The 66,079-nt window shown below is 30.0% G+C and overlaps 1 protein-coding gene and 1 pseudogene across 3 annotated transcripts; one reads left to right on the forward strand and one right to left on the reverse strand.

The window, feature by feature from the left end:
* Positions 1–5,074: 5,074 nt before the first annotated feature.
* Positions 5,075–7,785, reverse strand: LOC120071273 (sister chromatid cohesion protein DCC1). Of its 3 annotated transcripts, none has more exons than XR_005480199.1 (5): positions 7,521–7,773; positions 6,762–6,922; positions 5,765–6,682; positions 5,434–5,684; positions 5,075–5,268 (listed from the first exon to the last, which is right to left on the reverse strand). XR_005480199.1 is itself a non-coding variant. In XM_039023455.1 (5 exons), the coding sequence occupies exons 3-5, from the start codon at positions 6,920–6,922 to the stop codon at positions 5,582–5,584; spliced, it is 1,182 nt and encodes a 393-aa protein (XP_038879383.1). In that variant the 5' UTR covers positions 7,521–7,600; positions 7,716–7,785; the 3' UTR covers positions 5,075–5,581. The 3 variants fall into 3 exon arrangements, 2 of the variants coding, with proteins under 2 accessions (XP_038879383.1, XP_038879394.1); XM_039023455.1 differs by having other exon boundaries at positions 5,075–5,684; positions 7,521–7,600; positions 7,716–7,785; XM_039023466.1 differs by having other exon boundaries at positions 5,075–5,684; positions 7,521–7,591; positions 7,716–7,780.
* A 29,547-nt stretch (positions 7,786–37,332) lies between these two features.
* LOC120092902 lies at positions 37,333–49,655 on the forward strand (annotated as a pseudogene).
* The last annotated feature ends 16,424 nt before the right edge of the window (positions 49,656–66,079 follow it).

The following is a 66,079-nucleotide window of genomic DNA, read 5'->3' on the forward strand; positions in this document are numbered from 1 at the left end:
TTTCATGAACATAAAACATAATACTTATAATAACATGATTAAAATTTCATGATAACATGTCATCATATAGTGCCTTGTAAATAGTAACATGTTTATAAAATTCCTTTGCTGAAATCATCATGCTTCATCCTATAAACATCAACCTATGGAAATCGCATGCTAGTTTTACATTTAAAACCTCATTCTTTGAAATTATGGATCATGCGATCAATAAATAAAGCATGCGTTGAAGAAATCATGGTACTAAAACACACATGTTGGTCTGGTTATGCGTTGAAAATCATACGCAAAATTTGTCAATAAATCATTTATAAAACTTGTCACTCATTGTCTTAAGCTACTTATCCAAGGGTCTGTAAGCCTCTCTTATTCGTGTCTGCTCTGTCATAAGGAAAGGTCCATTGGTTAGTATCATTAGCTCCTTTGTGAGCTTAACAAATAAACTCAACATCATCGCATACTAGTGATTTCATCACATCATAACTGAACTCATCGCATCGAGTATACTTAGCCAATTACCTTCTACTTGGTTCTAGATAGGCAACCTTCGTTATCGGGTACTTAATAAACTCTTAGACGCACTTCCATGCCTATGCAATGAATGTCTATTGCCTACGATCGCATAAATCCTTGTTGATTGCCTATGCGCTTCATCACATTGTTTGTTTGATCAATTGCTTGCTTATCCCTCGGATGTAGCTGCCTGCTTATTCAACTATAACATCATTCCAGATTTCACTTTTATATTCATAACTTTAAATCCAGCCACTATTTTATTAAAGTTCTTTTTAAGAACTTGCTCATAAACATTTTAACTTCATTACCTTAGAATTCGAGCATCAAATTCCTCTGGCTAAGCTGAAAATTCTCCACTCTTCTCAAGCTTGCCCAAAATTCCTTCAATACAATTGAGCTTCAAGTGCCAACAATACTTCCTCTTAGACATCTGAAAATTTTGGCAAAATAGCTTTCTACTTTGCAAGACATATTTATACTTGGGCTTGCATGTAAGTTTGTTTTAATAAAACGACATCTAGCATCATAATCCTCAATTAGCATTTCTAAGGCTATCACTTAGCCCACTTATTAAATGATTAAGCTGAACACTTCAGCTTAACTTCATCGAATGGGGCTTGCGATCACTTAAGCCCTTTCCTGGTCATCGCGTACTATTATCCATCATTGTATCAATTAAACGACACCATCATCGCATAAATCCACGACAACCTCGTTTGTTAACATCTGAGCCTTTCGACCAATACTTACTTCGCGACCCTCCTAACACATTGCCTTAGCATTTTCTTAGAGTGCTTGCTTAGGCAACTAGGTCGCTTGCACAATGCCTACATTGATCCTCACCAATCTCATATGAGATTGGTTGCGTACTCCTCATATACCAACTTCGGCTATTCTTTCTCACTCGAGAACTAACTTACTTCTTCCATGGCCTCCTGTATACAACATGGCTATACTTAGCCATAATATCCCCTTCTAGGACTTCTGGCGGCATAGTTCAACAAAACTGGCCGCATAGCATGACATAACTTCATCGCATAAAATTCTTTGTTTTCTTCTAAGTGTTAATTCCTCTCTACATCACCTAAAGTTTAACATTCCAAACTTGGAATACTTTTCTTCACTCTGAGTACCCAAGAGCATTGCTTCCTAACACTTAGAATATTTTTCTCATTTTAACCTTTACATACAAACACAATAAACCTTCCATACATTTCTACTAATACACACATCATAAGTACATGCTTACAAGAACTTAAATACATAATCAAGAGGACTTAAACATAATTAACTAGTAAAACAAAGCTAGAGGTTTACATTTTTTATTTGAAAAATCAATCTCACTTCACATTAAAAGGTGGGAAGTTCTTCTCAAAGTCATTAGTGATTGTAGAGAAAAACTTTTTTTTCTTCTCCCATCGTTCTCTCTCAAGTATTGAAGAGAAAAGGTTTCTCTAAAAAAATCTCCTTCACTAAAAAATAATAATAATAATAAATAAATAAATTCCCTTTGCTCTTTTTCAAAAGCTGGTTCCCACAAACTGGTCTTGCCTAGAGAATAGTCGGGAAGACCCTATGGGGGCGTCGACATTCTTGTTCGAGAGAAAATCTATTTCTATTCATAGAGGAAGAAGGAATTGTTGTGGATTTTCTTGAAGAGAGGTTCTTCAAAAGTTATGTTTCTTATCCCTTCTGATTTCATACTTAACTTGGTATATATTGATGTATGTTTCTTCTTTTCAATGTCGTATTTTTAAAACAAAACGAGCATTCGCACTGAGATTCTATCCCTTCGGCTTTGCACATGATTAAAAATTGTTAGGAGGCATATATATAAAATAAATTACGATATTAACTTAATTTAAATAGTAAATGTCTAACGTGAAATTTAAAAGTAGTGAAAGAAATGATAGCTAAAATAATATATATGTTTTATTCGGTTATATTGAATATAAAATTTGATGGATTCAAATTTTTCTAGTGTGAAATATAAATGATTGAACGAATTTTATTTTAAAAAATATAAATGTTGGGTATGAAGTTTGAAAATAATCAAAGAGTAGGATGATGTAAGGCATTAAGAAAAAAAAATTTAAACATAAAAGTTGAATTAAGAAATGAGTGTCTACCTATAACTTACCCCATAATTAAGAAGTGGAAAAAAAAAAAAAAAAAAAAAAAAAAAAAAAAGGAAAAGAAAAGGCTCCACATAGGGAAAAATTAAAAGTAAAAAAGAAATGAAAAGAGATAATATAAAGACAAAATAGGAATTGTTGAAAGATTTAATGGAAATTTTGAATAAAAAATAAATTTAGCAAAGATACCTTTATAGAGTGATCATCTTAAAATGCCACACTCGTTCCTTCTTTGCCGGTGAAGATTATTTTGTTTTCAATTTATATTATTGTATCTTAGTTCTGAAAAGTTATATTCTATTTTGATTCTATTTGATTGCCATGTGTCATAGGCAACATTAGATATATATTTTTTTATTAACTGAATTTTTTGTACCTATAAACACACACAACAGAGATTTTTAACCCTAATTTTAGGAGGATATCAAAGATACATTATAAGTGGGAGATTCTATAGACCTAAAACAGGAAAAGATTAGAGAAAATCACCCCGCAAAGATAACCAAATTCAAGAATTATAAAATCAAATTAGAATTTAATTATAAAATTTAATTGAAGCTAATTGAAATAAAATAAAATAGAAAATATATATTTGTTGTTAATTTTAAAGAGTGATAGAAAATTAAAAGGAAAAGGTACATGAATAATAACGACAACAACAAAATAACAATCATAAAAAAATTAAAAGGGGGAAACCACCATTTTACCTCTACCAATTTAAATTCTCTCTTCTTCTTCTTCTTCTTCTTTTAAATTTTTCCTCTCGTTCCTTCCTTCTTTTTTTCGTCATTTTCGTTTTCCTCTTCTTCTTTTAACCTTATCTTGCAGAATGGTTGTCGAAGGAATGTAGACCCCAGACGTGAATCATAAGCAGGAATTGTGGGCCGTTTCGTTTGATACGTGGCCTGCTACTTTCGTGGTTGTCGTCGGAGTATTTGGCAGGACATTTTTTTCACTATGGGATTATAATTTCTCCCACCTTTCTTTTCTAATCTCTCTCTCAATGTCTATCAAACAGTTATTTGATATCCAAACACATTTTGATCTGGAGTTTTTTTTTTAAAAAAAAATAAATATATAGATTACCTATTCATAAGCGTACCATGATTGATGACCAACCATTACTAACGCATCTTATAACCTATTGTTTTAGGGATGGTTATGTGTAGTCTTAACATGACGGTAATTTCTATCACAATCTCATTTTTCTCACGCAAAAACACTCACAACTATGAGAAAAATAGAGAAAACACAATAAAAAAATGAAGATCGAGATAGGGATGGTCATCATGACTACACTAGACATGGCCATCCGTGCGATTTCGTATATTTGTGAGGAGTAGGTTAATAATCATAAAGGCTCTTGTAAATGGGTCATCAATATAAAAATATCAAAAGTTTGTGTTCGTCATTTTGTTGTCATAAGCCAAAGCAAAATTAATGTAGAATTCTTTTTTTTTTATTAGCTTATATTGAAGCGACGTTAGGCATGAAAGTCTTGTATAATGAAAGGGTTTGATCATAAAAGTAAAATAGACATGATTAAAAACTTTAAGGGTGAAGAGGAAAGTTATTTAATATACTAATAGATGGTAATTATCCTATTAAATTGAAGATTTTTTATATCTCCAAAACTGAATCAGATTAGGATTTAGATTTTATCCTAACATAAATTCAAATTGGTCTACCATTAAATAAAACTCAAACCGGACGTACTCCAGTACTCCAAGGAAAAAAAAAGGCTCAAATGGGATAATCTTCTAATTTATTTTGAAATTAAATTATCAACGAAACTCCTTATACAAACATACTTTAGGAGTACCCAAATTATTAAGTTAGATAGGAATTCCTTCAATTTCTTTCTTTTTCTTTTTGGACAATCTTTTTCTAGTTTCAAGAATCTCATTCTGCAAAGTCAATTTTCACACTCCAACAAATGCACTAAACAGAGTTTTTCAAAAAAAAAATTAAAAAGAAAAATAAATAAATAAACCAATCAGACTGTCGAAAAGCATAAATCAAATTTTAAAGTAAACTGAAGAAATATATGATATGTCATATTATTGATAAATTGTTTGGATTATGAATTAATATTTATATGGAAAGTAATTGATAATTGCAGGTTCTTGGAAGTGAGCAAAGGAATAAAGAACCATGCTGACCAACTAAAATCGACCCATTCAACTTCTATCGGTAGATTAGTGCTAGATGCAATTGGAGCCAATTTTAAATATAGAAAATCGACCAATCCGTGATTGACGTTGATTTTAATCCAAACCTCGAAATTTTTTTAATAACTTTTTTTAAAAAATATATATATAATAAAGAAAAAAACTGAAATGGATTTGACCTGGGTTAGATAATGTGCCTCATCTGCTACACAGAATGAACTTCAGTCCTTGCATACTTTTTACTCCAAATCATTGCGCTACCAAGGTGAATTTCTCTATTTACAGGCTAATTTAAATTCAAAAATCAAGAGCTAGCTAAAAGCAGAAAGAGGAAACCTTGGGCGTTCAATCCTCCATTACTTTCATCTACCATTAGCCATCTGAATTATACAAATTCTGCAAACCAATGAAAAAACGTGCATCTCCTCAAGGTTTCATGCCTGAAACTGAGAAATACGATCGTCTTGGAAATCAATGACACAGTTGTACAACCTAAAGAACAGACTTTGTTCAAGTAAAGTCGTGAGAAATAGAAACTTCTAAGAATGTGGAATACTCGAATATGTTCTGAGAGTAATGGAGTCCCCCAAAAACTCAAAAGTTAAGCTTACTTGATATAACATCATCGTGATTGCCACCGAGCGGATTTCTTCATTGGAACTGCATGAATATGATTAAGCCTAATCCAGGTGAAACATTGAACAATATACAGACCTGTCAGTTAGAGCAAGTATGGTTATGGCATATCATATCATCAATCTATCTTGCACTGAACACAGCTTCTGCCTCGGGGTTCGATTGAGTTCGTCGGGTGTATTTCAGAAGCAAACCTTCTGATGAAAGGCCTGGAACTGTAAGATCCCTGAAAATCAAAACATAGTGGTTTAAAGTTTCCATGTACAAGTATCAAATAATCAATAAGAAAGTAAAACAAACAAAAACCTGATGTAGGGCTGCAAATCTTTCCACTCCCATTTTGGTCGCTCTCTAAACAAAATGGTGAAACGCTCGGCAGGATTCGATGGCAACGAACAAACTCTGAAACCACGAACCCATGTCTCAACACCAAGTCTTTCAGTCAGAACTTCACCTTCCAACATGTCGAAGTTGGCACGCATTCCTAGTGGGATTTTCCGCCTCCATTCATCCATGAAATGCTCTAGCTTCATCTTTCCTTCCCTCAACACTTCTCTTGCAAAATGCACACAAACCCGTTTCTCGTCTAATCTCCATAAACAACTTTTCCCCTCATCTCCATCCAATTTATCACCATAAACATGGAGACAATGCTGCACAAGTTTTTCAGGAAAACCATCCATTTTCATCACTTTCATGATTACACCTTCATCAAGTGCATCCGGAGACCAGTCATTTAAAATCGTGTTATTCAAAAGCATCTGTAGCATGGATTCCATGTATTTTTCATCCACAACTCTCCAGTATCCATCAATCTCAACCGCGGAAAGTGCTTGTAATCCCGCTTTCAGCTCGTCATCGCTAGCTTGAACCTTGTTTATAAGATCATCCCAATTATACATTCGCTTTTCATGTTTGTCCACCTCTTTGCTTTCCCACTCATCAGCTAAGCTGTAAGGTTCCTCTGAGAGAAGCAATTTAAGCTTATCAATCCTGGGAGCAATCTCATGAAGTTCCATGATACCTGGAGCAACTTTAATCACATGGGCAACTTCTTTGGTGCCGTCCTTCTGATGGCTATCTAGCTCATTTTCGTAGTATTCTGATAGACCAGACGGAGGTATGAGAAGTACAGAATTGGATGTGCCGACATATTTGATTCCATAAGTTCTTGATTTTGTGCAAAAGACTGCATCGTCTTCCGGCTGTCCTCTGATGCTTACTCTGAGAAGAGAAATCCTCAAAGTTAAACCAATCCAAATAGTTCTAACACATTTAGCAACTTATGGTCTGTCTTATTTACCGTTGGTGGAGGACTTCTTCCAGAAGCTTTTCATCAACCTCGAGAAGGACCAAATCATCATGTGGACAAAAGAGTGGGTGATATGCAATAGAAATTGAGGAGTTTGGCTGAAGATGTAAAACTGCATCAGCTCCTCTTCCATGCAGATATTGCTGCTCCATCTTCCAAAAGGAACCAAAAGAAGTTAAGCAGTCTACGTCTAAGTTCCTAACCACTTCTCGAGATGACTATTGAACAAGAATTAATCTCAACTTTTCACATTCATGACCTGCACTATAAACTAAATATAGCACAGTCAAAAAGCCTTAATCCTAACTGCAACCATGAAGTTCTCCGTCTCTAACAATACCGATTAAAGATTGGTCGTTGTTTGGTCATATAGTTAAAGATACGGGTCATAATTCTCCGTCTCTAACAATACCGATTATATAAATTACTAACTCCATAAATCATATAACACAACTGCGACATTTTTGCTTTAAAAAATATTAAGCGGCTACTTCTGATATCTCTATTGAAGGAAATGGAGTTCGAAGGAAAAGCAAATTAGCAATACGATAACAGAGTGACCGATAGAGAAGGATTTTGGCATTACCCTATCAATATATCTCTTGGAAGAAAATAATTGGAAAAAAGAAAAGTTCGTTACACGAACCCATTCAAATATAAAACGAAACCCTAGAACAAATTTATAACACAAATCTATCAAATTATCCCTATCAGAAGCAACATAACGAGTCCGATCATCAAAATTATTACCTTGGAAAGCCTTGAAATCAGAGTTTCCAATGCCCCGCCGTTATCATATCATTCATCATCTTTGGGAGACACTGAAGAAACTAAAAGAACAGTTACAGAATCAGAGAAAACCCTAAAATTATACAAATAATGGTTCAAATTGATCATCAAACGGTAAGTGTGGGGATCGAGGAACCGGCGGGAGTGAAAGAACACCTTCTGAAACTGATACAAAGTCGGCCGAGGATTTGCCGAGAAGAACAATGTCGAACTGCTTTCGCGCTTTATCCCTTCCCGCCAAAACTTAATATATATATTTTTTTCATTTTAGGGCTTGTTTCACTGATGGACCCAAAGGCCCAATCCAGTCCATAATAACAAAGGGCTTGACATAGGCCCAATAGATCTACAATGCAAGCATATGGAAATGGTTTTTTTTATTTATGTATTTCTACCTAAAACGCCCATTGATATATTATGTTAATGTCTTGAACATTTTATTTTTTTTTTAATAAAAAAGACCTATTGACCTTCCTATTTTCACTAATATCAATATTTACAATTTAGCTCTCACCTACATTTTATATATATATTTATTCTCTCTCCCATACATATTCTCTCTCTTTCATACATATATTCTTTCTTCTCAATAATATATTTTATNTATATATATTTCTCTCTCATCCATGTATATTCTCTCTCATACGTATTATCTCTCCCCATGCATATACTCTTTCCCCCATAATTCATACTCATTTCTTCATCCTCCCTCTCTTTTCTCCTTTCGACGATGTGAGTTACAGGCGGTAGACGATAGAGTGGAGAGAGAGAATCTTCGACGCGGGCTCGAGCATACAACGTTGTGGTTGCAGATGGATGATGTGAGACAGCGTGGTGCGAGCAAAGCTTCTGGCACTGGGCACAAGAAAATCTGACGCGGACTTGGGTAGATCCAATCAACGATGAAGCGAGCTCAAGCAAACGGACGACGTGGCGAAACTTTTGGCACCAGGCGCAAGCAGATCCATAGAGTTAGCCGATGCTTATTCCTCAGATACCGTCATTGTTTCTTCTCCCGCACGGACTCGGGTAGATCCAGTCGACGGAGCTACTAGGCAATAAAATCCGGTCGATGGTGGGGGTTTAATATAAATGATGATGATATATACTGTGTTATATATAATCGATTATTCTACATAAATGATGATGATGTTTGTATTTATATTTTTTGTTTTGTGATATATACGCTTATATATATGTTCTATGTTGAGTATCAATTCCATCCGTGATTTATATACTATGGTAGATGTTTTTTGTCGATTTTTTACTACTTTGACTTTATGATATATACACGTTTGTACATATGTTCTAAAATTTATGTTCTAAGGTATATTTAAAAATAATCATGAATATTTGAATAGATATTATATTTCATATATTTTTAGAATGTTTCTAAATAAACAACAAAATATATTACATGTACAAGTGAACAAACAATAGAACATTTCACATTATAACAAAAATCAACATGAAAAACGAAATGGAAAATAAAATTATATTAAATGTCATTTTCTCTCTCCAAATGAAAATGAAATATATATATATATATATCACATGCATTTTATCTCTATAATCGAAAAAGGAAAAAATCATAATAAATGCATTTTCTCTCTCCATAATAAATGCATTATATGGTGATTTATGTCAACATTAAATTTATATAGTGTGGTATATTTCATATATTGGTTAGAATATTTTCAAATACTTACCAAAATGTTCTGATGTATATTTTAAATAATCACGAACCACCAAAAAAAAACGTGAAACCAACAAAAATAGAAAAAAATCATTAAATGCATTTTCTCTTTCCAATTAAATAAAATAAAAATAAAAATCTCAACAAATAAATTATTTTTCCCTCTCCATTTCAAAACATATAAAAAAAATATCATATTAAATGAATTTTCTCTCTCTCATAATAAACGTAGTTTCTATCTCCATTATTAAGAAAATTTTGAAAATAGGGAAATATATATAAAAATCAGAAATAAAAATAATAAAAAATGGTAATTTGTCCAAAAATAATACTAAAAGTATTTATTGAAAAATTTTAAATTTAAAGACATTTTTTTAAATATAGGGCCTGAAGAGGCTTTTTTATGTAAAAAATATTTTTTTTAACAACAAGGGATCAAACCTACTCTAAGATTGATAGTACAAGCACTATATCATTTTAGTAATAATCATTTTGACATTTAGAAATGATAATTTACTTTGGGTAGTTTTTTACACTTAATCTCGTTTGTTTTAAGACATTGTTTTAGTAGAATATTCTTAATTAAACTACATAAAATATTCGACTTTCTCACCATATATATTGTCAAGAATTGAAATAATATTTAAATTTAGTCTCTTACATTCCAAAAATTTTCAATTATACATTTATATTTGGTCAATGTTAAAACTAGCCGATAATAAATTATTGACTTGTGGAAATTTCGTGTTAAAATTAGCGAGGCCAAACTTAGTAATTAAAATTGAATTTTCTCCAAATTTAGAGGATAAATTAGAAAGGAGCTTAATTTATTCTCTAAATTTATATTCATTCACTTTGTATTATTATATTGTGTAAATTTATTATCATATAATTTTAACATTTACTCAAGTGAGGTTATATTTTTTTAAAAAAAAATGTTAAAACATAACATATTAAATCGAAACTTTGTAAGTGACGTGGACTAATTTATATATATATATATTAGAGACTAAAATTTCTTTTATAACAACCTTTTATCTTTGTATGTTTACCCTTCTAGCAAAATCTAAAATGAGTCAGGTTTATTTATGTTTTTATCCATCATATTATTTACTAATGGCATGGACGGAAAAGTTTTTAAACATTTCAAAATTACTTCCAAATATGACTTTAGTTCATTATCAATTTAATATTTAGCTTTACACTTCTCAGGATAATTTCATACAATAAAAAATATATAATAACACACGTTTCAAACAATCAAAATTACTTCTAAACCATTTTGAACGTGATAAAAAATTTGTAGGCAAATTGCAACTACCACGTCAAGAAAAATCACTCTTATAGTACCTCAAACTTTTAATGGTAAAGATTATATCAAACTTATACGAGTATTAAAATTGGAGACTCTCATTAGTGGTTTGGTTTAATAGTTCAATTTTTATCATTGGAATCAAATTTCTACAACTATTGTAAGTGTGAAGGTTGAATTTTAATAATTGTATGTATAAGTTTGAGGGTCTAATTTTCGCAATTGAAAGTTTAAGGGTATACTACAACTACCACCAAACTTCAGGATGATCCAAAATCTTTAACCATTTTAGAATCAATCACATACATATTTTAAGTTTCAATAAGAAATTAATATAAAATTTTCTCAATAGAATTCAAAATTGTAATGCTACCTAATAATTTTCTTGGTATAATAAACGTAGGTAGGGAGAATTTGAGTTATGCCCACTTTAATATTCTACTTCTACTTGGCAAATCTAGCCCTAAAATAGCAACCAACCCAAAAAAGTGCAATCTAATAAATGATTACATCTACTTTTAGGTCATCCAACATTATCATATGCTGGCCGTATATAAATTAAGTTTATAAAAATTAAGGGATTTTCAAAAATAAAAAAATAAGAAAAATTATTTACATAAATTAGCAAAATTTTAATCTCTTTGATAGAGGTTGATAGAAGTCTCTGAGTATCTATAAGTGATAGAAATTGATACAAATCTATCACTAATAGACGCTGATTGAAGTCTATCAATGTCTATTAATGTTTTTTTTGCTATTTCTGAAATTTTTTTGACATTTTTTATATATGTGAAAATTTTCCTAAAAACTATCGCCAAAGTGATTTTTTTTACCTGATTTTTAAAAATTATCAAAATCCAACATCAAAATTTTAAAAAGAGTTATTTTCAAAAATAGCAAAATGAACCAAATTTATTTATAAATATAGTAAAATGTGGTCTATCTTCGTATATCAATTTTACTATATTTAAAAATATTTTTAGCAGTTTATCATTTAAAATAATTACATTTTTAAAAAAGCTAAATAAATGTAAGTTCGAGATAGTATTGTTTTTTTAAAAAAATAACTTTATATAAACAATACCTCAACTCATGGAATTCTTTGTTTGTTATACTATTTTTTTTTTTTTTTTGAGAAATTAAACTGTATTTGTATTGTTTTTAAGTGTTTATAAGTGATAAAAATGTTTATAAATACTTAAAAAGTCCATCATCCATCCAAACAAGTCCGGGCAAATTTTTGTTTTTAAAATTTGATTAAAATATTAAAATAAACATTTCAAAAATAGAAAATCAATAACGGAACAAGAAAGTAGTAATTCATTCTCCAAATTAATGAACTAAGGAAAACACACCGGACACCTAAATATATTAACTACAATAACGTGTAACTAACGTGATGTAACAAAATTAGGAAACTTATGCCTAATTATCATCTCACAATAATAAGAACTACTTAAATTTAAGGGAATAATCAATTTATAATTTTAGAACATGCTTGATTTATAACTATTTTTACTTGATTTTACTAAATATCATTTAAAATTATTATTCCCTGTGTGAATGAAAATTGTTATCCATTTGATTCTAACAAAACTTTCTAATATTACACGTATTATATTTAGAGACGTCTTATATGTGAGAATTCCATCTCTCCTACTTCTAAATTGTTGTACTAAACACAAAGTCTTGTACACAAATGTACAAATTGTGTAATCGACAATTTTAAAACAAAAATTCTAATAGTTGATCTAATCAAATTTATAAAGACTTAGAATTTTAATTTATAAAATTATTATTTTTTAGGATTTTAGTCAATAAAACTCCTAAATAATTAGATTAGCACGCGATTATATGAATTTTGTATGAGTTCGCTTCAAAAGTTTATCCCTTTATATTTTCTAAGTAACAATTTGTGTGATTTTAGAAGTCAAGGCAGTCGTTGTTGGCATTTTGAGAGAGATTTTGAAACATGGAACAATGATCCATTGTAATCTTCATGCCATGGGTAGAACTTGTCATGGCACAAATATAATCTCGAGTTTAGTGTAAATGAGTACATATTCTTGTGTTAACTTTTCTTATCTCTATCTTTATATTTTCTTTTGTTGCATTTTAGGTATTGTTTGGTAATCATTTCGTTTTTTTCAAAAAAAAATTAGTATATTTTACTCTACATTTTCTTACAATGATTTGCATATTTATTAAATACAGTGGTTGAATTCTTACTCAAATTATAAAAAAAATTAAAACTACTTTTTTAGAACATGATTAGCTAAAAACTAAGGCCCTATTTGATACATTTTGTTTTTTGTTTTTGGAAATTAAGTATATTTCCTTTCCATTTCTTATAATGATTTGAATCTTTCACATAAAGTATAATGGTTGATTTTTTAGCCAAATTACAAAAATAAAAACAACTTTTTTAATTTTTTTTTTTTAGTTTTCAAATTTTAGCTTTATTTTTCAAATCATTGGCAAAAGGTAGATAATATTAAAGGAAGAAATTTGGAGGTAGAAATAGTATCTATAGGCTTAATTTTAAAAAATAAAAACCTAAACAAAATAGTTACCAAACGGGATTGAAAAATATATAACCAAACCAGAAATTTATATGTTAAAGTTTAATATTCAAGAATTAAAAAAAAAAATTATGGAACGAATCTTAAATGTGATTTGATACGGAGATATTTTGTTAGTTAGATGACTCTTTAGGTTTGCAACAGGCGGGACCAGGGACTCCCTATCCCACTCCGCGGGGTATTTCCTCCCGTTTTTCGGCAGGGACTCATCCCCATTTATATATATATATATATATTAAAAAATAAAAAAATTAATCAAAAGCAGGACTGAAATCCGATCCATGGAGATTTTTGCCAACCCTATCCCTAAAATGTTATAGATGATAAAGGTATCTGGATGAGATATACATTTTTAATTGGTCTCCGCGAGATTGGAAAGTTATTAATGCAGAGTTTTCTTGATGGTGATAGGGAACACATTTCAACCAACTAAATTTCTTTATATATTTTTTTAAATTAAATTATTAATACGATAAAAAATATAATTTTAATCTACATATTTTAAATCTCATTTTATTTTAAGTTATATATTTTTAATTGTCCAAATTTCATCTTTGTAATTTAAAATAATTAATAAGTAAATTTTTAATAATAATAATAATAATTTTCATTCAAGAATTAAAAAAACACAATTTAAATATGTATCTATAATATTTAATAACGGATTGTTTGCATTCAAAGTGCGAAAAACTAAAAAATTCAGTTTCAAAATAAGGTTGCTATTAAAATGAAATATTCATGCCTTTCATACCCTCTCCATTTATGATATGATGAATGTATTTAATTTTATGGTTGATTTTTTTTTAAAAAAAATAGGTGTGGATGCCTCATTGAATTTTGTTTGAAATTCCCTTCTCCAATATAAAAAAAATGATATATGCTAATTATAATTGTGCTAGAGCACACTTATGATTTTTAATATCATGCTTTAGTGGAAGATTGAACCTATGGTTTTCGAAATTGATAGTACATATTTGATTGCCAATTGAACTATGCTCATTTTAGGCTTAATTTTGTTAGCTTAATCTTTATCTTGCTAATTGATGGGAGAGTTACAAATAACATAGGGAAATGAAGTATATATTGAGAAACAAATACGTAAATAATTAGGTTGAGATGCGTACTCGCTCTCTTTAGAGAGATTCAAGTTCTTTATTGTGTGTACTGAATTTCTTTATATCAATCATCTAGTATGTGCCCTTCATGATACAACAAAAAATGTTGTACAGCTCAAACCACTCTACACTAAAAGGTTAAGCTGAGACTACATGATTAAGAACACCCTTTTTCTGACTAATTGCATTTAAAAGTTAATGAGAGAAAATATGAAAGAAATGCGTTTTCGAGTATTCGTTGGTATGTGTTGAGAGAATGATAAGAGTCATTTTATACTGAAATTTTAGAACCAATATTTAATATACATAATAAATAACATGTGTTGCGTTTTACATACCAGAGAATTTGTTTTAACTTAAATAAAATTACCATCAATGTGAACTTAGTTCAGTGATAATTAACATGATCGATCTCCATCCTCCAATTGTTGTACATTAAAAAAATAAATAAAACTACCTATTAAGATATATATATATATATAACTACAGCAACTACGTTTTAAAATCATATTCGCACGGTCTACTAATAAAGTTCATGTTGTTAATTTTGTTAGTTTTATCCTTGTTATCACGCTAACTATATAATAAAAAAGATTGTAAGGTATGGCATTGTGTTTTTTCCTTAGTCTAGGGTTGCTCATTTTAAAATAATAGTTGACGATGGTCTAGGGTAAGAAAATTACCTACAAACTGGAGTAAGTTAGATCTTAATTGGTAATCATTTCGTTTTTTTACCATTTTGATTTTTGAAGATTAAGTCTATTTTTTCTCAATTTCTTATCACGATTTGCATATTTTTTAAGTAAAATAGTTGAATTGACATAGAAAAAAACAAAGGTAAGTTTTTTAAAAACTACTTTTTTAAAGTTTTCCCAATTTGACTTGTTATTTGAATAAGAAGTAGAGTGCAGGAAATATATGATTTTTAGATTGACTTAGAAAAAAATGTTTTTCAAAAATTTATTTTTATTTAAACACTTTTGATAAAAATTGTTTAAAATAAAAACACTCATAAGTTTGTCTACTTTTTTTTTCCAAGAGTGTTTATATGTATAAGTTTGTTTTGCTTGTTATATACTAAAAGCGTTTTTTTATTAAGGTCAAATAACTATAAAGGACGACTATATAATATTATGAACTAATAATTTAAAATTATAGTCGTCGAAGTTGGATGTCCAAGATGGTCTCTGACGAAATTGGTGGCGGTGGTGGTTGCCAAAGTGGTCCCTCGTGTTAATGGGCGGAGGTGATGGTGGTGCTTTGAAGTGGCCAATGGTGGTGGCCAGTTTGACTAGCAACGATGACGATAGCTAAAGCTGGGCAACGATAGAGGAAGATAGATGGTAGTTGCAACAATATAATGAAAATGAGGTTGATGACTTTCTTAGACATTTTGATAAATTTAAGATTTATACCATTTAGGAAGAGATTAATTATTAAACACTCAAAATTTTCAAGTGTTTATTCTAAATCAATTTATTTCAAAAAATTAAAATGAGTGACATTGAGGTCATTAACGCACATTTTAGGATAAAGAGATGGGTTGTTAAAACAATTTACAAAATTTACAAACTCAATTTTTTTTGTTGGGAAGAAAAATACAAACTCAATTTATTAAAAAAATAAATAATAAATAATTGTTAAGAAGTTACTGTTGATTCTACACGGATCTATTTAAAAAGCTAGTAGGAAACAAGTATTACTATTATTTAAAAAATCGACTTAATAGATATAATTTTTTTCATGGATGGGTTAAAATTTTCAAAAATTAGATGGATGTAATCTTAAAATAATGAAAATATAGATTTATGATAACCTAAGAACAATTCAAATAGTTAAGATATATGTTATAGGTTAAGAGGTTGGAGATTTGAATCTTCGTTCACCCATGATATTATTTCTACTACTACTATAATATATAATTATCTTGTTCAATGATATAATATTTTATTTCATAAACTTCACATCATTTTTAAACGTCTCTTTTGTGTCAAACTATAAATATATTAAAAATGTTCAAGACTCTAGTATCATTATAATTATTTTAAAAAATTACATATAAGTAAGTTAAGAAAAAAGAAGAGTAAAAAACAAATTTGTCAATAAGGGTAAATTACAAAAGACCTTGTTTTAGAAATACGCATCTTTGTGATATTATTCTCCGCCTTTAATAAATATTTCAAAATTGCCCATAATGTTGAAATCCAATAAAATTTTTAAACAAAAATTATGACGTAAAATTGTGTGACAATATGGCTTAGACAAAAATTGAGACAAAGAATACTTCTATACTGATTTTAAATCTAAATTTTCCTCCAAAATTTCGGTCGGTTTATACTCTCAGTATTTTTGAAACATTTATAAAATAGGAAGGATATTATTACAAATTATAAAAAGACATATATATAATTTTGGTTTAAATCCTATTTTAATTTCTAAACTTTGAATTTTATTATATTTTGGTCTATGAACTTTAAAAAAGTGTCCAGTTTAATCTCACTTTTAAAAGTGAGTATTTAGTCATTGCTGGTAAGATTATGTTAACTCTTTAGAGATGAAATCTGTTTAAGAACGAAATTACATTAGTATAGATTAAGCCAGATAAATCTGAAGTAAAATATCGAACACTAACTGGCCAAATTAATGAACAACTAAAATATTAAACGCAAACCTTAGATTTTTCAGCATGGCCAACTTATTTGATAGTCTGATCATAAAAAATACGACTCATCTCACCATTACGTTAAAAGGTTAACAAAATCCTATAGCAGCGATTAATTTAAACACTTTTTAAACATTTATGGACTGAAATAGATGTTTTTAAAAGTTTAGGAAAAAATAGAATAAGATTTAAAGTTCTAGGACCCGAATAAGATTTAAACCTATAATTTTTTTTTAACAAATATGAAAGGTATTATAAATATTATAAAATAAATAGATGTTCATTGCTTAATGTCAAGACATGTGTCAATCTTCATGTTGTCCATGTGCCTTGTAGTCATTCATGTTTGGTGTCCATGTAAGACTACATCCTACTTGTTACTTTGCATATAAATAGTGACATGTGGTGGATTTTAAAATCACACACATTGGTGAGAAATCCACCTCAAATTTCTATTAAATTTTCATTATTTTAGTTATTTTATTTTATTATTATATTATATTATATTTATTAATTAATTTATATATATATATATATATATATATATTATATATTCTTCATATCCATTGTGCTCCTCAATTTCATAATATGTTATCAGCACGAGCTCTTGTTGCTCCCATAGCTGAAGGTAAGTCCTAAAAGTAGATCGTTTTTTCCTCTTTATTTTAATTAATAAATTTTGTTATTTTGCATATTTAATACATAGTAAATTTTCAATATAAATACAATATTTTGTGATAGTGTATGTTGCCATGACAAACTTTACAAAATTAGAATTCACAGCCTTTGACATTAATGGCAATAATTATTTGTCATGGGTGCTCAATGCCGAAATCCGCTTGGATGCTATGAATTTGGGAGAAACAATTAAAGAAGAAAATATGACATCTAGTCAGGACAAAGCAAAAACTATGATTTTTCTTCGTTATCATTTCAACAAGAGATTAAAAATGGAGTATCTTACAATAAAAGATCCTAATATCTCGTAGAAAAGTTTGAAAGAAATGTATGATCGTCAAAAAACAATTATTATTCCTAAAACTCGTTATGAGTGGATGCATTTAAGGTTACAAAATTTTAAATCAGTAAGTGATTACAATTATGCATTATTTAAAATCAGTTCAAAATTATTGTTATCCGGAGAGAAAATTACTGATGTTGATATGTCAGAGAATACATTTTTTAAATTTCATGTCTCGAATATGCTCATGTAGCAATAATATCAAGAGAAAGGTTTTAAATAATATTCTGAACTAATTTCATGTCTTATCGTGGCCGAACAAAATAATGAGTTATTGATAAAGAACCACAAATCTCGACTAATTGGAACAACACCATTCCCTGAAATGAATGCTATGAATGTTAATAATCGTGGTCGAGGTCGTGGTCATGGTCGTGATCGTAATCGTGGCAGAGGAGTAAATAATTATTATTTTTATAATGATCGTTCTAATCATTCAAATTCAAAAGAACCACACAAAATGATGATCACAAAGGAAAGCTCCACAAGATAAGAGTTCAAAAAGTATTGAAAATAAATGCTTCTTATGTGAAATGATTGGGCATTAGTCACGTACCTATCGTACGTCAAAACACTCAATTGACCTCTATCAAGCCTCTCCGAAAGAAAAAAAAGAAAATGTGGAATAAAATTTTGCATACCAGGATAATGACATATTTGACCCATCTCATATGACAAATTTGGATATGGCAGACTTCTTTGAATCTCCCAAAGAGAAGATTGACACAGTTGATGGAACTTCAAGTGTTTCTTCTGACTTTGAAAATATATAGATTTAATGTTATTGTTTTCTTTTATCTATCTTCATGTTTTTTTTAGTAATTTTTGTATATTTTAAGTGCTATTTTTCTTATTGTATAATTATCTTATTTTAATGAAGAAATATAGATCATTTTCATATGCTTGGTGATTAAAAAATTAACAAATAAGATCTATGTCTAGCAGACAATGCAGCTACACACACAATACTTACAAATAAATATTTGTCTATCTTCAGAAGATCTATCTTCTTTTTTTTTAGTAACTTTTGTATATTTTAAGTGTTATTTTTCTTATTGTAATTATTTTCTTTTAATGAAGAAACATGGATTATTTTCATACGTTGGGTGATTGAAAATTAGCAAAGAAGATCTATGTCTAGTAGATAGTGTAGCTACACACATAATACTTACAAATAAAAAATATTTTTCCAAATTAACAATGCTGAAAGCAAAAGTAAATACAATATCAGGTTCCGCAAATTTGATCGAATATTTTGGAAAAACAAATATTATCTTGTCTAAAGGAATAAAATTTACAATTGATAATGCATTGTTTTCTAGTCAATCAAAGAGAAATCTTCTAAGTTTTAAAGATATATGTTGCAGTGGTTATCATATTAAGATTGATAGTAAGAATAATGTGGAATGTCTATATATTATCTCAACTATCTCAAATGAAAAATGTATATTGAAAATTTTATCTGCTTTATCTTCTGGAATGTATTATATTCGTATACGAGTAATTGAAACATATATAACAATGCACATGAAGTTCATGAATCCAGATATATTTGCTATTTGGCATGATAGATTGGGTTATCTAGGGTCTATAATGCTGAGAAGAATTATTGAGAATTCAAGTAAATACCCATTGAAGAGCCAGAATATTCTTCAATCTAATGAATTATCATATGATGCTTGCTCTCAAGGCAAATTAATAATTAGACCATCACCAGTTAAAGTGGGAACTTAATCACATACAATTTTAGAACGAATTCATAGTGAAATATATGGACCTATTAACCCACCAAGTGAATCATTTAGATATCTTATGGTATTAATAAATGCATCCAATAGATGGTCACACGTGTGCTTATTATCAAGTCAAAAGCTTGCATTTGCAAGATTACTTGCTCAAATAATTAAGTTAAGAGCACAATCTCCTCGTTATACAATTAAAATCATTTGCCTTGATAATGCTGGTGAATTTACATCCCAAGATTTTGATAATTATTGTATGTCAATTGGGATAAGTATCGAACATCTTGTAGCTCATGTTTATACACAAAATGGTCCTTCATTTATATGGGGACATGATATTTTGCATGCAACGTCACTTGTACGCATTAGGCCAGTAACTTATCATAAGTACTCGCCATTACAATTAGCTTATGGGCATAAGCCAAATATTTGCTCTCTAAATTTTTTTTATGTGTAGTATATGTTCCAATTCACATTAAGATGGGTCCTCAAAGGAGGTTAGAAATATATATTAGATCTGATTCTCCATCAAGGGGGTGATGTATTTACTACACGATTTGTTGATTGTCATTTTAATGAGACAAATTTTCCAACATTAGAGGGATGAATTAAGAAATTGGAAAAAAGAAATCACATGGAATGCATCGTTATTGTTTCATTTAGATCCCCATCAATATGAACTTGAAGTTCAAAAAATAATTAATTTACAAAATATAGCAAATCAACTACCAGATGCATTTATAGATGGAAAGAAATTAACTAAGTCACATATACAAGCTGCAAATGTTCCATAAAAAGTTGATATCCCAATACAACAAGTTGTCACTAATGAGTCTGGAACATACCAAAAGCGTGTTAGACCAGTGGATTCCAAAAATAAAAATCATCAAAAACGAAAAATAATTAATAGTAAAAAAGACTTGGTTGAGGATGTAAATACCCATGAAGAAATCATCGACATGACTAGTGAGGAAGGTGAAATATCTAAAGATAATAATGAGATTTTAATAAACTATGTCATGACAGGAAAAAAATGGAATCGAACAAATGTAGTTATGAACAAAATTTTTGCATATAATGTTGCTCTTGATATTATATATGAAAATAAGGACCTTGGATCAAAATCTGCTGAAAAATGTCGACATAGAAAAGATTGACTTCAATGGAAATATGCAATTGAGGCAAAATTAAACTTACTTTCAAAACGATTGGTTTTTGAACCATTAGTCCGAACATCGAAAGGTGTCAAACTTATGGGATACATTTGTGTGAAAAAGAAATGGAAATAATGAAGTCACAAGATACAAGGCAAGACTAGTTGCACGAGGTTTTTCATAACGACCTGGTATTGGTTATGAGGAGACATATTCTCCAATGGTTGATGCAATCACACTAAGATATTTAATTGGTCTGACTGTGTATGAAAGTCGGGATATGCATCTTATGGATGTAGTCACAACATATTTATATGGATATCTTGATAATGATATTTATATGAGAATCTCATAAGGATTTAAGGTACTTGAAACATATATATCAAATTCTCGGGAATTGTATTCAATAAAGTTACAGAGATTACTATATGGATTGAAACAATCGGGACAGGTGTGGTACAGTCGTCTGAGTGGATATTTATTGAAAGAATGATATACAAATAATTGAATATATCCGTGTGTTTTTATAAAGAAATCACTCAGAATTTCTATTATAACTGTATATGTTAATGACTTGAATATAATTGGAACTTCTGAAGAGTTTTCAAAGACAATAGAATATCTTAAGAAATAATTTGAGATGAAATATCTCGGAAAAACGAAATTTTGCCTTGATTTGCAAATTGAGCATTTAGTAAACGAAATATTTATTCATCAGTCAACTTATACAGGAAAAATTTTGAAAATATTTTATATGGACAAAACACACCCATTAAATATTCCAACGGAAGTCTGTTAATTGGATATAAAGAAAGATATATTTCAATCTCGAAACGATAATGAAGAACTTTTGGTCCTAAAGTACTATATCTTAGTGCAATTGGTGCACTTATGCATATTCTAATAATACAAGACCAGATATTGCATTTTCAGTAGATTTATTAGCTAGACATAGTTCTTCTCCTACAAAAGACATTAAAACAGAATTAAGTATATACTCCCTTATTTCCGAGGAACAATCAATATGGATTTGTTTTATTCAAATAAATCAGATTTTGACCTAGTTGGTTGTCCATATTCTGGATATTTATCTGATTCACACAGAGTTAGATCTCAAACATATTATCTGTTTACATGTAGAGGAATTGCTATATCATGACGATCGGTGAAACAAACCATAACGGCCACTTCCTCAAATCATATTAAAATTTTTGTAATTCACGAGGCTAGTCGAGAATGTGTATGGCTGAGATCAATGACTTAGCACATTCGTGAAACATGTGGCTGGTCTTTTAATAAAAAACTTCTAACAATATTATACGAAGATAATACAGTTTGCATAGCCCAAATCAAAGGAGAATATACTAAAGGAGATAGAACAAGACATATTTCACTGAAGCTTTTCTACACTCGTGATCTTGAAGAAAATAGTGACATTATTGTACAACAAATTTGTTCGAAAGATAACCTGACAGACTTATTTGCAAATGCATTACCAACCGCAACTTTTGAAAGATTGGTGCACAATATTAGAATGTAGTGACTCAGAGATCTTAACTGATGTTTTCATGAGAGAGTAAATATATTGTATTCTTTTAGGAGTATATATTATATGAAACATGTACTCTTTTTCCTTCACTAGAATTTTTTTTAGTAAGATTTTAACGAGACACATTTTATATATATATGGGCATCTAAGGGAGAGTATTATAAATATTATAAAAATAAATAAATGCCCATTGTTTAGTGTCAAAGCTATGCGTCAATGTTCATATTGTTCATGTGCCTTGTAGTTATTCATACTTGGTATCCATATAAGACCATATCATATTTGTCACTTTGCCTACAAATAGTGGAATTTGGTGGATCTTAAAATCACACACTGACATTGGTGAGAAATTCACTTCAAATTTTCACTAAATTTTCATATTATTATATTTTCATAATTTTAGTTATTTTATTTTATTATTATATGTATTTATTATTATTATATTATATTATATTGTATTATATTTATTATTATATCATAGTTTCTCCATATTCGTTGTGGTCCGTTGTGCTCCTCAATTTCATACCAAAAGGAATATTTTTTGTAATTTAGCCTATTAATAAATCCAATGCATATATAGCCTCATATTTTTTGTAATTTAGCCTATTAATAAATCCAATGCATATATAGCCTCAAACCTCTAATAGTAGTTAGCGGTGGGACCACTTTATCCACGTGTACCTCGTGGCTGTTGGGTGGCGTGGCGAGTCAACTTTTTTTCTTTTTTCTTATTTCTTTTTTTTTTTGTAGTCATTTGTTTATTTTCGATTTAATCCTATATCTCAAAGTACTGTATTTTTAAATGGTTTATGATGTGTCTATATTATAATAACCCATCAAAATAGTTTTTAAAGTGTATTTTAACTAGTTCTTATCAAAAGTGTTTAAATAAAGACGAGCTTTTTGAAAAACATTTTTTTTCTTAAGTCAATCTAAACAAATTCTTAGATTTTAAGTTTCATTTTGATTTAATCTTCAAATTTTAAAATTTATGACTTTATGTTTAAGATTTGAATTTTGTTTTAGTTTACTCTCTAACTTTAAAAAAATTTTCTTCTAATATCGATTTTTCATTAAATATGTATTTTTAGTATTTAGTATTAGTGTCTATCAATTAATTTAAAATAATTATATAATTAATAAAATATCACTATTTTTATTTTTATTAAATTTAATTTTAAAATTTCACTTCATAATTATTTTAAGGACTAAAAGTACAATATATTTGAAATCCATGGACCAAGGAAAACTTAGATTAAAAAAATTAAAACTATATTTTTCCCCTTTCTTTTATTATTGTTTTTTAAATGCCAAGATTTTCTTTGCAATTATAATAGCTAGTCTTTAATTTACATCTTGGGGCCGTTTGGGGGCCCAAGTTGAGAAGACATATCACAGACTTAGATGTCACCGTTTGGGCCATCAACATCCCAACTATTCACATCTGATCCCGACATCCCCACAGTGTTAAGTTTTGCCCACCGATATCGCAACTCATCTTCCCACATCACTCGTCTTCCCACCCTCTGCCTGACATTTTCGTTCTCTCATTTCTCTCTCCTCAAACATTTTTTAGCGTTAGTTCTTCCTTGGAGAAGAGTTTCCTTTCTTCAATCTAATGCACAATCAGTGGGTGTTCGATTTTGAGTTTAGTGGGGGGAGGTCGTTCTCTTTTTCTCAAATCTATTGATTCTTTCGTTCTTTATTTTTCTCACCCTCTGAAATGCTTCAATTCCTTGTCGTCACTTCCATGTCTGAATCAATTTCATATGTATCTTATGATTTCTTATGAAATTTATTCATATGAGACCGAGACCAAGATCGAGAAAGAGCAAGAGCGAGAAAGAGATAAAGACAGAGACAGAGAGAGCAAGATAGAGACAAAGAGCGAGAAAGAGAGAATTAGACCGAGAGAGAGCGAGAGCGAGAAAGAGATAAAGAAAGAGACAGAGAGAGCAAGATAGAGACAAAGAGCGAGAAAGAGAGAATTAGACCGAGAGAGAGCGAGAAAGAAAGAATTGGGCCGAAAGAGAGAGAGAAATAAAGAGAGAAAGAGAGCGAAATTCCCAAAAATAAATTAATGGGAGGCTGGTTCCTTTTTCACTATTGTTCTCATTAAATTGATGTAATGTTGATCTACTTCTATTATTCTCCATTATTACGGTGGGTGAACAACTATCCCCTTTCTTTGATGAGAAGTTTGGAATGAATAATATAAAATTGAACTATATACCATATCTTAAAATTGGAAAGAATAAAAAAATGCAATCAATGTCGTATTCCAAATAGGATGGATACAATAATTGGATTATAAGATTAAAAAAGAAAAAAACTGTTCATACAAGCAAATTATTATAAAGTACAAAAACTGAACCATATAGCACTGACATAACAACTCTGCACATCCAAACATAGACATCAAAACTCCTCAGATATCAGAACTTTTCAGACATCAGAACTTCCCACATCCGATATCATCTCAGCGTCCCAAACAGTCTCTTCGTATTTTGTTTTCTCGTCAAACCAATAAATATCCAATTTTCGTATTTAGTTGTTTTTGTCTATCAACTAATTTAAAATAATTATAATTAATAGAACTTCACAATTTTTCATCATTCTTAAAATTCATTTTAAAATTTAACTTCATAACAATTTTAAGGGCTAAAAATTCAAGTCCGGTTTGATAACTATTTGATATTTTGTTTTGTTTTTTTGAAAATTAAGCCTATTTTACTCATATTTCTTACAATGAATTGTATCATTTAAAGTACAATGGTCGTATTCTTAATCAAATTTAAAAAAAAAAAAAAATTGAAAGCTACTTTTTTTAGTTATCAAAATTTGGCTTTATTTTTAAAATTTTTGGTGAAGAGTAAATAATAAATGAAAAAATCTGGAGGTGAAAATAATGTTCATGACTTAATTTTTAAAAGTAAAAACAAAAAATAAAATGATTATCAAACGAGATTGTAATGTTTTAAAATATAGAATGAAGTGTAAATTAAAAGGAAAAAAAATAAAATTATATTTTTATATTAATTTTTTTCCGCCAATATTCTCAATGCAATTATAACAGTCAGCCTTTTAATCTACATCCTCGTGTTTGGTCCCCTCATCACAATAAATAAAAAGCCAATGGTTCACGTGGTAGAAATTTGGTTAAAATAACATTTGAAATTTGTTGAATTGTAATTTTTATAGTTCACTAGGATTGATCTCTTACTCCAAGTTAAATTTGATTAAAATTGGTTAAATAAAAATAATTATTATAAGGTAAGAAAATATAATATAGGAATATTTTTCTAAAATTATAGATTATAAAATGTTTTCAAATTAAAAAAATATTTTTAAAAAATAATAAAATAATAACATTGATTAAATTTAAGATTTATTGAAATCACATTAATTAAAATCAGAAAATTCTAAAATACAATAAGAATAGTACTTAATCTATAAAATTTCAACCTCTCATATATTGGTCATCAATACATTTTAACTAATTAGAGATGAGTCAATTTACAATTTTATGTTTTATGGTTCAAGGTTGACCACATGATCGTTAATTTTTCATATAATATGTGTAATTATAAAATCACATAAGTAAAATTTACAACTTTCGACATTGAAGTTTTTTGTTTTTGTTTGTTTGTTTGTTTTTTTTTTTTTTTTTTAAATTTAATGTAGAGTGGGAAATTCAAACCACATACTTTTAGGTCAAAGATACATGTTAGCCTTTTGGCCCTTGATCTCATATTATTGAATTTTAATTAATTAATCAATATTTTGATAACAAATATGAATTTTTTCACTAATAATTTTAATATTTTTGAAGTATTTGTTGCGTGGAGCTTAGAACAACGTATCCGATGTAAATTAAATAATTTAAATTAGAGTTAAAATGAAAAATATATAGGAAAACTAAATAATGAAAATAAATATTAAAAGAGATGACATGACAAATTATTCATTAAAATGAATCCAAAAAATATTAAAAGAGTTTCACATGGTAGGTTTTAATTTTTTTTTTTGTTGCGTTTTAAAAGAAAATGAAAAAAAAAAACAAAAAATATATATCCAACGGTCAACTTGGGTAAATTAAGAAAATAAAATTCTTATAAATAGAAAAAATCCAAAAAAATATATACACTTTATAACAAAAAGTTCCAAAAATGTTTGGACTGCATTAAATACACTTCGTGGCCTTATATTATTTTTAATAATAATATTACTACTTTTATTATTATTTATTATTTTCATCTATATCTTTTATTTGAATTTTACCAATGACCCAAATTAATCTTGGATTTCCCTATCTTCTCAAAATCTACACACACCATTTTTCATAAATTTCAATAATTTATAAGATACAAATCATTCATTGTTGCTCTCTCTAAGTTTCAATTTTTTTCCTTCTCATCTAATTGTTTAGAGAGATCCATTATTTATAAATCTATTATTTAACATAGTTTTTCTCATATTGTTCTTCATTTCCAAACATATTGTTCTTCATTTCCAAACATATTATAAATGGTTGCTCTTGATCCTAAAAAATGACAATTGTCACGATTCGATCATTACTAGTGGAAATAATTGAGTTAACTCTTAAAATCGCAAAAGAGAGTGGTAAGTGATTAGACTCTATACATTGAAGTATTTGATGATTTTTTTTGTCCAAATACACAAGAAGAAGTGGATTAGGGATTCTGAATCACTATAAAATTTTCGGTGTTAATTTATCTATCTATCTCCTTTTAGTATCTGTTTGGATTGATCTCAGAAAAAAATATTTTTCAAAAAACTCATTTTTATTTAAACATTTTTTACAAAATTCGTTGCAAATACACTTCAAAAGCTACCTTGAGTCGTTTCCAAACACTCCAATTTTTTCCAAAATGACTTATTTTTTAAATTAAACACTTGAAAATGCATTCCAAACACACCATTAATTTTGTAATTAATTTATTATTATATTTTATTGCTTGAAAATAATTGAAGTTTTGTTTTTGGATTTAATTGCTCACACTTGTTTATTTCAATTAGTAATTATTAAATTTCTATATCCATTACAAATTCTTTTCTTTCCGTTTGGATTCAAGAAAGTTTAAGAAATGACTTTAAATCATGTGATTTGAAATAAAAAAAATATTTTAAATTATTTATTTTGTTTGGAGTGAGAAAATATTAAAATGAATATATTCAAAATTATGTGTTTGGATGGTGAGTGGAAAAGAAAAGAAAGTGAAGAATTTATTAATATAAGTCTTTAATTATGATGTATTAATTGAAAATTGAAATATGACAAGGTCAAAATAGTAACTTACTTCTAAATCTCATGAAATCCTGCAACATCCGACCATTCTAGTCAGAAAATGCTTTTTTTTTTTTTTTTTTAAAGTAAAATTAGGATTTTGAAATCACTTCAATTTTTAAAATCTTCAACTTTTTTGTAGTGACAAACATCAAAATTCATTTAGGGTGTATTTGGTGCGTGATAAAAGTAGAGAGTTGAGTTGAGTTGAGTTGATAATTATTATCTGAAGAATTAAATTTTCTGGGGAGTTAAATTGTTTACAGAGTTGAGTTGATAATTATTGTCTGTGTTTGTTGTGCAGAGTTGAGTTGAGTTGGGGATCTGATGCAACTTTTTGTGAATGAGATTAGTTCTATTTTTTTCTGTTTGTTTTTTATTTCATTCTTTTATTTTTTAGTTATATGCTTCGTTATTATTGATTAATTTTCAAATATACACGTATTTTCTCAATTCATTTATGACATAAATTGGACAATTTCAATTTTTTTTCTCAATTTGTAGAACATAATAGATTGTTTTTCATATATTCTTTTCAAAAATTGTAATAATTCTAAGTCTCTTCAATCGGTAAAACATACCAACAAAATATATTTCATATTGCTGCTCAATTAATTGGTATATTGTATATTTTATTTATATATTGAATGTATGTATATATATTGAAGGTAATTATCCCAATTACTAATTGGTATATTTTATGTATATATATTGAATCTTGCTAACTTAACTTTATTATTTCACATATCATACCGTTATTTTTATATAATATGGATAGTATATTTGGAATTGAAATTGTACATAGGATAATTACCTTTCATTTGATTGATGGTGAGAATGTGATGTAGTCAGTAACATTTTTCATAAGATCACAAAATAATAATGAACTGACCGAACATGTGGTCGTCTTCCAAAAAAAATCACAAAATATATGTTCTTTTCGATACTTATAATATCCGTGTCATAATACAAACACAAAAATTACATGTCATGACATATGCAAAAAAAAAAAAAAAAAGATTTGGATCCAAACGGCAAATATGAGGGAAGAAAAAGAAATGAAAATAGAATCCAAAGGTTTGACAATAAAAAAAGAAAAAGAAAAAGAAAAAAAAATCAGATCTGGATCGAAACGACAAACATGAGGGAAGAGAGAAAGAAATGAAAATATATTGATTTTTAGGGTTAGTTTTGAGGGGATAAAAAAGAGAGTTTTGAATGGGTAAAAAGGGTTTTAATAACCTATAGATTTTCTTTATGGGCTTAACAAACATGAGTAATAAATATCCACCCAACTCAATAACTCATACCCATTTATCAAACACCTCCTTAAAATCTATTATAACTCAAAATCCTTCAAAAGCATGAGGTACCAAACATGCCATATTATAATTAAATATGATGTTTTAAAATGTGATTGTTAGTGTTTTTCTTTAATTTAAAGTGAAATAATTTGTATACCATCATTATTTAAATTACTTGTTAATAAAAAATGCATTAATTGGCTTGGTCAGACCCATATTAAGAAAAAAATCATTAATTTAAATAAATCATATTCAGCCCATCTAAGATTATCATATTGACCATACACATGCTTTTATTGACAAAAATAAAATCAAAGTATTTTTACAATATTTTTTTTCATATAATATGCATATTTTAATTTTCTAAAATCCATATTGGTAAAAATATAAAAGTATTTTAAATGCACTAATTAGTAACAAATCAAATGACAAAAATAAACATATTGACAAAATAAGAGAAAATAGTTTCATTTTTGTGAGAACAGATTATATGAGAATAAGAAACTATAAGGAAAAAAAAATCTCAGCTAATTTATGTTGCTTTCACGAGACAATTTTATTCCCTATATGTTACTCAATGTGTCATGAATAATCGTTTATCAATATAAGATAGATTACTAATCTTTAAATATAACACGTCAACCATATGACTCAACGAATCCTAAAACGTGCGAGTAGTTATATATTAAAGAGAACAAAATTTGGGATATGAGCATTAAGGGAACAATTTTGTGTTTTGTGTATTTTTAAACTATAAAAAAAATTACATATTTACGAACTATCTATAGCAACACAGATAATTAATTCTTTTGTGGAAATATATTATTTAATTAAAGTCGCCTCCTTTACCAAATAAATAGACACTCTCACGTAGAGTTGTGGTTTTCAAATTTTCTAAACAGTGATTTTATTAATACTTCCAATAATTTTAACTTTAAACTTTGAAATTATTTATTAAAAAAACTTCAAGGTATTATTATTAAAATAAAAAACGAGAGTTGATGTGAAAATAAAGTGTAGAATAAGAAAATGGTTTTGACATTATTTGTCAAAAGTGAAAATCGTAATGATAAAATGGAAAAAAAAAAAAAAAAAAAAACACACACACACACAAAAACAGAAAAAAACGACGATTCTAACTTGAGCTCACAAGGATGGTAGCTAGGTAACATGAGCACTAAGAGAACAAATGCGTTTTATTAACTTAAAATTTAGTTTGTGAAATATAAAATGCGTAAAAAATAAACATAGTCCAACTGATATAACGTTTATTTTATCAACTTCGAAATTCAATTTCTCTACTTCAAATATTGTAAAAACTTAACATTTTAAGAAAATATTTTTATTTTTTTAAAATTCTCAAACAAACTTGTTTTCTAACTGATTAAAAAAAAAAAAGTTAATTAATTACCAAACAATCCCTTAAAATCACAAAAAGCTCTTTTGAATGAATGTCAATTCTATCCTTTACATGTTGTTATTCTTAAAAAAAAAAGAAAAGAATCGATTAAAAAAATTAGAAACCATATGAGATAGTTGAAAACTATTTATAAAAACAGAGACTATATTTTTTGTATGTATGCATGCGTTTGCGTGTGTGCATGTGTAAGTTTTGTCCCTCTTCGAAAGGTTCAACTTTTGGGTTTTTAAATGAAAAATAGTTAGGTGCCTCCTAAATTATAGAGAGGTTGTTTGGAGCCCAACATGAGATGGTATCTTCCCACATTCTATAACATCTTAGTGTTTAGAGATCTATTATCATATTTCATCGATTTTAATTGTTTGTAGGTCCATTTTCGGAACGTGTTTCGTGTCTCACCATCATTTTCCTTTCGTATATCGTATATCATCTTAGTGTTTGAACATACTTGATTGTTCATACTCAATCAGAACTTCTCAGACATTAGAACTCTTCAAACATTAGAATCCTCCACATCCTATATCATCTTATACTTTGAACATATTCAATCGTTTATACTCGATCAAAACTCTCCAAACATAAAACTAGACATCAAAACTCCCCATATCCTATATCATATGAGCGTCCCAAACAACCTTAGATATCTTTGTGCATAACACTCACTTGTCCAACCATTATTTGTCACATGATAAACTTTTCTTATATCGTTTTAAAATTATTTTTGATTTTTGATTTTTTTTTTTGGTGAGCAAATATAATGAAATGCACAGAAATGGGTCGATACATCCCTTTATAGAGGCAATTGTCTCTATATTTTGGTCCAACATAAAATAGAGGCGAATTTTTCTTTCAAATATTTTTTGTCAATTTTTTTATCCTTGTCTGGGTCCCAACGCATTTTTTTCTTCTGTTTTATTTGTTTATGAGAGTTAAGGTTGCGAAAATTAAGATTAGGATTTTAAATTACTTGTCATGTAATATATATATTTAAAATTTATTAAAAATGCATAATTAAAATTAGAGGTTTAAAATTACACATACTAAATTTGAATAAATATTACCAGGACAAAAATGATAGTTTAACCTAAAAAATAAAAGAAATACTATGTTAAAAAAAAGAAAAGAAAAAACCAGGTTGCATCTTTGTAAAGGAGCAACCTTTAAAAAAGACAAAAAAAAAAAAAAAAAAAAAACATCTTTTTCCATAATTTTTTTTGGTTTAGTGTCTATTTGATTCATCAATTTCAAATTGTTAAATTTTTAATCATAAATTAGTTTGAATTCAATTTAGTTCATATATTTAAAAATATCATAATTTTACTTTCGAGATTTGAGTTTTGTATACTATGGTCTATAACTTTAAGATTTACACTTTTAACCTCGATTTTACACAAAATACTTACCTTAAGTTTAATGTTGATAACTATTGATTAATTTAAAATAATTAAGTTTCACTATTTCTTCATCACTATTAAAAATTCACTTCATACTTATTTTAAATTAGTTAACAAACACCAACACTAAATAATGAACTGAGTATTTATTAAAAATAATCGAGGTTAAAAATGTAAAATTTGAAATTTAAGGATTAAATTGAAACAATACTCAAATCTTATTGATGGTAACATTTTCAATTCTAGTGACTACATTGAAATCAAGCTCATAACTAAATGGCTAAAAGTGTAATATTTTGAAATCGAGAGTAAATAAAAACTAGACTCAAAACTTATAGATAAAAACATTATTTATTTATTTATTTATTTAAACAACCTCATTAGGGTCATTAATCATCTTTACAACAATTTTATTGCAAATGAAAAAATTGTTAAGAAAAAAACCCCAATACTATCACAAAAATAAGTAGAAAATTAAAAAAAAAACAATTAAAAGAAAGCAATAAAACTAAAAACTTCAAACCGGAGAAAAAAAATCACGAACAAAAGAAATTCCACTATGTGAAGAATTATTACAGTTACACACAAATCTATTTCCGACTCTTATAAAAGCACTTACATTATACCAAGCTATAGCTCGTGTAATGTGGTTGGAGTCCATTCCTTTCTTGAACTTTTTTTATTATATTAATATTTTGTCAAAATTCAAGAGAAAGGTCACTTCTGGACTTCCATTTCGAGCAAGGAAGCAAGGGCGGAGTTCGTAGATGAGCAAAACAATTAATGTTCGATGGAAATTAGAGATTTAAGCACAACGATCAGATATTATAAAATGAGGTGCCCTGGAGTAGATTCAGACGAGACTATTAGAAATTAGTTTATATTTTGTTATACAGGTAGTTAAATGGTTAGTCATTGTTGTAATTATGCCTATTTATAAGCCTCTTTTGGTTAATAAATGATATAGCAGATTTATTTACACTGCTTTAATATGGTATCAGAGAAAATTAAAACTCTTTGACTTTTCGTTTTCCCTCCAGCCATTTTTTTCTCGTGACTTTTCTTCTTCTCGGGCCGATCTCGCTCCCCGACCTTCCGGACGCTAACGCTGATCTTGCTCGCCTCTGTCCACAGTGTCGAGCACCACCGGTGAGCGCCAATTTTTCGTTCTCCTTCTTCATCTGAAATGACGATCATGACCAGATCCGACGACCCAACCTCATACGGAAACTCTAACTCCATGAAGAATGTTCGAGCTTCCCCATCTTCCATTCTTGAACAATATCAGAACCCTTACTTTCTTCATCCCTCAGACAGCACCAGCCTTGTGCTCGTTTCCAATCTTCTTACGGAATCGAATTACGACTCATGGAGTCAGGCGATGAAGATCGGGCTCACTGTCAAGAATAAACTCGGCTTCATCAATGGTGAAATCCCTCGACCTTCCGGTGAGTTACTCAGTTCTGGATCATATTTGTAATGGCATTGTCACCGCGTGGATTCTTAACTCTCTTTCCAAAGAGATTTCTACTAGCATCAACTTTTTCGATTCCGCTCAAGAAATTTGGGTTGATCTGCAAGAACGGTACCAGCATAAAAATCAACCAAGAGTCTTCCAACTACGCCGTGAAATTTCCAACTTATCCCAAAATCAAGATTTTGTTACCACATATTATGCCAAGCTGAAAACGTTGTGGAATGAACTCATCTCCTACCGCCACCCATCTTGTTCTTGTGGAAAAGGTGGTGTCAAGAACCTACAAACTTACTTCTAAACAGAGTATGTTATGGCTTTTCTCATGGGTTTAAACGATTCATCTGCTCCTATCAGATCTCAGTTGTTACTAATGGAACCAGAACCATCAATCAATCGGGCCTTCTCTCTAGTTGCACAGGAGATTGACCAGAAAGCTTATTCTTTATCCTTTGGCAATGCGATATCTTCATCTAATGCCACTGCTCTCCTTGTGAAAAATGGTTCTTCTGTTTCCCACCAGACTGCTCCAAGCTATTCTCGCAACACCAATTAAAATAAGAAGAAGGATAGACCGATCTGCACCCACTGTAATATTCAAGGGCATACTGTTGATCGTTGTTACAAACTCTATGGATATCCACCAGGGCACAAGCTTTACAAACCTCCCGAATCAGCAAGAGCAGATCATTCTGATTCTTTATCCTCTTTAACATCCAAACAATGCCAAGGCTTATTGGCTATGCTTCAGTCCCATCTTAACAAGTCCAAAACAGCCACCATAGCAGCAACGTTCAATAAGGCAGATTCTATCACTCCTACAACTCACGTTGCAGATATTTTTTCCCTTTCTGATATATTTTTTGATCAGTGGATACTTGATTCTGGTGCATCAGCTCATATCTGTCATAATAAGGTCCTATTCACTACTCTAAGACAAATTAAACCGACAACTGTTACTTTGCCTAATCAGTCTCAGCTTCTGGTTGAATTTGTTGAGGATATTCAAATCAGTACATATATCATGCTACAGAATGTGCTATATATATCAGATTTCTGTTTCAACTTAATTTCCATAAGCTCTTTAACTTCCTATATACTTGTCATGGTCACTTTTTTTAGCGATTTTTGCCTCATTCAGGACAAGTACTCTTTGAAGACGATTGGCAAGGCTAACAAATGGAATGGATTATACTTGTTGCAAGCATCAGTTGATAAGTCCTTACATTCATTTTTACATACTACAGAACTTGTTTGTTCTTCCACTACTACATTCTCTGCTTCTACTTGGCATAATCGGCTTGAACATCCATCATATAAACATCTTAGTTTCCTAAAAGACATTTTACATGTAGACATGGATAGTACTTGTAATAAATGTATGATTTGTCCTCTAGCAAAACAAAAACGACTGTCGTTTTAATGCCATAATAGACTTGTTGCTCATGCTTTTGATCTTATACATTGTGACATTTGGGGCCTTTACAATGAACCTACTCACATTGGATATCGTTACTTCTTAACACTAGTTGATGATTATTCTCAGTACATTTGGGTTTTTTTGATGAGGAACAAAAGTGAAGCTATTACTATTGTCTCTTGCTTCTTTCAATTGATTGAAACTCAATATGGTTTTTCCATAAAAGCTTTTCGATCGGATAATGCACCAGAACTAGCCTTTACTGATTTTTTTGCTGCCAAAGGTGTTCTCTATCAGTTTTCTTGTGTTGAACGGCCTCAACAAAATTCGGTAGTAGAAAGAAAACATCAACATTTGTTAAATGTTGCACGATCTCTGTTATTTCAAGCTAGGTTACCTATCTTGTTTTGGTGAGAGTGCATATTGACCGCATCTTATTTGATCAACCGCATTTCATCTCATATCTTGTCCTGGCAAACACCTTACTATCGTTTGACTGCTGAACATGCTGACTATACTTCACTATGAACTTTTGGTTGTCTTTGTTTTGCCTCTACTTTACCTTCTCACAGGACCAAGTTTCAGCCTCGGGCCATTGCCTCTGTTTTTTGGGATATCCCACTAGCATCAAGGGCTATCGCTTATATGACATTGAGAAGAAGCAATTCTTTATTTCAAGGGATGTTGTGTTTCATGAAGACATATTCCCTTTTCATCAAATCAGTTCTCAAGCTTAGGTACTTGACCCTTTTCCTGATCTAGTTTTACCATTATCACTTCCATTTTCAAGTGATTTATCCAGCAGTGAAGCCTTTTCATCATTTGCTTTTGCTACTCCTGAGCTTTCTGACCAGCTTACTTCACATGACGTTTCTCAACCTACTACTCCCTTTGTTCCCTTTGCACCTGCTGATGATGATGCTGTAGACACTGATCAGCCCCATCTGTCTTGACAATTCTTCTCACTGTCGCCGCTCTACAAGGACGACTAATCCACCCTCATATCTCAGGGACTATCATTGCAACCTCATTTTACACAATCATTCTCAGCAGACTGTTATTAAGTATCCTTTGCAAGCTGTTTTATCTTATGACAGACTGCATCCTCTCTACAAGATGTTTGACCTCAATATCTCAGCCGCATATGAGCATCAGTTTTATCACCAGGCTGTCCCTCATGAACATTGGCGTCAAGCTATGTTCGATGAACTTCTAGCAATGGAAACCAACCGTACTTGGTCTGTTGTGCCCTTACCTCAACACTCTATTGGATACAAATGGATATTTAAAATCAAGTATCGTGCAGATGGGACCATTGACCGCTACAAGGCACGGTTAGTAGCCAAGGGATACAAGCAGCAAGAAGGCCTCGACTACATTGAGACATTTTCTCCTGTTGCCAAGCTTGTTACTGTCAAAGTACTTCTTACGGTTGCAGTCTCAAAAGGTTGGTCTCTACTTCAACTAGATGTTAATAATGCTTTCTTACATGGTGATCTAGTTGAAGAGGTATACATGGATCTACCCTTGGGTTACAAGCACAATGTTATTCACAAACAGGGGGAGCATCTTGTTTGTTGCTTGCATAAATCCATATATGGCCTTAAGCAAGCATCACGCCAATGGTTTGACAAGATCTCCAAGGCACTCCTTTACTTGGGATTTTCTCAGTCCAAGTCCGATTACTTCTTATTCGCTCGAGGTTCTGCTCAATCCTTTGTTGCTTTGCTTGTTTATGTTGATGACATAGTCATTACCGGTGCTTTTTTACCTGTACTACATGAGATTAAAGATCATCTGCATGAGGTCTTCAAGCTCAAAGACTTAGGGTCTTTTGGGTATTTCTTGGGCCTTGAAATTGCAAGATTGTCTCAGGGTATTTTTCTATCACAACGGAATTATACATTGCAGCTCCTAGCATATCATGGTTTGTTGGCTTGTAAACCAGCTCCTCTACCTCTTGATCCGGCTTTAAAGCTCCAATTTGATGTTGGTACCTTCCTTCCTGATGCAACATTGTATCGGAGACTCATTGGAAGACTGCTATACTTGACTATTTCTCGGCCCGACATAGCTTTTTCTATCCATAAGCTCAGTCAGTTTGTTGCTCAACCTAGATAACCTCATCTTGATGCTGCCATGTCCTTACTTAAGTATTTGAAAGCTTCTCCGGGCCAAGGTATTCTGCTACAACCTGTCCACATATTCCAATTAAAGGCGTATTCTGATGCTGATTGGGGATCTTGTCCTAATTCAAGGAAGTCTATAACCGGTTTCTGCATCTTCTTGGGTGATTCCATAATTAGTTGGAAAGCTAAGAAGCAGTCTACGGTATCCCGTTTTTCTGCCGAAGCTGAATACCGAGCTTTAACTGCTACTACAAGTGAATTGCTATGGGTTGAACAACTTCTTCATGAGCTTTCGGTACCTTTTATTCATCCCTCTTTAATCTACTATGATAATGAGGCTGCTGTCCATATTGCTGAAAATCTGGTTTTTCATGAAAGGACGAAGCACATTAAAATTGATTGTCATTTTTTCCGAGATCACATTGTTCGTGGCAATGTCAAACTTCTTCCCATCTGGTCTCACTTGCAGCTTGCTGATATCTTCACCAAGACTTTGCCCAAAACTTTGTTTTTCTCCTTACTATCCAAGATGGGTATTCTTGATATAACCACACCATTTTGAGGGGGAGTATTAGAAATTAGTTTATATTTTGTTATAATTTTTGTTATACGGGTAGTTAAATGGTTAGTCACTGTTGTAATTATACTTATTTATAGGCCTCTTTTGGTTAATAAATGATATAACGGATTTATTTACTCTGCTTTAATAGAGACTTGAAAACTTAGCACACTGAGCTTCAGCTTTTGCTTTGTTCATGGCTTCTAATCCCGGGATCCTCACTGTTTGGCCATGGACGCCTCTCGGGACCTTCAAGGTATTTCTCATCTCCTCTCACTTTTTTCTTTCTTTTTTTGTTGCGTTCCTCCGTCGTTCACGATATTTTTTCGCACATTATGCTTCTTGCCCGCCAACTGTTTGTGAAAATGTAGAATAGAACATTACGCTAATGAACCTCTGATCTAGATTCATCGATGATCAAACATCTTTAAATCATTATTTCTTTTTCTTTTGAATTATGATTTTCTATGTATTTTGAAATTAATGTGTAGTCTTTTTGGTTTGTAGTATGTGATTTTGGCGCCATGGGTGATTCACAACATTTATAAGTATGTGGTGAAGGATGAAACAGAGAGGGACATTTCATCTCTTGTGCCTTTTCCATTTCTTTTGTGGAGAATGATTCATAACCAGATTTGGATCTCTCTGTCTCGTTATCGAACTGCTAAAGGCAGTGCTCGTATCCTCGACAAGGGCCTCGAATTCGATCAAGTCGACAGATAAAGAAATTGGTTCGTCTTCTCAATCTAACTATTAAATCATTATCATTTAGCTCCCTATAAATTTCTATTGTTTTAACCATTTGTTTTTATTTATGAATTTTGACGTTTCTTTTGAAAAGAAAAACACAATTTTAAAAGACAAGAGATCAAGAAATTAAAAACCAACATCTCCATTGATAACTATTTAGTTTCTAGTTTTTTATTTTCGAAATTTGAAGTTATAAACACTACTTCCACCTCTGATTTGTTTATTTTATAATCAACTTTCTATCAATGATTTTAAAGACTTAACCCAAGTTTTTATAATTGAAAAAATGAAAAATAAATAGTTTTCAAAACTTAGTTATGTACGTATAATTTGACTAATAATTCAAATGTTTAATTAAAAGGTAATAGTTAAAATACTGATATAATTAAATTTAACATAACCCATTAACTTAAATTTTCGTGTCAATCAAAGATTTAACATGGTATCAAAATAAGAGGTCTTGTGTTCAAATCACGACCTAAATGATTTAAGTTGATTGATAAAGAATTGAATGTTGTTGTGTGTGGACAGGGACGACCAAATATTGTTGAACGATTTGATATTTTACATAGTGAGCAATGTAGTGGTGAAAGCTTCGAATCTACCTCTATGGAGGACAGATGGAATGGTTATTACATTTATGCTACATGCTGGTCCAGTGAAATTTCTTTATTATTGGTTTCACAGAGCTCTCCACCATCATTATCTCTATTCTCACTACCATTCTCACCACCATTCTTCTATTGTTACTGAGCCAATTACTTGTAAGTCATTCTCACTTCACTTTTGTATTTTTTAAACTTATACTTGGGCCAATTTCATAGTCGAATTTAAAAAGTAATATTAAATTTGTTCAGGCCAGTTTGGTAACCATTTAGATCATGTTAATAATTTAGGTATTTTTTGATAATTATTTTATTTTTGATTTTTGAAAAAATTAAGCCCATTAACACTCTTTCCACCGCTTATTTTATTTTATTTTTTTTAAAATTTTTGTTTTTTTGGTTATCTACTTTTTGCCAATATTTTAAAAAACCAAGTGAAAATGTGAAAACTAAAAAAAAGTAGATTTTAAAAACTTGCTTTTGTTTTTGGAAATTAGTTAAGGATTCAATTTTTGTAATTCAGAAAGATGCAAACTGTCAAGAGTAAGGGAGAGAAAATAAGCTTAATTTTAAAAAAACAAAAAACAAAAAACAAAATGGTTAGCAAAGGAGATATTATTTTTTATAGTTTTGAAAATTAAGTATATAAATACTTTTCCCATTTCTAAAATTTCTTGCTTTGTTAGCTATTTTTACCAATGCTTTCTAAAACCAAGTCAAGTTTTGAAAACAAAAAATGTAGGCCTCATTTGATAACCATTTCATTTTCGTTTTTATTTTTTGAAAATTAAACTTATAAACACTCTTCCCACTTCTATTTCTTGCTTTGTTATCTATTTGTTACGAATGTTTTCTAAAATCAAGATAAGTTTTGAAAACAAAAATTGTAAGTTCTGTTTGATAACAATTTGATTTTTAGTTTCTTGTTTTTGAAAATTAGGTCTATAAACACTATTTCCACTTCCAAATTTATTCTTTTCTTATCTACTTTTTATCAATGGTTTAAAAAACTAGGCCAAAATTTGAAAACTAAAAAAAAGTAGATTTCAAAAACTTGTTTTTATTTTTGGAATTTGACTAAGTATTCAATCATATTGTACTTAAGAAAAATGCAAATCATTGTAAGAAATAAGGAGGAAATAGACTTAACTTAAAAAAAATGGTTACCAAACGGGGTCGTAATTTTTGTTTTTAGAATTTGACCAAGAATTAATTTTTTTTTTTACTTAAAAAGAATGCAAAAACATTGTAAAAAATTGAGAAGAAATATAATTAATTTAAAAAAACCAAATAGTTAGCGAATGTGGTTTTAGTTTTCATAATGTGATTGGTGATAATATTTTCAAAAGTTAGTAACAAAGGGAAAAAAAGAAGGATGAAAATAGTGTTTATAAATTTACAGATTAAAAATAGAAAAACAATATTTTTTAGTTCAATAATTTCAGATGTGGGAGATTGGACTATATTGATATTTTTCGTCGTAATTGATTTCTCATGCACTAAGCTCGGATTGGATTAGGGAAAAAAAAAAAACAGTTACCAAATAATATAACCTAACTTTGTTTTCTCACAATTTTGTTTCAATGGTTTTCATCTTTATTAAATAACATTTTAATAGTCGAATTATCATATGCCATTTTTGTTGATTTGAACTAAAAATAATTTTTTTTAGTTCTAGTTAATTAATGTGAGGATAGAATCTACCTTCTTGTGGAAGTAACTCCATCATTTTTTATGAAAATGAAAGATCAATTTTTTGGAAAAAAAAAAAGATAAAATGTATTAAATATTTAAAATATGAAGAAAACATTTATAGAGATTGCCCCCCTAACCATTCAAATATTCAAATTCTTTTGTAGTAATTTTTTTTTTAGAAAAGAAATAATAATAACGTCATTTTAGGAAGTACATAATATTAATGGAAGAAAACTCAAAACAATCTTAATATGTCAAAGCACTACTCTTTTCCACAGTTAATTCTACTCTTCCCATGCCCTTTTAAGCTGCATCACTATTCTAAAGTTCAAAAATGTCTTTCAAATGTTGTATATATATGCTCATAATTTCCTTTTTGTTTTCATTTTTCCTCATAAAAAAGATTGTCAACATTTTATTCACCAAAAGTGATGATTATTAAACTATGAGTAATAATTAGACTGCACATAATTCTTATATTCCCCACTATTAACCACAAAAAAAATAGAATTAGAAAAGAATTATTTTTTTAAAAAAAAACAAAAACGTCACGTGACAATATTTCATTAGATAATACTTGAGATGTACTAAGATAGGTGCATTCAAGGGAATACCCAAATTTTTTTCTTAAATTATTGTTGTGACAATATATTTGATTATATAGACGTGCCACTCGAATATTATTAGACATGGAAATTACCATAATCTATTTCATACACACACATATATATAACAACATTCCTTTTAAAAAAATTTGAACTTATCTGTTTTAATGAAAAGACCCAAAAAAGAGATGTTAACACATTAAAAGTAAAATCGAAACGGTTTAAATAACATTTTAGTCCTATACTTTCAATTGTCAAATTTTAATCTCTATACTTTGAATAAATCTTAAATTTAGTCCTCAATGTTAGTTGATTGTTATTTTTTTTTAAAGATTTTTTTGTTATCTATGTCATTTTTGTTAAAAATTTTAAAATATCTTCCCATATTTTATTTTCTCGCATGAAAGTTATTATTATTATTTAATCAATTTTGGTAAAAATTAATTTTGAGAGACTAAATTTAAGATTTATTAAAATACGATGATAAAATTAGACAATTGAAAATATAAAAAACTAAAATCAAATAAACTTGAAAGTTTGGGGACCAAAATCGTATTTTGATTCAGTCAAAAATTTTAAAAGATGTTTAACAACTTAATTAAGAATCACGGAAAAGAAATAGTTGCGTAGGTAGTGTAGTTTTAAATAATAAAGCTATATGGATATTAAAAAAAATGATTATATATATTTAGAATTAAAAGAAATGATTAAGATTGGAATTAGTAGGTAATTATAGTAGAGGAAGAATGTAGTTTATTTATGATAAAGATAATAATGATATTTAATATAAGTTGGAAATGGCAGCTGTGATACATCCATTTGCAGAGGAATTGGCATATTTCATTCTGTTTGGCATACCTTTTACGGCGGCATTGTTGAGTGGAACAATGTCGGTAGTAGTTTATGTTGTTTATATTACTTACATTGACTTCATGAACAATATGGGACATTGTAACTTTGAGTTCATCCCTAATCGCCTCTTCATCCTCTTTCCTATTCTCAACTTCCTCATCTATACTCCATCGTAAGTTCCTCTATCTCCTTTCTATAATTATTTGATTTTTCAATTTCTTCTGCAACTTTTTATGACGGTTTTCATCTTATATGTTTTTTTTTTAAAAAAAATCATAGCCAATTTTTGGGGAAAAAAAAAACTTGATATAGAAGTAGTGTTTACCAACTTAGTTTTCAAAAACTAAAATAAAAACACTAAGACACTACTTGATTATCATTAAGACCCCATTCGAAAACCATTTTGTTTTTTAAAAATTATTTGTTTCTCAACCTTTAGAAAAATAAATTCTTACCACAATTATCATCTTTCTTAGGTAAATCTTTGAATTTTTAGTCAAATTTCAAAGATAAAAATAAGTTTTCACTAGATTTAAGATTTATTGAAAGTATGTTAATTAAAATTGGACAATTAAAAATACAAAAACTATAATTGAATAAGCTTTAAAATATAAAGATCAAAATGTTATTCTAACCTTAAATTTTTTATTTTTGGATTTTGATTTTTTAAAAATGGAAAAACATAAAGTTATGATAAAAATTATCGAAAATAAAAATAGAGTCTTTTCAACCTTAATTCTCCAAATAAGAGAATAAGTGAGTGACTTGTACTCCTCGCGTCATGTTATCATCCTTGGAATCTCTTTATGACTCCTATATTTATTTATTTTCAATAATCTTTATGATAAAATTAGGTATTTCAACAAAATAGGTATATACATGATCAAGTTAAATTACACCATTGGAATTCAAACTTTTTTGAGTTGTGCTTGAACTTAAATTTTTTAATAGATTTGTTATGTTTAATAGATCATTATTAATCCTAAAAAATTGTTTGAATAGTCTGTGAACTGATCTAAATTTTAGGCCTAATAGATATTTGAGTTTTCATTTTTGTATTTAATAGGTTTTAATTTATAAAATAGTTTTAAAGTTTAGACACTATAATTTTGGTTTTGTATGTAATAATAGATTTGTGAATTTATAACCTCAAAAATAAAACTTGATATTATTATTTTTTTAAGAAAATTGTTTAAGTTACATAATGGATACTTTCTTAATTTTACATTTGAAATGGCAGGTTTCATTCGTTGCATCACACGCAATTCCGAACCAACTACTCCCTTTTTATGCCTTTTTACGATTATATCCACGGCACATTGGACAAATCTTCGATACTCTTCACAAAACAATCTCTCCTAAAACAAGAAGAGGTTGCTGACGTGGTCCATCTGACTCATCTCACAACTCCCGAACCCATCTACCATCTACGGCTTGGATTTGCCACGCTGGCATCCAGGCCCTACACCTCCACGTGGTATCTGCGGTTGCTGTACCCCATCACCTTAGGGTCCATGCTGCTGACGTGGATATACGTCCGTACATTTGTCATCGGGAGGGACAAGATTGATGAGCTTAAGATGCAAACGTGGGCCATCCCCAAGTATAAATTTCAGGTGACAATTATTTAACGCTAAATTATATATAACAAAATACCTTCAAATTTTAGATGGTACTTCTAACAGCTGCATTATTATCTTTTCATATATATTTTAAAACTATCTTTAAATCAGATTTTCCCCTTTAATAATGTAATGATTCAAATTTTCTTTGAACATGTCTTAATTTTGAAAAGAATTTCTATCTTAAGGATAATTCTGAAATATTTATGAAAATTTATGATTAACATTGCAACTTTTAAAAATACTAGTTGAAAGATACGTGTGATGCACGTGACTAAAATTTTTCATGACAATGTTTTAAGACATAATTTAAATTTGATAGATATTCATTGAATTAAATTAGTAAATGCTTAATATGAAATGAAATAATTAAAATATAAAATTATATAATTGGAACAAAATTTGGGAAGTAAAATTGGTGGAGAGTGACATAAGAATATAAATTACTTTTATTATGGGATAGTTCTTTGATTCACTTTTTTGATAAAAAAAAATAAAGAAAAAAATAATATATTTCATAAGAATTATATACCTCCATTCAATAAAAAAAAAGTAAATAAATATTTAATAATTTTGATATTGAATAAAGAAAATTCTCTTTGTAATCAAAATTGAATTTTTTTCCTATTATATTAGGATCCAATATATTAAATCATTTTTTTAAAAAATTATAATAACTAAATCTTCTCATGTTTTTATGATTTTTTTAACTATTACTCGGATTTACTTTTTTAATTTGTTGAAAACTGATTTTGATGATTTTTTTCGTATCCGACTAACATATGAATTTTTGAAAAGAAAACTAAAAAAACAACAAAGTAAAAAACTATGGTTAGATTAAAATGTCTATTTAGAAAAATAAGATTACCTTCATATTTTAATTTATTTATTCTAAAATATAAAACTTCAAGAACTTTTAACATTTAAATACAATTAATAAATATATAAAATTATTATAGTAAGTAAGGATACAAGAAAAGATAGATGAATCAAATTCAAATAGAAATTGATTTAGTTGAATTATTGAATTAGAATAAAATTTGTGAAATATAATTGATATGGAAGTGACACGATAATATAAAATATTACTTTAATTATGGGGTAGTTCTTTGATGGTTGCTTTTTGGAAGTAAAAGAAGGAAAAAAAATATTTCATAAAAACATTAAAGGAAAAATCTCATTGTAAACAAAATACATATGCATGGAATACAATTTTATTTTGACATTTTTTTCTTTGATGATATGGACAATTTTTGTGAATTTTATCTCAAAATTTGATAAGTGAAATTGTTTTTTTATCATTAAGATCCTAAATCATAATTTTTTTAAAAAAAATTATAATAACTAAATCTTCTCATATTATTGTTTTAATATTTTTTTTTTATTATTATTCAAAATTAACTTTTTGAGTTGATTGATACATGATTTTAACAAATCTTTCTTTAAGTATACCACTAAGTTAAGAATTTTAAAAAAGAAAAGTATAAACAACAATGCCAAAAACAATGATTAGGGGAAAAAACTACCTTCATACTTTAAATATTTTAATTTTTTCTTAAAATATAAAACTTTTTTTTAACATGTAAATACAAAAAGAATTATGACTTCAATATTTCTTTAACAAGAAATTAATAATTTGTTGTATGTTAATGAAAATGGGCAATTTAACCAAACTTTGAGTAATAAATCAAACATTAAGTTTAAAAAATTAATCAAATAATGCTCACAAAAAGAACTATGTATATGATAATAATAGAAAAATAAATTTGAAAATTTGAACTTACCAATTTTAAAAAATAAAATAAAAAAGGACTAAATCTATAATGGTGAATTGAACTAAAATATCTATAATTATGGATTAGAATTGAGAGTGGGAAGAATCTATAATATCTATAGAAAGAACTATGTGTATACAATAATAATTTGGAAATAAATTTGAAAATTTTAACTTACTAATTTTAAAAACTTAACAAAAGAAGATTGACTAAATTTATCATGGAAGATTGAACTTAAACATCTCCAATAATGGATTTAGAATTGAGAATGAGAAGAATTTGTAATGCTCGTAGAAAGAACTATGTATACAATAATAATATAGATATAATAAAATTGGAAATTAGCCTCTACATAGAAAAACAAAGAAATAAAATTTAGATTTGGATTTAGATTAGAGATTTCACAAATTATTCAATTTTAAATCACAAAAAGGAGGCCAATGTCATACTTCACCATCTTTACAATTCTTTTGCATCGAGTGAGTTACCAATATATATCAAACACAATCGTAACAAACAATCACATGAAACGGTGGGAGTAAATAAAATTTGTGATAAGTAGTAACTAACTAAGAGATTGAAGGATATAATAGGAATTTACTTAAATTTGAAGGGCAATATGAGAAATTAAAGATTCTCATATGTCCCATTTAATATAGTATAGATATAGATATAGATAAAGATAAGAATATTATTTAAATAAATGTTAGAAGTATGACGGTAAATTTTATACAATATTTAATGAAATTTCTATCAAAATTATTTTTCAAAAAAATTCGTGCTTATATATATATATATATATGTTTTTTTTTTTTTTTATTAGATATCGTTTTTTCATGTAACAAAATAACTCGTTTGAAACAATAGTTTTAATTAGAATTGGTTCCAAAAGAAAAATAGAAGAGGCCAAAAGAGAATATTTTATTATATTCCTGTGTTGTTCTTACGGTATTTTTTTTCAGTTTATTTGCTAATATATAATCAATCCGTCATTAATTTTTAAGATATAATTTGATTCAAACGTGTTATATTTCAAATTTAATATAAGTATTAAAAAAAACTGGGTTTTAAAATTCTGAAAAGTAATACAATATATTCTAAACAGATTCACTCTCTAACGAATTTCTTTAAAAAATATATATTTTTTTGGAAAAAGAATTTCGTTTCATTTTTCCTTCGTATTTATTATCTTTTTTAATACAAAAATCATAAGAATGAGAGATCGAACTTTCGATCTGGAGGGAAGCTTCTAGTACGTACTTACTAACAAACCATTTTTAAAAGAATGGAAATGGATGAACTTTTTATTCTTAAAAAAAATTGTGGCTAGTAAAACAGTATCAAGTATTTTCTCAATTATTTTACAAAATAACCCCTAAAATTTCCCAATAATTCTCAAAAGCTGGCCACAGAAACCACATTTTTTGTTCTATTCTGTTCCTTTCATTGGACAGTCCTATCACATATATATATAATTAATCTTGATTTATGAATAATTAATGACATTATAGTTTAATTAATATCTGTGCAGTTCTTGCTTCAAAGGCAACCAATAAACAACTTGATTGAAGAAGCCATAATCAAGGCAGATCAAAAGGGTTGCAAAGTACTTACTTTAGGCCTCTTGAATCAGGCAAGTTATTTACATATTCATATATTTCAATTAGTCCTTATTACTTAAAAAGTTTGCATTTTAGTCCTCGACCTTTTTACATTTTTTTTAATAATTAAACCATCTTTTGTTGGTGGATATTAGAGAAATTGGGCTACGTAAAGAGAAAAAGAGGTTAAACTTTTTCTTTTTAATGTGATTAATTCCTTATCTAGATTTTTCTCAAGTTAATAAGTATCATATATAAACTTATCATCATCCCACTTTAAAATTCTCCAACAAAACTAATATAATTGAAAAGTGTTAAAACGAACATGACTAAATTAATTTTTTTATATAAAAATTGAACCGGTTTAAATACTACTTTGATCTCTATAATTTTAGTTTTAATTTATTTTGATTCATATACTTTCAAAAATATTACTTTGGTCCCTGTTTTTTAATTTTGGTTGATTTTAGTTCTTATATTTTGAAAATATTTATTTTGATCCTTATACTTAAAAAAAATGATCATTTTAATCCATTCTTACTTTAATAATCAAAATAAATTAAATTGGAAGTATAAGATTCGAATGAAGATTTTGCCAAAATTGGCCAAAACCAAAAAGTAACATTTAAATCCAATTAAATATATAACATATATTTGGATTCCTTAAAAGTTAAAACTAACAAAAAAAAAAAAAAAAAAAAAAGAAATTTGCAGGGAGAGGAGATGAACAAACATGGAGCACTATATATACAAAGAAACCCTAAACTAAAAGTGAGGATTGTGGATGGGAGTAGCTTGGCTGTGGCTACAGTGCTTAATAATATTCCCAAATTTGCAACTCAAGTCCTCCTCACAGGAAAAATTACAAAGTTGGCCTTTGCATTTTATCATTCCCTTTCCAAAAGAGGCATTCAAATTGCTGTTTTGAATTAACAACATTACAAAAAGCTCATCAAACCTTCTAATAATACCAACAACAACAACTTTGAAGCCACTATAGTCCTTTCAACTGGTTCCTCTCAAAATGTGAATACTTCCCTAACTCAAGTACTTTCATTTATTCAAGTTACAATACTATATGCTAATATAACATCGATTTTGCCTCAAAACCTAACCCACTAGGATTCGTTTGGTAATGATTTCGTTTTTAATTTTTTGTTTCTGCTTGTTTTCTCCTCACATTTCTTGAAAAAAAACACTTGGAATTCTTGGTCAAATCCTAAAAAATAAAAGAAAGTTTTTGAAAACTATAATTTTAGGGCATGTTAGTAGCTATTTGGTTTTTGAAAATTAAGCCTATAAATACTCTTTTGACCTCTAAGTTTCTTTGCTTAATTTTCTATTTTCTACCAATGTTTTAAAAAACTAAGTCAAGTTTTGGGAAAAAATAGTTTTAAAAACTTGGTTTCGTTTTTGTAACTTGGCTAAGAATTCAACTCTTTTACCAGAAAAGATGAAAACCATCTTAAGAAATTAAGAGGAGGTAGACTTAATTTTAAAAAACCAAATATTATCAAGTGGAGAAGTACTTTTTCCCCTTTTTAAAATTTGGCTTGATTTTTTATTGTATTAATAGATAATGGATAGCAAAATATGAAAACTTATTGGTAAAAGTAGTGTTTATAAGCTTAATTTTCAAAATCATATTAAACTTCATTTATTATTTATTGATTTATTGTAGTGGATCACATTTAATGATGAAATTGATTTAATTATTATACAGATATGGTTGGTGGGAGATGGAATTAAAGATGAAGAACAATTAAAGGCTCCAAAAGGAACAATTTTCATTCCCTTCTCTCAATTCCCTCCAAAGATTGTACGCAAAGATTGCTTCTACCACTTCACCCCTGCATTGAAGGCTCCTCCTTCCATTGAAAATGTTCATTCTTGTGAGGTATGCCCTAAAAACAAATTACTTCAAACCCTACTCGACATGTCGTTAAAAGCCATGTCATCCTCGTTGATTAAAAATTAAATTTCTTTAGCTAAGTTAGCTAAGTGATACAAGGTTGATAATCGTTTATAGAATTGGCTGTCGAGACGAGTGATTAGTGCATGGCGTGTTGCGGGCATGGTGCATGCGATGGAAGGGTGGACGGAGCACGAGTGCGGCAACGCAATGTTTGACGTCGAGAAGGTCTGGCAGGCGAGCCTTCGACACGGTTTTCAGCCTTTGGAAATGCCATGTACTACTACTACCTAGCTATGGTTCTTTGTAGTTTCTAGTTAATTTATATACTATGTTTAGCTGAAGTTATATCGATTTCTACATAAAAAGCCTTAAGAATAGACATATTTTTTTTTTACAAAAACCTATTGGCCTCTCTATTTTCATTAATATTGACCATTCACAATTTAGCCATCACCACGTTATATATATATATATGTTTATTTATTTATGTATTTCTTTCTCTTCCATGCATACTCTCTCTTTCCCATGCATGTTCTCTCTCCCCCATGCGTATGCTCTCTCTCCCCCATGCGTATGTTCTTTCTTCCCCAGTAATATATTTCATATATTCTCTCCCCCATAATTCACACCCATTTCTTCCTCTTCTCTTTCTTTTCTCCTTCCCCTCCTCTCTTTTCTCCTTCCTGCAATGTGAGTTGTAGGCTAAACGATGGCGTGGGGTGAATTGATGGCTCGACACGAGGTGACACAAATGACTTGGAACGAATCAATGGCGCGGACAGCGTGGAGCGAATCGACGGTGACGGGTTTGTTGGAGTTGATGCCCTAAATCTCGTAGGATCATGTAGTTTGTAAACATCTGTATGAACAAACAATTATGATGTAATAATATAAGATATTTTCTTCACAATTATCTATGAAATATGAAATATTTTAGTTGCATTAACCACAAACCAATAAACTAAGATTCCTGGTTATCGTTGTGACTTAAGTATATATGTGGAGACATACAAGTGGATCATGCCTTAAGTGATAACCTAAATGGTCTGTAGTATATAGATAAAGGAGGGAAACCTTATCCTGGTGACACTACGGATATGACCCGCTTTGTAGATATTATAAGTGTTGTAAAGTGCTACAGATGGTCTGATCCTGATCATTCATGTGGAGAAATGCGAGCAAATATGTCCTATACATAGGAGTTTATATAAGACCGGACCACGAAATTTTTAGTCTCGTTATATAACGTCGCTCATGATAAAGACTTTCATTTCACTAGGATTTTTGGGATTCGTCTGATTTGGAAGCGGGGAACTTCGCTACATAAGATAGAATTCACTCATTCCCCGAAGTAGGGGTAAGTAGATAGATTGTTCCCTTAAGAGCTGATTCCAAGGCTTGAACGATGTAGCGCCACACACTTTCTCATGGCCCGAGAAGTGTTCATTTATAGTAGGACTATAATGTATTATTCATTAGAGGAATCAGTGGTACTTAAGGAGTTAGATGTAACTGTTGGGATAATTGGTGTCCTAATTTTCCCGGAGTCTCGTTGTTTGTAATATACACATTGTTTATGAATAAAATAAGTGTTATTTTATTCTGACGATACTCATATCCAATAAACAAAACTACATGGTTATCATATGTAAACTTAAGAGTGTATATGAGATATACAAGTGGATCATGCCTTAAATAATAACCTAAAAAGATCTGTAGTATAAGGATTAAGGTGGGATACCTGATCCTGGTGATACCACGAATACGATCTGCTTTTGTAGAGGTTTGCAAGTGTTGTAAACCACTACAGATGGTAGATCTTGACCATTCATTTGGAGACATACGAGCGGGGGTGTCCTATACAAATATTTTGTATAAGACCAGACTACAAGATGATTCGTCTCTGTATATAACGTCGTTGATACTAGAGACTTACATCTCATCTAAATGACCATAGGTGACATGACCTTAATCCTGAGTGTTTTGGGAACTCCAGCCTTTGAGGGTGATCCTTTGATTAGTATGAGTGAGAGTGGCCAGATTGCCAACTCAACATGCCTATCATTTTGGGGACTTGTCTGATTTGGGAGCTAGATACTCAGTTGCACAAGATGGAATTCACTCCTTCCCCAAAGTAGGGGTAAGTAGATAGATTGCTCCCTTAAAGGCTGATTCTGGAGCTTGAACATAGTAGCCACGACTTCTCTTTGGAAGAGAGGACTCATTCATAGTAGGATTATGACTTATGTTCATTAAATGAATCATTGGTACTTAAGGAGTTAGATATAACTACAGGGGCATAACGATTATTGGTTAAGTTGTACATATGAGCCATCTGTGAAGGGTTGTCGTATTGTTGATGGATTAAGATAGACATATAATATATTTGTGGTAAGGATAGTCTAATTGTCGGTCTTTAATGAAGTGTCTAGCAGTTAACGGATGGTGGATCCTGTGACTAAAGAGTTTAGTCAGTTATTCACGTACTGTTGGAGCTTCGAATACTGGTTCATAAGGTCCCCTTGGTAGCTTAATGGATTCAAGTTGAGGATCAGTTCTTGATATTGATTTGAAATATTCAAATTGACAAGAGGTAATTCGATTATATATGATTTGATCGGTGTGGTGTATGAGATACATCAAGGATTAATGTAAATGATATTTACATTAAGTGCCATGAAATAAAAAAAGAGTTATGGTTTGTATGTTTTATGAGATGAAATATTAAAACTATAAGTTATAAATATAGTATGATAAGTTGGTTATCATATATATTTATAATAATATTAATTATTGGATAATTATCTCTTTTTCTCTAATAACAAATTGAGTGGGAGGTTATTGGTGGTTTCATGGTAACCGTGAGATAAAAAGGAAAAATGTTTTCCTAATTTGGTGAATGTTGATTTGAGATTTCCAATTAAGGAAAGTTCTCACGAAAGATTGTCAAGTAAATAAGATTTACTAAATGACAGCTTGGAGAGACTAGACGATCGTGGAGTGTTTCTACACGATAGACACTCAGTTGGCAAATGAGCTAAACAATCACATAGCTTTAGCTAGACGATCACATAACTTTTGTTAAACAATTGGGTATCGTCCTATACGATAAGCTTTGACATCTCCCACTTGCTCAATCGTTTACACGATTGTTTTCCTCCGGTCTCATCCTTTAACCAAGTCCACATAGAGCCTACACTCTAGATTCTCATACTGAGAATATCAAGGTAACCTTTTCAGTGGTGTTATACTCAACTTGACACAGTTGAGGTTCTGTGGAGACCGTTCGTGGTGTTCGGAGTGTTCGTGACCTTGGTGATCGCTTTATTCAAGTTTGTTGTGATCGTGCTATGTAGCGGTCGTAGTGTACGAGCATTTGTGTGTTGTCGTGTTGTTGTGATCGAAGGATCTAAAAGATGAGTCTTTAAAGGTATGTTAATTCCTTCCTTTGATCGTGTAGTAAAACATGTTGTAATTTCTGTTTTCCGCATAGCCTATTGTAACCATTTGTGACTATAATTGAAATCCTCGTGGCAAAACGGTAAATTGAGCATGGAAATCCTCGTGGAAATCCATTTGTGACTATACAATTGAAATTTGGAATGATCTTTCCGCTGCTCATGGAAATCCTCGTGGCAAAACGGTAAATTGAGCATATTCAATTGACAACATGGCAGGGTGAGCAAATTCGGTCGACGGTGACGAGGAGAGAGATCCTTGGCGGCCATGATGAAGAAAAAGAAATGAAGATGGAGGGTTATGTATTATAAATTCCATATGAAGATGAACATTATTTTTTCCTATTTTTATATATATTGTGATATATATGTATTTTTTTTAGCTTTTGTAAGAAATTTGATATATACTGTGATATATGTATTCGTTTATTTGACATCAATGAGTTTTTTTTAGACTTATTGTATTATGATATATATATTGTGATGTAAATGAAATTTATGAAGATTTATATACTATAGTATATTTCATATATTGGTTTATACTGTGATTTATGTTAAGTATTGGGTCAATCTCTAATTTATAAATTGTAATATATTTCATATATTGGATAGAATATTTTCAAATACTTAACAAAATGTTCTAAGATATATTTATAATAATTATGAATCTGTCAAAATGTTGTGAAGTATATTTAAAATAGTCATTAATCCGTAAAAAACCCAATAAATTGATATGTACAAATAAACAACGAAATATACTACTTGTACAAGTGAAAGAACAATGGAATACTTCACATAATAACAAAAATCAATATGAAAAACGAAATGGAAAATAAAATCATATCAAATGTCATTTTCTCTCTCCAAATAAAATGGAAAAAAATATATCAAATGCATTTTATCTCCATAATCGAAAAAGGGAAAAATAAAAATAAATGTATTTTCTCTCTTCATAATAAATGCATTATATGGTGATTTATATCGAGCATTGAATTTATATATTGTGGTATATTTCATATATTGGTTAGAATATTTTAAAATTTCTAACAAAATGTTATGAGATATATTTTAAATAGCCATGAATCCGCAGAAAAAAAAACGTGAAACCAATGAAAATAAAAAAAAAAACATTAAATGTATTTTCTCTCTCCAATTAAATTCAACAAATAAATACATTTTCTCTCTCCATTTGAAAATATAAAAAAAATCATATTAAATGAATATTCTCTCTCCATAATAAATGCAGTTTCTCTTTCTATCATTAAGAAAATTTTGAAAATATGGAAATATATATAAAAATCGGGAATAAAAATATAAAAAAATTAAATTTGTCCAAAAATAATATTAAAGTCTTTTTTTTTTAAAAAAAATATCAAATTTAAAGACATTTTTGAAATATAAGACCTAAAGATGGTTTTTTATGTAAAAATTCTAAATAAAAATAGAAAAAAAAATTAATTATCCAAGCTCTCAAGCTACAAGTCTAAAATATTAGGTAAAATTATTTTGTGAACTTTTATTTTTTGTGTCTATTTTATTTTTGAATTTTAAAAATTTTCCTTCAATTTTGTATCTAATAAATTTTTGCATTTTCACTTTTGGTCTAATAAATTATTGACATTTCAAAACTTTTAAACATTTATAGATTTAATAGACATAAAATTAAAAGTTTATGTTCTATAAATAGACATAAAATTCAATTTTACATTTAATTGATCAATTATGTTATAGATTTATGAGACACAATTAAAATTGATGATTTTTTTTTTTAAAAAAATAAGTTAAAAATATACCAAAATACTTTTTAAAATTTAAAGATTAAATTAAATACAAAATTAAAAGTTGATGATATAATTTAAGAAACATTTATAATTTAGGCATTAACCAAGCCAATCAAACTTCCCAACAATGCACATGGCCCAACCAATAGGGTTGAGCTCAAAATTCAAATGGCAAATTAGGTTCAAAATTTAACATGTTGGATTGGGCCCCCAAGTCAGCCCTAGATTTATATCTAATCTGAACACATGGTTGGACTACACAATCTAACATGTTCACTTTGAATTTATTTCAATAAGATAATGGGATACTATATTATAATATTATGACTTAAACCCAACAAAGAATTTATTAGGTCTATGAACATATATAGTTGAATGTGTCATGATTAATCAATTTAAGCATAACTCAATTAAATCTCGAAAAGAAAAAATAAAACATAATCCAATATAAACACAACATCAATAATAACCAATCTAGAATTTAACCACGTACAACAAAAATTATTAGTTTTACTTGAACCACGTACTTTGTCTAATAATTTACTATAGGTCAATATTAGGGATATCACATTGAAGTAGGTTATACACGAGGATACTTTTTTTTTTTTTTTTAATTTCGACCATTGTTTGATTTCAACTTTTTAGAATGAGTTCATCTGGAAAGTAAATCCAAATGAGTTTTTTACTTTACTATGTTGCTTTTCAAATGGTATGGTTTGCATCCATGCACAGGTTCACGTTGTTGTGTTAGTACATAAATCAAAAAGCTACGATCTCGTTTGGTAATCATTTGGTTTCTTATTTTTGTTTTTTTAAATTAAGTCTATTTTTTCCACATTTCTTACAAGAATTTTCATATTTCTTAAATACAATGGTTGAATTCTTAGTCAATTTCCAAAAACAAAAACAACTTTCGGAAAGTTACGTTTTTTAGTTTTCAAATTTTGGCTTGATTTTTTAAACCATTGGGGAAAAGTAGGTAACAAAGGAAGAAACTTGGAAATGAAAGTAATGTCCATAGGCTTAATTTTCAAAAAAAAAAAATAAAAAATAAAATGATTACCAAACGGGGCTAAAGAAAATTAAATGTGAATGAAAATAATTTGATTTTCAAACTTGATAACTTATATTGAAAAGTTTGAAAAACAAAAAATGAAATATATTTTAAAGTTCTTCTCCCCCTTCTAGTTGGCCCGTGAATGTCTTGAAAACTAAGATATGTGTTGATACTCTATAGAAGCTAAAAGAGCATCGAATGGTTAAAATCACCGTTAGTAGTTGAGTCTAACTCTTGAAGTCAACAATCTCTTGAATCGTATGGACACTGATTTGTCTAGAGAACAAAGTTACCTATAATCTAGCAGTTTTGTTTTCAGATCTTTACGATTGGAAATAAGTTTTTCCTTCCATTATTGTTTCTTTCTTTTAGAGGGGTTAGAGCTTTGGTCGTTGATTCTTCCAATTCTACACATTATTATTTAAAAAAACCATATTTTTTATTTTGAGGACAAAAAAAAAATATTTTGGAAGTTTACACATCATAATGCAACAAATCGGGAAGTAAAAGGATAAAAACGAAATTTTATAAACTCAAATATCAACAACAATCATTTATATAATAAATTAAAAAGTACATTAAACCCTAAATATAGAAATAATTATAAAATATAGGTCCTCCAATATTATAATATTTTTTACAATTTACTTTCTATTATTTTAAAAATTTCAATTCCACCACCCATTTTTTTTTAAATGTAATAATATTATATAAATATTACAATAAAATAGATGCCCATCCTTTATGTCTCCATGTGTATCTTTGTACATATTGGCATTTGTCTTACAACTATAAATTATTAGTGTCCAAATAAGTTCACTTCCTACCTTCCAAATTGCTTATAAATAGTAGCATTTGATGGGTTCATATGCATGTGTGAATGTTGGTGAGAAATCCTAACTTTTGGAGAAAAATTAGAGAAAATTTCATAATTTTCTTATTTTCTTTATTTTATTTAAGTTATTTATTTATATTGTTTTAATATTATAATTTCTCAATGTTTGTGATCTATTGTACTTCTCAATTTTACAGCATGTTATTAGCACGAGTTTCTATTATTTTCACCGCTAAAAGTAGGTCCTAAAGGTATGCCAGTTTTTCTCTCTTGGTTATAATTAATAAATTAAATGTTGTTTTACATATCTGATATATATTAAATTTCTAACATAAATATGATATTTTGTAATAGTGTTACTAGGAAAAATATTACAAAATTAGAATTTGTAGCACGTGATATCAATGGTAATAATTATTGGTCATGAAAAATAGTACAAAATTAGAATTTGTAGCATGTGATATCAATAATAATAATTATTGGTCATTAGTGCTGGACGCCAAAATACACATGGATGTCATAAAAATGTGATCATCATAAAACAATTTTTCTTCCTAAAGTTCTTCGTAAATGGATGCACTAATTTTAAATCAATATGTTAGAGAAGACATTTTTTTTTTTTTTAATTTTCGGATATGCTTCTGCAGTAGCAATATCGAAAGAAACATTTTAAAAGTATTTTGCACCCATCTGATGTTTTCTCGTGGCTGAATGAAATAACGAGTTATTAATTAAAAAAAAAATTATGAATCTCAGCTAACTAGAGTAACAACATTCCCTAAACTGAATGTTGTGAATTTTAATAATTGTAAATTAAAAAATCATAAATCTCAACCAACTGAAATAACACCATTCCCTAAAGTAAATCCTGTGAATTTTAATAATCATGGTCGAGGTCGTGACCATGAAGAAGGAAGAAATAATTATAATTTTCGTGGTGATTGTTTTGATCATTGAAATTTCAAAAGAACCACATGAAATGATGATTATAAATGAAAAGCTCCACAAAATAATAATTTATGAGAAATGGAAAATGTGGGAATTAATTTTGCATACCAGTATAATGATATATTTGATCCATCCCATATGAAAAATTTAGATGTGACAAACTTTTTTGAATCTCCTGAACAGAAAATTAGCCCTAGTGATGGTATAATAAGTGTTTCTTTTGATTTTGAGAATATTTAGTATTAATATTGTCTATTTTTTTCCTCTATTTTTATGTTTTTTTTCTTAGTTAATGTTAACTTTTGTATATTACAGGTGATGTTTTTCTTATTGTAATTATTTTCTTTAATGAAGAAGCATGGATAGTTATTCCAATTTATGAGCTAGTAGAGGGACCTACTGGACTTAAGATCATGAACTCCAACGATTTGTAATTAATTGATTAAACTCTTTAAACCGATTTAATTACTTTTTATTAACCATCAAGACATACCACTATAGCTCGATAGTTGCACTCTCCTCACTGTAGATGTATTTTTGTCTATGTTAACCATAATCAGTAAGACGATCCTTCACATGTTGTTCGTATTTACAGCTCGGTCAAAATTACCATTTTACCCCTATAAATACATCTTGTTCCTTAAGTTCCTACTGACCCTCTAATGAACAACTAAGTCATAATACCACTTATGAATCATGTCCCTCTCTATCATGAAAAGGCGGGGCCCCGTTTGTTCAAGACCTAGAATCAGCACTTAAGAGAACAATCTATCTGCTAACCCAAAAATGGTAGGAGTGAATTCCATCTTGCAGGGCTATGTCCCCATTTATCCGGTCTTATCCCCAAAATGGAAGGCTTATTGAGTAGTTTTGCTAGACTACTCTCATCCATGCAGATCAAAAGACAATCCCGAATAAACAGGAGTTCATAGCTAGCTCAGGATTAAGATCAAGTCATCCTAGGTTACATTAGTATGAAATAGTCAATTTTAACAGTAAACAGTCGTTATAAAGAAAAGTGACTATTTTGTGGTCTAGTTTTTATGCAAACTCATTGCATAGGATGCCCCCACTCACATATCTCTACATGAATGATCTTTGGATCACATCATTTATATTACCTATACAAAATGGGCCACATTCAATAGTGTTACTAGGATGAGAAACCCAATTTCATCCATATACTTATAGACCATTTAGGCTATATATTATTAACTTGATCCTGTTTATGTCATTACATAAAGTTAAATTATTCATATAATAGCCATGGATATGTTTATTGGATTTTCATAATAGAATGCAATATCAACAACTTTACGAATAAGATACTCAATAATATTTTATTGATAAATAGAATGTTTAACAGAAAATTTACGATTTGCGAGTTCTAGGACATTCCCAATCTCTGTGGTCCAATGAATGTTAGAGCTCGGAGTGGGTATGAATATTTCATCTCTTTCATAGATGATTATTCAAGATTCGGGTATCTCTACCTAATGTAACATAAGTCTGAAACCCTTGACAAATTCAAGGAATAGAAGGCTGAAGTTGAAAACTTGTTAGGTAAAAAGATAAAAACACTACGATCTGATCGTGGTAGAGAGTATATGGACCTCCAATTCCAGAACTATATGATAGAACATGGGATTGCGTCCCAACTCTCGGCCCCTGGTACACCTCAGTAGAATGGTGTATCAAAAAGGAGAAATAGAACCTTGTTGGACATGGTTCAGTCTATGATGAGTTATGCTCATCTTTCAGAATCGTTTTGAGGTTTTGCAGTGGAGATTGCATGTTATATCTTGAACAATGTTGCCTCGAAAAGTGTTTCTAAAACACCTTTTGAGTTATGGAGAGGTCATAAAGGTAGTTTACACCACATCAGAATTTGGGGTCATCCGACATATGTGCTAGTGACTAACCCAAAGAAGTTAGAACCGTGTTCGAAGGTTTGCCTTTTTGTAGGCTACCCCAAGGAAACGAGAGATGGATACTTTTATGATCCAAGTGAGAACAAAGTATTTGTTTCTACAAATGCTATCTTCTTGGAAGAAGACCACATATGGGATCATAAGCCACGAAGTAAGCTCGTTTTGCGTGAGATCTCTAGTGAGGCTGAGACTACTGAGGGTTCAACAAGAGTTGTTGAACAGGTCGACAGATCAACAAGAGTTGTTGAGGTCGGAACGTCTAGTCAACCAGCTCAAGAGTTGAGACTACTTCGACGTCGTGAGAGGGTTATGAACCTACCAGATCGCTACATGGGTTTGACTGAAGCCTACAACGTCATTACGAATGATGGGGTCGAGGATCCGTTGTCTTTTAAGAAAGCAATGGAGGATGTTGACAAAGATGAATGGGTTAAAGCCATGAATCAGGAAATGGAGTCTATGTACTTCCATAACGTCTGGGAGCTTTTTGATCCACCTTATAGGATAAAACCTATTGGGTTGAGTGGATTTATAAGCGAAATAGAAGTGTAGATGGAAAGGTGCAAACCTTTAAGGTTAAACTCCTGGCAAAGGGTTATACCCAGATTGAGAGAGTTGACTATGAGGAAACTTTCTCACCTGTTGTCATGCTCAAGTCTATCAGGATTCTCCTGTCTATAGCCACAATTTATGATTATGAAATATGGCAAATGGATGTTAAGACTGCCTTTCTTAATAGTAATCTTGAGGATACCATCTATATGACTCAACCAGAGGGGTTTATAGTTCCAGATCATGAGTAAAGAGTTTGCAAGCTTAATAGATCCATTTATATGCTGAAACAAGAATCTAGATCTTGGAATATCATATTTGACACTGCTGTCAAGTCGTTTGGCTTTGATCAGAACGTTGATGAGCCTTGTGTTTACAAGAAGATCATCAACAACTCAGTAGCTTTCCTGGTACTATATGTGGATGATATCCTACTCAATGGGAATGATGTAAGGTATCTGACTGACATTAAGAAATGGCTAGTTGCCCAGTTCCAAATGAAGGATTATGGCGAGGCACAGTATGTTCTAGGGATTCAGATTATTCGGGATCATAAGAATAAACGGTTAGCCCTATCTCAGGCATTGTACATTGATCAAATATTGATAGGGTACATGATGCAGGATTCTAAGAAGGGTTTGTTACCCTTCATCTTCAGGCATGGAATCGTTTTGTCTAAGGATCAATGTCCTAAAATACTTCAAAAGGTTGAAGAGATGAGACGGATTCCCTATGCTTCTGCTGTAGGAAGCTTGACGTATGCAATGTTGTGTACCAGACCTGACATTTACTATGCAGTAGGGATTGTCAGTCGGTATCAGTCCAATCAAGAATTTGATCACTGAACGACATTTAAGACGATCCTCAAGTATCTTCGGAGAACGGGGAACTACATACTCGTGTATAGAGATAAGGATCTGGTCCTTATAGGATACACGGACTTTGACTTTCAGACCGATAGAGATTCTCGTAAATCAACATCGGGGTCAGTGTTCACTCTGAATAGAGGGTCTGTAGTGTGGCAAAGCATCATGAATGGTTGCATCGCAGACTCCACTATGGAAGCCGAATACGAAGCCGAATACGTAGCCGCTGTGAAGCAGCTAAGGAGGCTGTTTGGCTAAGGAAATTCCTTTCAGATTTGAAAGTTGTTCCATATATGGATTTACCTATCACTCTGTATTATGATAATAGCAGGGTTGTGGCAAATTTCTAGGAGCCTCAGAGTCAACGTCGGGGTAAGCACATAAAACGAAAATATCACCTGATTAGGGAGATTGTACATCGCGGTGATGTGATAGTCACGAAGATGGCATCGGAGCATAACGTTGTTGATCCCTTTACAAAGGCCCTCACGGCTAAAGTGTTCGAGGGTCATCTGAAGAGTCTGGGTCTACAGGACATGCGACATCTTGTCTAGGGCAAGTGGGAAATGATACTGAGGTATGTCGTAGTTTATTGTATATTGTACATGTTTTTATTGTATTGTACATTAGTCTCTCAAGTCATTAGGACAAGTGGGAGATTACTGGGATTGGCGTTCTAATTCTCTCGGAGTCTCGTTGTTTGTAATGTTACACATTGTTTGAATAAAATAAATGTTATTTCATTCTAGCATTTACTCATATCCAATAAACAAAGCTTCATGGTTATCTTATGTGAACTTAAGCATGTATATATGATATACAAGTGGATCATGACTTAAGTGATAACCTAAATAGGTATATAGTATAAGGATTAAGATAGGATACCTGATCCTGGTGACACTACAGATACGGCCCGCTTTGTAGAAGTTTGCAGGTATTGTAAACTACTACAGATGTTAGATCCTGACCATTCATGTGGAGACGTGCGAGCTGGAGTGTCCTATACAAAGAATTTTATAAGAACGGACCACGAGATGACTAGACTCTGTATAGAACACAGTTGATACTAGAGACTTATATCTCGCCTAAACGACTATAGGTGACACGACCTCAATCTTGAGTGTTTTGGGAACTTCTGCCTTTGAGGGCGGTCCTTTGATTAGTATGGGTGAAAGTGACTAGATTGCCAACTCAACATACCTACCTTTTTTAGGACTTGTCTAATTTGGGAGCTGGGACCTCAATCCACAAGATGGAATTCACTTCTTTCCTGAAACAGGGATAAGTAGAGAGATTGCTCCCTTAAGGGCTGATTCGGGGCTTGAACATAGTGGCCACAGTTTCTCTTTAGAAGAGAGGACTCGGTCATAGTAGGACTATGACTTATGTTCATTAGATTTGCTCTCTCGGAAAGTAATCTCACGGAAGTTGTCAAGTAAATAGGATTTACTAAACGACAACTTGGAGCAAGCTAAACGATCGTGTAGTGTTTGTAGGCGACAGACACGCAGCTAAGCAATGAGCTAAACGATCGCTTAGATTTTGCTAGACGATCGCTTAGTTTTTGCTAAACGATTGGGCATCGACCTATACGATAAGTTCATTCTTCTCCCACTTGCTCGATCATTTACACGATTGTTGTTTCCTCGGTCTTCTACCTCAAACTAAGTCCATACAGAGTCCACCCTCTGGATTCTCACACCGAGAATACCAAGGTAGCCTTCTTAGTGGTGTCATACTCAACTCGACGCGGTCGAGGTTCTGTGGAGGTCATTCGTGCTGTTGGGGTGTTCATGACCAAGCCGATTGCTGAGTTCGAGTGCGCGGTGTTCGTGTTGTGTAGCAGTCATGTTGGACGAGTGTTTGAGGTTGGCGTGTTGCTGTGTTCGAGCATTTTTTATCGAGGAGGTTGGCGATGAGTCTACAAATGTGTGTACCAGTTTCTCTCTTATCATTTGTAGTTTCATTCTGTAATTTCTGTAATGAATGCATAATCGTATGTTTGTGTTTATGACTGTAATTGTAATGTTGATACATGATTGTAATTTGGAATGATCTTTCCGCTGCTTATGCAAATCCTCGTGTACGATTTCCTTCAGTAAATTTCTTTTCCGTCCTTTCCATGACTCATGTGGTATTTCTGAAACACTTTTTGAAAGAACAACGTTCAAAATATATATTGCAATTTGTACTGTATACCCCCAAAAGGACTGAGGTAATTGAGCATAGCTCATCATTGATCGGACCATTTCTAACAAGGTTTGATTTCTCTTTTTTGCAATACCGTTTTGTTATGGTGTTCCAAGTGTTGTGAGCTAGGATTGAATTCCATGATCTACTAGATAGTTCCGAAATTGTAAATTCATATACTCACAAACTCGATCAGATCGAAGTGTTTTAATTCTTTTACTTAAAAAATTTTCTGTCTCGGTCTTAAATTCTTTGAACTTTTCAAGAGTTTCAGACTTTTATAATTTAACATTTATAATTTAACCTAAGGTCGTGTCATGCTTCATGCAATCTTAATTCATTACTAATATATATATAACAATTATATAACAAGATAATGAATCATACTATAGCATACATCCATACACTCATTCAGCCATATATTATAACAACTATAATATAAATGATGCACGGATATGTTATAATACATGCATATATATACTATAACATTTATACTATATGATTCATGAGCATACTAAATAATTTAAATCATGCATATACATATATTATAACATATAATATAAAATGATGCATGAATATAAATGCATAACCTATGGTGGGATTTTAAATCTATTTGACATACAATATGACATATTAATTAAAAAAACATACATCACATGTATATTTAAAACTAAAAGTTGATAGACCGAGATAGGACACTAATAAAAGTATAAAATAGCTAACTATTACATTAATAAAAGTCATCTGGTCCGAAACAAGTAAACCGGGCCTTGAACTGCTCGAACCAGACAACTACTATCGAACTCTCTGCAGCGATCGCATAGCAAAGATTGGCAGTAAAATCTGCACAATCTTCGTAGTATTGTTTGAATATCCTCCGCAACTCACCAGGAATAGTACGGGCGACTCAAAACTTTAAATTACAGACTTGATTGCAAATAGATAAGCTCAAAACAGGGGTCCTTACAAACCAATTTGTAAATGAAAGTGATAAACTAAGCTCTGTCCCAAAAACATCCATCAACAAAATTGACATTCACTAAAAATTATTCATTGTATGAATTCTAAACAGAATGCAGAACAAAATATCCACCATCACTGTAAAAAACGATTGAATAAAAAATGGAAGTTGGGATCAGTAATCCAGCAACCTGGCTCTGATACCAATTGAAGGAACTCTAAGAGAAGAGAAGCTTAAGTGGAAGCAAGATCGTCCCAATTCCCAATTTTCATCGAATGTAAGTTTTATAGTAAAGAAATCACAAATTATGCATTTATATAAATTAATTACAACATGCTTAAATAAACAAAAGGAGTTTAAAAAATCCTTACCTTTGAAGACAAAACTTTAAGAATCCCTTGAACTTAAAATCGACACTACCAAGATGGCTTCCTCGGTATTCTCAGGTAGAGAACCCATGAGTAGTGAACTCTGACGATTTTGGAATGAGGGAATTTAGATTTAAGTAGAAAGGAGGAAGAGTAGAGACTGTTCACCAACAATCCAAAAACTCACAGAACAATTTCTGTCTTTCTTACACTGTATTTTTCGATCAACCAGATGATTAATCAGGAGAAGACTCTCTCTTGTCTTTCAAAAGGCAAATACAACAACCACCCACTTACGTGGGTGGAGAGAAAAGAGGGTCCTCCCTCATTTTTATTTAAAATTAAAAAAAAAATGTTACTTAATATATATAAAAAAAAATATGATAACTAACTTATCATATTATATATATTACATTATATGTTATATCAAATATAGCATATAGTCTATAGTTTTTAATATTGTATCATATACAATACAACTTATGGTTTCTTTTTTCTCTTATATGACATTTAATATAAACGTGCACAGTTATATTAAATTTAACAATTATGGATCCAACTCATATTAATAATATTTGAATCTTATTCAAATATTTATTTCCTCTTAGTTAAACTATACGTATCAAATACATTATAATAATTATATCACATATAATTAAAATAACTTAATTATATCATATATAATTAAATCCCTCTATTAATTTGAACAATTCAAATTAATTCAAAAACTGATTCTCATTTAATCCTATTGAGCTACCAATGGGACCTCATGGACTTGTAACTTGAAGCTTCAACGATACATGAATACTTAATCAAACTCTTTAATTAAATTATTTATCATCCGTTAACTATCGATACTCCACTAAAGACCGAAAACTGCACTCTTCGCACTACAGATATATTTTTGTGTCTATTGGATATAACCAATCAACATTACGATGACCCTTCACAAATTGCTCGTAAGTACAACTTGGCCAAAATTATCGGTTTTCCCTTATAGTTACATCTAACTCCTTAAGTACCACCGATCCCTCTAATGAACAATAGATCATAGTCCAACTATGACTAAAGCCTTCTCAGGCCAGGAGGGGGTGTGGCGCCACATCGTTCAAGCCTCGAAATCAGCCCTTAAGGCAGCAATTTATTTACTTACTCTTACCTCAAGAAAGAAGTGAATTCTTTATTGTGTAGGTATGTTCTCAACTCCCCAATTAGATGAATCTTCAAAATGGTAGACATATTGAGTCGACGATTTGGCCACATTCAAACAAATAAAAGGACCGCCCTCATAGAAGGAGTTTATAACTCACTCAGGATTCAAGTCATGTTACCTATGGTCATCCTGGTGAAATGTATGTCTCTATTATAAACGGTGTTATATAATAAGATTAAACATTTCGTGGTCCAATCTTATACAAACTCGTTTGTATAGAATATCGCCGCTCACATGTTTATACATGAATGATCAGGATCATATCATTTGTAGTACTTTACTGAAGGAACTCGTTTTACAGAGAACCTATGAGCGGAAGCAGATCGTCCAAATCCCATTTTGATTGAAACAAACATTTACAGTCAACAATACAGATTATGCATCAAAACATAAATTCCAGCATGCTTTCTAAATAAGAAACAAGATTTAAGAGATTATACCTTTGAAGAACTCTTCTTCAAATAAATCCTTCGCACGTTCACGAACGTGTTGAACAAGCACGAACTCTCATCGAACAAACAACAACTAAACTCAAACCAAAAGAGTACACAACCACTTGGTGACCTTTGTATTATCGGTGTGAGAACCAAAGAGCGGGGGGCCTTTGGCTATTTTAGTTTAAGAGGGTGTTTATGATTTTGAGGAGGAAGACGATTGGAGAAAGGAAGCACTATTGCATAGAGTTTTGTTTAATCATGTAGGCGATCAAGTCTATAATATTTTGGAATAATACTTGTCTCTTTGGAATAATACAATAATGTTTTCTTAGTTGATCGTGTAGGCGATCAAGTCTATAATATTTTGGAATAATACTTTCTTAGTTGATCGTATAGTCTCTCAAGGAAATCGTGTAAAAGACTTCAACCGTGTAACACTTGTCTCTTTGGAATAATACAATAATATTTTATTTTATTCCATGTTGCCACAAAACTGATCAACTTCTCACAAAGGGATGTTAGAGAGAAAAATGGAATAATTATCCAATAATTAATAATTATAAATAAATATGATAACTAACTTATCATATTATATTTATAACCTATAGTTTTAATATTGCATCATATACAATATATAAACTATAGTTCTTTTTCTCTATTTT

This window comes from Benincasa hispida, chromosome 1 (assembly GCF_009727055.1).
Source record: "Benincasa hispida cultivar B227 chromosome 1, ASM972705v1, whole genome shotgun sequence".
In the NCBI taxonomy this organism is placed as follows: domain Eukaryota; kingdom Viridiplantae; phylum Streptophyta; class Magnoliopsida; order Cucurbitales; family Cucurbitaceae; genus Benincasa; species Benincasa hispida.

What these genes read in the sequence shown, in the direction of transcription:
- LOC120071273 (XM_039023455.1), bottom strand. Translation starts at nt 6,922, where the DNA reads ATGGAGCAGCAATATCTGCATGGAAGAGGAGCTGATGCAGTTTTACAT. An exon ending in GAAGAAGTCCTCCACCAACG is followed by an intron (nt 6,683 to 6,761) that starts GTAAATAAGACA and finishes TTCTCTTCTCAG; the next exon opens with AGTAAGCATCAGAGGACAGC. An exon ending in GATTTGCAGCCCTACATCAG is followed by an intron (nt 5,685 to 5,764) that starts GTTTTTGTTTGT and finishes TTTGATTTTCAG; the next exon opens with GGATCTTACAGTTCCAGGCC.